This window comes from Rosa chinensis, chromosome 3, assembly GCF_002994745.2.
Source record: "Rosa chinensis cultivar Old Blush chromosome 3, RchiOBHm-V2, whole genome shotgun sequence".
NCBI lineage: Eukaryota > Viridiplantae > Streptophyta > Magnoliopsida > Rosales > Rosaceae > Rosa > Rosa chinensis.
Genome location: NC_037090.1, coordinates 4,414,594 through 4,475,541, shown reverse-complemented (window position 1 = coordinate 4,475,541; position 60,948 = coordinate 4,414,594). Strand labels below are relative to the sequence as shown.

Genomic DNA, 60,948 nt, shown 5'->3' with positions numbered 1-60,948 from the left:
ACAAGGAACTCCAAAGACATATATGCATGTTGATGCTACAGCTTTATTTTCAGATCCAGCGCGTTCTATCTTTGGATCCAATGCCTGGCTTTGGTTAAATCTGATCCCTTCCGTGCATTGTTGCAGAACCCAACTACGGTTTCTACAGTCGCTACAACGAATATAAGAAAAATCATTAATTAGGTACATATTAATATAGCACACTCAAACTGAAAGCCAAATTGTTGTCATGATTCATGAATCTACTATGTAAACACTGGATCAATGACTGAACTTCTCTGATATAGAAAACGTTCAATTTTGGGAGATCACATTACAAGCAAAAAAAAATTCGCTCCCATCAAAGAAAACAAAGTAATTTAACACTAAAGTCCACAATAAAACAATTTTAAGAAGATTTTTTTTTTAATTAATCATATATACCTTAGTGTATGCAGGAGGGGAATTTTCCTGGTAAGTTTTCACTAATCCGATGTGTTTCTTCAAACACCTATATTAGGAGATATCCATCATCATCCTCGTCATCATCTTCATCACCTCTTGAAGCCATGACCTAGAAAAACCAATGCAGAAAAAGTAGTAATTGCATTTGGCCTTGGATAGTGCTGATTTCAAGCTGTATGTGACAGGCAAGGATGAAACAATGGCTTTATTTATAGGCATATTTCAGGACACTCGGCTATGTCCACCACACACGCGGAAAGCATAAAGCACTCAGTCAGAAATCACGTAGCTCACACACAGAAATAGTGTAGCTCACACATGGAAACCATGCAGGTTGGTAAAGAAAAGAGAGGGAATCTATTAGCATTTACAAATTTCTGAAGTTGGCTTCATAAAACTTGTAACTTAGATTTTTACAGCACAAAGGTCGTAGTTCACATGCAGAAATGATCATGTAGCTACACATGGAAATCATGCAGGTTGGTAAAGAAAAGAGACCGAATCTATCAGCATTTACGAATTTCTGAATTTGGCTTCATAAAACTTGTAACTTGGATTTTTACAGGACCGAGGTCTTAGTTCACACAGAAATCGTGTAGCCCACACTTGGAAACCATGCATATCGGTAGAGAAAGAAAATGAATCTATCAGCATTTAAAAATTTCTGAATTTGGCTTCATAAAATTTGTAACCTGGATTTTTACAGGACAGAGATCTTAGTTCACATGCAGAAATCGTGTAGCCTCACACTTGGAAACCATGCAGGGTGGTAGAGAAAGAAAGCGAATCTATCAGCATTTACAAATTTCTGAATTTGGCTTCATAAAACTTGTAACTTGGATTTTTACAGGACAAGGTCTTAGTTCACACACAGAAATCATTTAGCTAAACACATAGAAATCATGCAGGTTGGTAAAAAAAAGACACTGAATCTATCAGCATCTACGAATTTCTGAATCTGGGTATATAAAACTTGTAACTTTGAGTTTTTCAGGACAGAGGTCATAGCTCACACCACTCAGAAATCATGTAGCTAACACGTGGAAATTATGCGGATTGGTAAACAAAAGAGAAAAGATCTATGAGCATTTAAGAATTTCTGAATTTGGCTTTATAAATGAAACTTGTAACTCAAGAGTTTTAGAGGACAGCAGTTGTAGCTCACACGCAGAAATCATGTGGCCAACACATGGAAACCATGCAGATTGGTAAAGAAAAGAAACCAAATCTATGAGCATTTAAGAATTTCTGAATTTGGCTTAATAAAACTTGTAACTTGGAGTTGTAGGCAACAGAGGTTCGAGCTCTAACGTGAGCTATAACTAGCGACCAAGCATACTATATATCACTATTGAGCTCTATCCCTGCAGACAGTACTTGTAAACTAAGCAAAATCACAGGAAAGCATTTAAAGTAGTCTTCATCATAATAAAGCAGACGATGCTGAAGCTGAATACTCTCTAGTTGTTGACCAAAAAAACAGAGAGAGAATACTTTCTAGTTGTCATAAATTCTTCAAAATGCCCTCTATAATCCGGTCAGTCTCAGAAAGAGCAAAACAGCATTTCAGGGGGAGACTAATATGGTCTAAGTAATTAGGCGAGCGAGATAATGACGTGCACCAAAATAAAATAAAAATAAAAAAGTTAGTAAGAAACATTGCAGGCTATATACTACAGGTTCTCCATCTGAATTTACATCTATACCAGTGTCATATAAATTGTACCCTATGATTGGAAAAACAGCTAGACTTACAGTTAATAAGAGTATACAATTACACTAGTTTAGAAATCCAAGGAGCTAATAATAATAAGTGAAAGTCAATCAAAAGGTCTGCAGGTCATTCTATCAGAGAGTCAGGGTTCAGCCAAAGTGAAAATACTACTTAAAAGAGCTCATTATTCAATCCATCATTCAGTCAGATGGATTGTGTAATAAGAATGACCTTAGCTGTAAGTACCGTCTTTCGTTGGTTAAGAGTAAAAAAGACAACTTCCTTCAAATACCTGAGCCAGGAGCCTTTTTTTCCATCTCGTTTCGTTCAGCACACAGCAGGTTCTTTTGAAAGTGTTGGCACCCTCCATTTGACTCAGTTTTCAACTAAGAGGTAATGAAAACAGCTATCAATTGCAAGCTTATCGAGGTGTAAACAAAGAGAGAACTAGTGAGCGTACAAAAGACATAAGATGAAGGAGATACAGACACCCACCAGAGATGGTCATTGGTTAACACTTGAACCAGAGAGGAAACCATGTTCTGAGTTGGAATCAACAGGGTTCAGAGCCATCAATTATTTCCGATGAAGATAGTTCACCTTGGTCATCATCAGATGCATATTCTCTTGAGTTTTCTTTTGTCCCACCAAAATGTTCCAAACTTTCAGAATAATTCTCCTCGTCATAGGTGATTTCACTCAGCTCAACTTCGTTATAGGAGCATCCCTTGAAGCTCCTCCTAGAATTAGCAGCTTCTCTCCAGAGAGTGCAAAGATCATGACTGGAACAAAGAAACCGAACTCCACTCCTTTTGATGCAAGGGTGTTGTACTGCTGCCACTGCCGTGGCTGTAATATCATGCACATTGACTTCATTTTTCATTACAATATTAAATTTAGCCTCAGTGTAATAGCGTTGCTCGACTGGCTCTCCTTTTTTAATCAACCGATATTCAGACCATGGTACATATCCAAGGAACATGTGATCTGACTAAGCTGTCAGTTGTGAAACCCCAATCTACCAAATAGAAACTGAAACTGTAGTTGCTATGATTTCCTATGAAGGTACAAAAACATTGAGATAATAGTCTAGATGCATAATGAGAACCCTTGAAACTAGTAATGCCGCATATACCAAAGCCCAAAAACTTATTATCAAACAAATTTAGTGGTAGTTTCACAGTTACTGAAGACCCTATAGACTGATGATTGAACCACTTGGAATTTCACTTCCAGGAAGAGACATAGAAAAGGAAAGAGGTCGCATATAACTGCCCTACACAACAAATAAAAAATAAAACAGTTAACTTTATAACTTTGTGTGTTATACGTGTGTGCATCTGTCACTCCATGTTTGTGTGTCTGAAAGAAAGAGAAGAGAGAGAGGAACCTGATAATTTAAATGAGTTTCCACCACATCTCTACATGGATTATTTACCAGCTGGAGGCAATTAGAAAATATGAAGCAATGATTCGTATAAGGTGGCTTTGGTGACGAAACTGTTTCCAAAGATGTACAATTATGCGCATCTATGAAATTTATACTTGATGAAAGCTCTGGTATTGATTTCAGTCTCTTGCACCCTTCCAATTTGAAAACTGTCAAATGATGAAGTTGATTCATTGTTGGGGAAAGCTCTTTGATAGATGTTCCATCCAAATGTAGCTCTCTTAATCCTCCCATATCTTCTACAATTTCTGGAAACAGCTCAAACTTCAAACAGCCAGAAAGAGTAACATATCTAAGGGACTTGAGTTGACAAATGCTGCTTGGAAGATTCTCAAGATATCTGCAACCTTTCAGGTTCAAAGTAACAAGTCCCTTAAGATTTTCAATTGATGTGGGAACTTCCTTAATTGCAGTCTCATCTAAATAAAGCTCCGATAGCTCCTTCATAATGTCTGAAATCTCTGGAAACTTCTCAAGATTTGAGCAGTCAGAAAGATTAAGGGTCTTAACTCTTAAGTGATTTCATATGAATGGGGCTTGGAAGAATCTTAAGTTGTTTGCACTGCTTTAGACTTAAGAAAACAAGGTTTTCAAGAGCTAATGTGGATGGATGAACCTCAGATAAACTTAAACAACCTTCAAGAATTAGTTCCTCCAGATTTTTCGCCTTGGTCAAGTCAGAGAGTTTCTCAAGGTGTCAAGAGTGACTTAAATCGATAAATTTCAAGTTTTTCAAAGACTGTCAAAACCAGGAAAAATTGCATTATATGATAAGGTATCTGAGTAGTGAGTACTCACCATTTAATGGAAAAAAAATGGAGCAATATAATGAATGTACCTTTGCTCCTTCCCAGAGTATCTGAATGTGACTATAAGGCATGTCAAGGTGAACAAGATTCGTCAGTTGAAAATTGGATGGCAAAGACCTTAGGGGGCATTTCTGCCAGAGGAGACACCTCAACTCATGAGAAAGACACTTTAAGTCCCCAGTAAGTTGTTGTTTACGATCATCACTTGGATGGCATAAATCCTCACATGAAAGAAACATGCAATATCCAGAAATATGTTCTTCTCAGACTCATCTAGTCCATCAAAGCTTGTCTTAAGCACATCCTGAACTCCCATGTGTGGAATTTTCTTGATTTTCTTCAACACATCTTTCCATTTGCGCACACTTTTGCTATCAAGGAAAGCTCCCAAGACTTTAAGTGCCAAAGGCAAACCTTGAGCATACTCTATGGCACGGTTTGACAGGTCATAGTAGTCTTCTGCGTATTGGTTTGTTCTGAAGGCATACTGCATAAAGATTTTAAGAGCTTCATCAGCCGAAAAACTTGGGTCTATATATTGCATCAACTCCAACCAGTAATTGTACATCTCTAGTTGTTATAATGATCCTACTTCCACCACCAAATGATGTTGCTTTCCAAGCAAAATTTCAATTTGGAATAAATCATCCACATCATCAAGAACAAGGAAAACTATTTTCCTACTCAGCCTTTCCATTATCATGTTCGAACCTCTATCCAAACTGCCTACACTTCGCAGCTTTTCCTTCAAGATTTTAGATAGAAGTTTCTCCTGCATATGTACCGCACCATGCTTCAGGAATCCTTCCTTAACATTTTCAAGAAAGCAACAATATTCAAATTGACATGCAATTTGGTCATAAACAGCTCTAGCAATGGTTGTCTTGCCTAAACCGCCCATTCCGCATTTCCCACAATGCGAACATCTTCCGCTTGCTCAGGAGATAATAGTAAAGCCATTTCAACAGTGTGATACTCGATCCCAACCAATCCATTGGCTTTACTTGATGAGATGTGGATCAATTTTTAAAAAATATCTTCTACAATGTCCTCAATAAGCTTAGCATCATCCCTACAGTAGCTAGGAAGATATAATTAGTATAGTGAATCTGAACTAAACCTAAATGTTATAGACATCCTAGTAAGGAAACAAAACTGATTGAAAATATGAACAAATTAAACATACCTATAATCTCGTGAGTCCCAGCCAGATAGATTGGACGTTCTTGTTAGAGCGAACTGCCAGCTTTTCACCTCTTCAAAGTCAGAGTTAGGATCGTCCGGATGTTTGATAAAAGCATCTGAAAAGCTCCTCTTTAGTCTCCGAATATCAGACGGATTTACTTGGTAGAAAATGGGCACCACTATCTGCTTCTTCCTATCATGCAATCCAGAATTTGGACGAGTTCTTTTAAGCACCACTTCGAAGAAGCATAGTTTTCAGAAAGCACAACAACAGAAAGCCTTGACTCTTGAATCACATTGAGGAGCTCCAAAATGTCATTGCCTTTTATGAGCTCTTCAGAGTCCATATATGAAGGCGTCAATTGCTTTCTGTTTCAGAGCTTTGTAAAGATGGCTGACAAAAATCTTGCGGGTGTCCTCACCTCTAAAATTCATAAAGACATCATGTTTCAGGCGACGGCCGGACGATGAAGAAGACGAGACCATTAACAAGCACTACTGCAATACCTCGAGGAAACTAATGAAAGAACTGGATTAATCAAAGATGTTTTCTTCTTGGTTGGCAGAACCTTAAGACTTTTGGCAAACCAAGCAAGAATGTCAACAGACCTTTGGGGAATGTGGAGAAACGTGTTCAACTGACGGCTCAAAATGGCCCAGAAGATGATCCCCATAATCAAAAGCAAAAGTCGTTGACAAACTTGACATGTTATTGAGATTCTTTCCCGCCTAAAATTTGACCTCCATTTTTTAATCCTAGTATACTAAGAGAGAAAAGAAAAAGGAAGAAAAAAACTTTCGGCTCAGCTCATGGCAAGTATGTTGCCTTCTCTGTTGTGACAGTGATAACCAGCGAATGGAGTCTAATGAGTTAACTACTCAGCAACTTTCTGTAGTCTAATGAGTTAACTACTCAGCGAATGTAGGGTTATGGTCAAATTCGATGAAGAGGGTAAGATTTGACCATAACCCTCTTCATCTTTCTGTAGTCTTATAAGACAGACTGCAAGACGTTGTTATTTAATCTTTACCATTCAGAGAGATAACGAAAGCCATCAAGTTATAAAGAAAAATGTTAAAGGGGTACAGACGACAGAAACAGTAAGATTACAGACCAAAAGTGCTGAGGAAAAAACTGTAAACATTACCGGCATCAAGTATCTTAACGAAAAGGAAAGAGACTTAATCAAGATCAGATAGGTGGTGACCGTGATTAAGCGTTTTACTTGAACATAAAACAACATTTATGTAGAGCAGAGTAGCTTTACTGTTTGCAGTTCAGTATTATTCTGAGCTCCTATTTGAATTCAACATGAACATGAGGCTGGGATAAGTCATGTGTCTGTAAGAAGAAAGGAAAGGGGTTACATACTTATTTGAGGCCAATTAACACAGGCGTGATCTCAACTAAAGTAATGAGGGGAATCACCATATGTGAACTGCAACTTAATCAACTGAAATGAATATTCGACAAGTAACAACAGAGGACAAATTGCATCGAAGCTCAAGAACAGAAGGCATCAACTACCGAAATATGGAAAAATAGTCAACTCCATTACAACATACATGTTCTTATCACACATGAATGTCATCAATAAAAACTAGCTAAAACAGGGAAAATGATATCTATGCTAGTGATAATCATTTTCGTTTAAACTAAACCGAAGACGAAATATCAGTTCACAGCCTGTATCGTCAATTCATCCACAACTTGTTAACAAATTGCATTATAATTACAAAACCAGAGTTTCGTTTAACACAACATTGCTTTCTCGGCTGTCAGTCACAAGCCGGGCAAATGAAAAGATTCGAAGCATAAGGAACTTACACTTCTTCACTTCCATGCTGCAGCCACTAATGATCAGATGGTGACTGTTGCTGTTGCTGCTGCTGCTCCGGTGCCTGCGGCCACATTTGCGGAGCCATGTAGGGGTGAGACTGTTGCCCATACATAGATGGGTCCATCATAGGCTTGCCCATGATCATCCCAGGAGCCCCCACCTGAGATCCATGCTGAGGTGGCATATAGCAGTATGGAGGAAGTGCATCAGCAGCCCCAACAGAAACCGTTCCCCTAGGAATGGATGCAAGGACTTCATCTTTCAGATCCTCTCTCGGTACGATGTCTACCAAGAAATCAAAGATATCAGTCCTTGTGATTGCAGCTGCAATGTCATTCTTTTGAAGTGTCCTCCTTTTATTCTCTTCTGTGTGATTCCAAGACCGCAAGGTCAACTCCAAGATGAACATTTCACATGCCCTTGCAAAGATCACAGGTGCCTCAGCTGATATCATTCTCACATCCTCATCAGCTTTCATAATCTTCTTGATCCTTGCTAGAGGAAGGCTATGGTTCTTGAAATCAGTTACCTTCTCAATCTCTTGAAACTGATTTGCCCAGAAACTTTGCAGTTGTTGTTGAAGTTGTTGCTGCTGCTGCTGGTGAATGTGCTGATAAGCAAGTTGATGCTGTTGAAGCTGAGCTCCGGCAGATTGACTACTAGATTGAATGCCTCCAACTGGTGCACCAACTGTAGCAGGATTCGGACTCCCTACCATTTGAGTATGCTGATACGGAGCAGTCCCATAAGCCAATTGAGCTCCACTACCTACCATCCCCATAGATTGGGGTTGCCCATGTCCTTGCTGATCCATCCAGTTCCTGATTGAAGTAAACAACAAGAAAGACACATGCTTTAGAAACAAACTATATACTCCTCAAAAATCAAAGGATCTCTTTTTTACACAAAGACATAATTAACAGTAAGGGCTTGTAGCTCCAGTGGATGAGAGCATTTAACCTTACTCTCAAAAACAGGGTTCAGATCCCACACCCCATTTGGTCCATCTTATAACCAAAAACGAAAAAATCAAATCTGAACAGTCATTTAGAATTTCTTCTTGTTCATTCTTTTCTCTTTAGATGATCAAAGAACAGTGAATTACTAAAATATCTCGTCTGATGCATCAAATAGACAAGTGTTGGGCAGAGTAGGCATACTCTTCCGGCAGCCAAACTCATCAGTTAAGGGACAGATGCTCTCTCTTATAATAACATCTTCAGCAAACCAACAAGATTTACATCCCATCATCCTGTCCTATCGGAATAGATATCTGCCCAACAAAACACTCTACTTTTTTCTCTACTGTAAAAATTATTCTACCACCCAGAAAAAAGAGTAAAGACACAAAGAATGAAGCAAGATGAAACAGTAGGAACACGCGAAAGGGTACAAAATTCAATATCAACCCGATTGAGATGTGATCATTCAATCATGCAAAACCAGAATTTGATCCCAGACTAGTAACAAAACGAATATTGAACGAAACCCCATATCCAAAAACAAAATGTTAGATAGCAACAGACCAAGATCACCCATTTAACAATCCAAAACACACAAAGAGACATGTAAAAACAGAGAGATATATACAAAAGTATGTTGCTTTTTGGTACCTTTTTCACAAACAGGGGATGCTCTGCTACGCAAAATCGATTTCGAACCTGAAAAAAAGAGAGAAAATTCTTTCAGAAAAAATAATAAAAACTGGAAGAAATATTCACCTGGGCATTAACAAGTATTGGGTTTCAAAAAGACTGAAACTTTCATTGTTTTTCTGTTCTGGGAAATTTTTTGTAAGGCAAAAGATCCAATTTTTTTGCAAAATTTTGGGCTTGCAAAACAAACTTGGGTCTTTTGCTATTTTCTTCTTCTTTTCTCGTAATGATTAATGTTAGCATACAAACCTAAAAGAAGCAACAAAACTGAAGGAGACTGTTCGATTCTGACTTAACATGTCAGAAGCTTCAACTTTTATGGAACGGAGGAATTTTGTGTTCTGACGGTTTTGCCCTTCATGGAAGTTGACAATTGCCGTAAGGGGTGTGGCACCAATTCCTTGCTTAGGGTTTTCTGAAAAAGTCTGATTAGACCCCGACTCGAGAACAAATGCACTCCTCACTGCTAGCAGGAGAATCCACTCTTGGTGGGGGAGATCATGGCATCATTTCACATTGTACGTCCGATTTTGTAAGTAAAAATGCAAGAAAGACAATTTTGAGAATATTTTGAATGCTATATATGGAATTGAGGAATGTTCGAGGCTGTAAATTATAAGAGCTGTGATTGGTAGACTAGACCGAACGCAATTACAGTTTTTGTAGGGATATTGTTTTACCGAACTGACTTGATTACCGACAAATTAGTTTTTATAGTCAAATCAATGAAACTCATATATGAGAATTTAAGTGACCATTCCAATTAGTTTAATTTTGATACATGAATTAAAGTCCAACCAATAGTCACTTTTTTTTTTTGAGAACACAACCAATAGTCACTTTGAAATAACATTAACTTGAATTTGTGAAAATCTCATCATAAAAGAAAAAGTGTGGTAGTTCTTTACAAACTGACCTTTTGTGTCATGAAGCTCATTCTTTCTTATAAAGTAAATTATTAAAAAGTCATAACATAAGAACTTTGGTTGCATGAACCAAAATATCCACATTGTTGATCCAAGCCAAGTTATGCTCAATTTTTTTTTCTTCTGAAATTTGTCTTAAATTTGATCATGACCCTGATGGACCACTACACAGTTACCATCGGACCATCCCCCAACAGAGAAATAAAACCTACACATGGACCACTTCAATTTTCATTGAAACACCAAATCCCAAATTTATTAACATTCTAATCAGGAAAATATAACCCCAAAGTTCCCACTTTGATATCCTAGTACCTTTATGACAGACGAAACTATAAAGAGGTTAAGGGGCATCTGTAATCTTTGCTAGAATAAAGAACAAAAAATTGACATCTGGTGGTAAACTGCCACTGCTAATTGGTACTGTTACAAGTAGTACAAGAGCCAAAGGGTTTTGCCACTACCCAAAGCATATCTGCAATATGCCCAGTAAATATATTCCCTGCAATATGCCCAGTAAATATATTCCAATCACAACGAATTGATATTCCCATCACCAAACAATTCTAGCCTAAAAAAATTTCCCCTACTCAATGTTGAAACAAAAACAATTCTACCTATACGGGTGGCCAATTCTTGAACTTGCACCATGATTGCTTCTTTCTTGAACTGTCAATGAGTGATGCTTGTATTGTATATGCAAAATCCATGTCAGAGTTAACATGATCACCAAGCTGAGATAAGATATAGAAGCTCCAGATCATCCCCAGTTGCTTGGATTTTGTGGATGATAAACCAAATTTCATTAGGTTATAAATCACCCGGAAAACTTGGCAATCAGTAAGCTAACTGCCATGAAGATAACATAGAGACCAACAAGACAGAACCCCCAGAACCTAGGCACCCGGAATCTGCACCATGTGATCACCAATAGAGAACCCATCAGGCTCAAAAGCAAGAACACAAATGCAATCACGATACCCACATGGAACTGGAGCTCATAGGCTTCCGGATAAACATTGGAGGTCTGTATCACCAACGCTGTTCCAAGGCCTACAAGCATGTTAAACATTGGCCCGGCAAAGCACCCCGCCATGGCCAATGCAGGGTGGCCTGCCTTGGCAAGTGCCACATCAGCAACAAGATCCCCCACAGAATTTCCCCAGGCAAGAACCGTAAGCCCAAGAAGTGCTGGTGGCAACTCCAGAAGTGCTCCAAGTGCAGCAAGGCAGTTCAACAATTCTCCAGCAGTAGTGGATATCCAAAAGACACTCATAACAAATGCTATAAGCAATACAGGAATTTGCTCAGTTTTGGGGGGCTCTTTCTCTATTATATAATGAAGAAGTGCAAGAGAGGAGCTTGCCAAGAATACAACAAACCATAGTGGAAGATGGGTGTTGGAAAGAAGAAAAGCTACAGGATGATTGAATTCCATGAACGAGTTGCAAGAATATAGAAGTGCTAGAGGGCATAGAGCAATATTGGCTGATGTGTAGAATCTACTCCATTCCGACGGGGCAGCTTGTGGAATTGTCAGCTTCAGAAGAATCGAGACCGGAACCTCCCATACTTTTGAGACCTTTATATGAAATAGAGACAGATTAGTAGTGCAATTTCAAGAAGAAAGATACTGAATACAATTGTATATGTAAAAGAGAGCTAAGTAGTACAATTTTCAGAAGAAGAAAGGTACTGAATAATGCTCTTTTTAGGTACCAGCTACCTAATAGAAATTTAATAGCAGCATACTGAGCTCAATCAGAATACAAAGTTTCATGCTTTATCCCAATTCAATAAGATCAGAAGAGATGTCATAATGAAATAACCAGGAAACTCTTCCACTACATGCTTCTACAACTTGTATCACTAGTCGGGAGATTTAACGATATCAAATATTGCAACTTTGACGTATGCTCTCGTTCAGGTTATCCTTACAAAATACTATTTTATACTTCCCTGCATCAGAATTCAATAATAATTCAATTCAACCCTCTACTTTCTCCACTCCTCACCTCAATGTTCTTCATTTCATATCTCCAAAGTTTCACTAATTCAGAGGCTTAAACAATTCCTCGCCAAGTTTTCTTTTTGGTTTTCTGGAACAAGGCAAGGGCAGATTTCTTGATCGCAATGAGAATGTGATAAAGTAAAGCATAGAAAACACCTTGGCATACATCTACTCAGCCAGATAAATATGCTCATACATTGCATCAGTGTCTTGCATTTCACTCATCTAAAGTCCAAACTAACGAGCAAGTAATCCCACACTTGTTGAAAACTATTCCAAAATGCAAATTACTCATCTTCAGGATTATACGCACTTATATTTATGCAGAGCTGTGTCATTTTTAGGTATATCTACAAGATAAAGGAACTGAAGCTCAAAAAGGAAACTAATAAGAACAACAAAATCCAAAAGTAGCTGAGCTATTTAGCAAGTTATATGATATAAAACTACATTTCCAGCCCCGGTCAACTAGTTCTAGAGCATTAGTTACCACCAAACCTACCTAGTCTGATCTGAAGAAGTGACACTTTCTCTAAACTAACTCCATTACATTAATTTATAGATATACATTGTTCAAAATACACTAAGAATTTGCCGAATTCACAAGCAAGTAACACAAATTGAACTCAAACATACCATTTCCAGAGCTCGCCGGACCCCGAAACTCGGCTTCCCCTCCTCTGATCTTTTCTCAACTTCTCCGATCTCGCAATCCAATTCCACAAAGCCCTTGTGCATTTCACTCTCAGCACCCACCGCCACCTCACTCCGGCTCCTCTTCCCTCCTCCTCCTCCTCCGCCCAACCCCAAGTCCATCCAGAACACAAACCCCACAAAGAACAAGTAAAACCCGACGAACCCCACCGCCTGCCACAGATAAATCTCGGCGCTCAGATACACGTAGAACAGAAACGTGGCCGAGATCAGGTAGAACATGACGTCCCTGACGAACGTGGCCGGGGTGAGGGAGAAGGGCGCGGCGTGGATCGCGACGAAGCCGACGACGAAGGCGGAGACGAAGGTGCCGGCGGAGAGGATGGCGCCGAAGCCGGTGCGGTAGTTGCCGCGGCGGACGGCGGCGAGGGAGGCGAAGACGTCGGGGGCGCCGTTGCCGAGGGCGAGGAGGGTGACGGCGGCCATGGAGGGCGTCAGGTTGAGGGCGAAGGTGAGCTTGGTGGTGACGAGGGAGAAGTGATCCTGGGCGGTTTTGATGAGGAGGTAGAAGAGAAGGAGGAGGATGAGAGAGAGGGAGGAGAGAGAGAGGCTAGGGTTTTGGGGGAAGAGGCAGAGGTAGTTGAAGAGGCCATTGGAGGGGGAGCAGGAGGAGGAAGGGGTTTGGAGGAGGGACCTGTGGGGGTTAGGGGGAAAGGGGAGGGGTAGTTTGGGGAAGTGGAAGTTGGGGGAGTGAGGAGGAGGAAGAAGAGGAAGATGGAGAGGAGTGTCAGGGAGAGAGTGAAGGTTTCAAAGGAAGAGAGGATGGCCATGCCATTACCCAAAAGATCACTCTTTCTCTCTCAAGTTCTGAACTTTGACCAATTTATTTGGAGCATCAGTCTATTTTTTCAGGGTTTTTTTTTTTTTTTTTTAATTCTGGTTGATTTTTAAAATAAAAAAATCAATCTCGGAATAATTTCTGAGAAAAAAAAAATCTCTGAGACTTTGATTTCCTACCAAAAAATTGCATTCAGGTTGAAAATTGAAATCACATGTTCTAATATTACAGGTCAAAGAGCCTCAAAGCTGCTTACATATAGTTAAAATGCTTCCATAGAAAACTTGCATAGTGTCCTATACATGCAAGTACTTGTCCTATTTTTCTTATCTATAATCGATTGTGGATCCTAGAAGAATTTTTTATATCCCCTACTCTGAAGTATACAATAAACATACATACATATTTTTTTCTTAGAGAAAGTTCTAATTCAACTCGTGCATCTTATATATAGTAAAACTGTTAGTCACATCTCAGGCACCCCTACAAAGAAATTGCGGAAAAGTTGATCATTAGAGTTGAATTCCCTCAGCAATTCTTCCAAGTTGGGGATTGGACCAGGGATGTCGTAAAGAACAAAGTTTTTTACGTGATCTTCATGGTCATTATGATTTGCTGAGCCTTTTACCAAGTTTTTTCTCCTATAGCTTCTTTTTTTCTTAACAATTTTCTTATCCTCTACCATCATAGCACCACTCATTCTTTTTTTGTGTCCCTGAAGGGTCTCTTCTCTTGTAGAAGAAGAAGAATTTTTCTCCAATACCCGGACCTCAGGTACTTCAGGTTTTGATCTTCTATCAAGTATTGCTAGATTTTCAGAAGTTGTGGCATCTATGTCAGGGATAGAAACCGCCTCTTGCCGCCTCTTGTTCTTCCTTTCAAGTAAGAGTTCTTGTTCTCTCTTTCTTTTCGTCCTTTTGTTTTCAAGGTCTTGTGCTGCTGCTTCTTGTTCCTCTTTCCGTGTATTTTTCTGTTTTTCTTTTTCTACTAGTTCCTCTTCTTGTTCTTTCTGCCTCTTTTTATTATTTTCGAGTAAGAGTGCTTGGGTTTCTTCTTGTTTTCTCTTTCTTTTATTCTTTTCAAGGTCTTCTGCTGCTTCTCGCTTTTTTTCCTGCCTCCTCTTCTTTTCGTTTTTCAATATTAATAGTGCTACTGCTTCTTGTTCTTTCTGCATCTTCTTCTTTTCGAGTAAGGGTGATAAGGTTTCTTCGTCTTCTCTCTTCCTTTTCTTCTTCTTTTCAAGTAACGCTGCTAGTCTTTCCTCTTCTTCTAGTGAGAGTGCTATGGTTTCTTCTTGATCATCTCTCTTTCTTTTCTTTATCTCACATTCTTGGGCAGTATCTACAGCTTCTTCTTGCTCATCAGTATTCTTATTTCTCTTTATCTTCTGCTCTTCATCATGCTGGTCTTGTTTTGTCGCTTCACATTCTCTCTTTCCTGTCTCCTCCTTTTCATGTTCTTGTTGTTTCTGTCTCTTCTGGCACGTCGTGGTATCGTCGCTGTAGGTCCTCTTCGGAGCTTTGAGAGCCAGCACAATTGGTTTCAGATTGTCTGATGTTTCTCGTCCTCTTGAACTAGAACTCTCCATCTTTAGACGTTTAATTAATTCGCTAACTAGAACCAAACTTTCAGGCAGAGAATTGGAGACTAAAAAAGCACTCTTGACTTATATCTGGATTAGGAAAACCAATTTGTACTAGGAGTATATAAAGCAGAGCATTGGTTTTCCCAAAGTTTTTAGGATTCCTAAACATATTGATTTTCCCATTGCCATTATTGATATAAACCTCAACTAGGAATAACATATAATCCTAAAAGTCATATTTCCCAAAACCCGCTATATTGCCATTGTTGTTGATTGTGGTGGTGTTACTGGTGATGGTTTAGGTTTGGACCGGAGTTGTACTTGTGTAAAGAAGCTTTGGTTCACCCAAATCAACACCACAAAATGTCTGAAGCCCTGAAGTCCTGAACAAATAAAGCAGGCATTAGAACCCATTCATGTGAGGAGAAACCTTATCATTCCAACTAGGCAGTCCCTTTGGAACCTCTCCTACTTAATTAGGAGAGTGTTCGGAGGTTACGGAACGTATTCATCTTTTTAGCAAACTCGGCCATACTCTTCTAGTGAAGATCACTAGTATCGATTCCACAATCTGGAAATCCAGTTATATTTTCAATCAAACAAACAAAAGGAAATATCAAAAGACGATAAAATAAAAGGAAGCAAGTTTGAGGAGAAGCAAGAAACAGCTAGCTAGCAAGCTTAAAGACCAGATCTCTCATAATTAACATGTTCAGTGAATCCAAAAATACAAGAAAAATTCCCTCTCTGTTTTTGTTTTCTTATCAGAAGTAACTCTTCCCTGTTTCTAAGTCTATAATTTAAATGACCTTTTTTATATCCCCTTGTTAAAGAGGCTAAAGCTACACAAACAACAAGATACACAGGACACACTCATCTATATTCTTGTGGCAAGCGATATCCAGACATGACCATCTTGTCAGCAAACATTTTTCCCGTCTTGGGCATGACATGCCAGTGCAATGTCAAGTTGAATTCTTTACCTCGGAGATTGCTTCCCTGCACAAGGAACAAAATTATGAACAATCTTCAATTTATCAAGAAACTGCATTGGAAAGCTAAGCAACAAATGTGAGGAATGAAAAGAGCTAGTCCATGAAGATACCATACCTGATCAACAAAACGGTATTTGTTTGAAGTATGAATCCAAAACTTGGCATGCTCTTGGGAAGGTATGATACCATCCCAAAGAGAGATCTGTAAAATAGCACTACATTTTAAGCAAGACTTTATAAAGAAATTAGGATATAATATATAGGTAACAGAGCCCACAAGAAATTAAAGGATAGAGTGGATAAGTGTATCTAAGGAATGACCAAAAAGATCAACATCAAAACATATATAACCAGAAATACAAATGGAAGAAAGATAACTCAAAAGCACATGTGCTATTCATAGCTTACCTGATTCAATGCATTCTTCGGGGTTTCATACTCAGCAGCTAGAAAAACAAAAACCTATCACAGATTGCAAGACAACAAGAAAGGGATCAGCTTCAAATTTATGTGACACAACTACATGACATAAACCGGCTACAAAATCAGAACAGTTTGCATTGCTCTTAGTGTGATTTCATAACTTCAATTACACTAGACACTTCAATAACAATGCAGTAAAGCATAAGATAGCAAAGACAGATTCTCAATAGAAATTAAACTAGTTACTTTAGTCTTGGTTTTTTAGTCTTGTGCATGATAGTTACTATTACTCTTTAGACCATGATTGTCACTGATACCTCAGGGTTCTTGTCCTACCCATTACTAAACCACATATTAAACAATGTAGGTAACAACAAAATCCAGCTAACATTGACACCCTCATAGTGTATTCTTGAGAAACCACTCATGTACCCAAGACTACTAGAAGCACACACATTAAACAATGTAGGTGAAAACAAAGACAGCTTCTTGATAGAACTGAAAGTAGTTACTTGACTCTTGTTTTTCTAGTCTGGTGCATGATATTTACTATTACTCTTCAGACCAAGATGGTACTCATAGAGTATCCTGAAAAAAAACCCACTTATGTACCCAATACTACTTAAAACACACACATGAAACAGTATAGGTATAGGTTGCAACGAAATCCAGCTAATACACACAGAGTAGTCAAATTACCAACCTGCTTTGTGTTCCATGTAAACAATGACTGCAAGTCTGCTGATATATTCAGTGTCATGCTGACCTGCATACAGTGAAAACCATTAGTTCATATCAAATTGTCGCTTTGTTCCATACAAACAATTTTAAATCTCAATCACCTATCTACCATGGCCTCTATAAGTCAACAAAGGAAATCTAAAGTTGATAATCCTAAGTGTGTAGATGGGACAACAGTCCATGAATCTCTGGAGCAGTTGTACTACTCCAAACATCAACTTTGTTGTGACCTAGACCTCTACTGAATACCTTCTTCTTTCCTTTTACCTATTTTTCTATTGGTAACTCATTGAGTGAAAATTGTGATTTCAGATCATGTTCTGGTGGACATGTAATTATCTGTGAGTGCTCAACACCTGCACCAAATCACCAGACTCCCCGCTCCAGCAACAAAAAGGAGTTTCAATAGTTATTCGAACACTATTAAAACAAATATATGCCTCCAATTTAAAATTCTAGCCAACCGCAGGTAAGGAAACTACTGTATTAGAATCAAGACGAGAAGTTAATATTCTATCTTGCATTTAAAAGTCACGAAACCAAATAGACTGAAAATTGTTGCAACCCTTTTCTGTTCTCTTATATCCGTCCCTAATCTTGAAACAAAAACTACCACCTATCATAGTCAAACCACGGATGTCCTTTGAGCTGGGGAGAAATATCCACTTCACTACACTGCCAAAGGCCAGTGATCTTAGTACATAGTAAGTCGAGAGCCAATGAGCTCACACCCATGTATAGCAAAAGGGAGCCTAATATTCACATAGTATACGTTATGTACAGCTCACGGAAACCAAAATATGCACTGAAATTCCACATTTTTCCTCCAACACCTGGATTAAAACATAGAGTGGTGGTTTTTTGGACCCCAAAACCACCATTCCCATAGATAATAAACCTCAAAGTTTCAACCTTTAAACTCAATTCAGAACAGACAACTAATAACTTGATGAGACTAAACCAATCAAAATCGAAAACCCATTTAACCCAACACCAAATTGAAATCACATTCAGACTAATTTACACACACACACACACACACTCCACCAAAACAAAAACCAACAAAAAAAGAAACGAAATTTCACCTCGTCGTTCCCATTTGGTTGCTTCTGAAACCAATTGATATTCAGCACCTAAACAAACAAAACAGTCAAAATCAGAACCAAAAAACCGAACTGGGTATTTCAAATTCACAATCTTTGAATCCTAGATCTACCCAAAAAAAAAAGAAAAAAAAAGACCTGGACTTGAGAAGTGGGAGATGGGGTGTTGAAATTGTCAGACATGGAGGCCATGGCGCACATGAGGGCGAGAATTGTGACCGCGAAGGTGAGCAAAGCATTGGCTCTGTACCCAAAAGAATGCATCTTCTTCTTTCTCTCTTTTGGGATTCTTCTGGTTATTTTCTGGAGTTTTTGGTCCGAGAGAGAGAGATGTGCGTTTTTTGTTTTTTTTTTTGGGGGCTTTGAAGAAACGAAGACTGGTTTTAGTCTGTGTGTAAATAAATCACATAACATTCCAAATCCAATTTAGGAAACGAGAAAAATAGCAAAGAGTGTCACACTTTGCCCTATACTCATCAGTCATTGGACATAACACGTACGCGGGACCCACCACTATGTAAGCTAAAAAGCTTATGTCTTCATCTTTGTTTTTTTATTTTTTTTATAGATTAATTTCAGTTTACCCCTTTGAGGTTTGGGGGTGTCGTCATTTCACCCCTTGTACTTTCAATTTTAAATTTTTACCTCCTAAACTTTCCAATTTCAATCAGCCGTGTCCAATTTCTACTATTCTATCCAAATTAGACGTTAAATTTGACTTTTGAGGGTTAAAATGGTCATTTCAACATAAAAAAATTTAAGAAAATAAAAATATATTTTTTCTGTTTTTTAGTTTTTTTTTTCGATTTCTTCCTTTTTTTATTTTATTTTTGTTTCTTAGTTTTTTTTAATTGTTTTTTTTTCTATTTTATTTATTTATTTATTTTTGTCTTCAACTTATACACCACAAGTTATAATAGGTTTAATAAAGGGTTTTTGTCCATTTACACCATTTTTATAGATTTTTTTCCCACTTACCCCACTAAGTTTTTTTAATTCCCTCTTACCCAAAACACTCTAAGGAGGTCTTCCCTAATACCCCATTAAGATTTTTTTTTGTTTTTATTATTTTTTTAATATCATTTTACCCTCACATTTGTTACTTAGAGAGAGAGAGAGAGAGAGAGAGAGAGAGAGAGAGAGAATGGAAGAGAGAGAAACCATAGGGGACTTCGCCGGAGTCCGATCACCGGCAGCCGGATTCCGGTCACCGGCCGCCTGATTCCGGCCAACTTCGCCGGAATCCGGTCACCGGTCACCGGATTCCGATCACCGGCTACCACCCACCTGAAAGTTTTTTTTGCCCCCAATAGACGTCTATTCCCTAATAGACGTCTATTGCCCCCCAATAGACGACTATCAGTCATGTATTGCCCCCCAATAGACGACTATCAGCCATGTATTGCCCCCCAATAGAAGTCTATTGCCCCCCAATAAAGGGGCAATAGACGTCTATTGGGGGTCTATCAACCATGTATTGCCCCCCAATAGACGTCTATTAACCATGTATTGCCCTCCCAATAGACAATTATCAGCCATGTATTGCCCCCCAATAGACGTCTATTGAGGTGTCTATTGCCCCCTAATAGATGTCTATTGCCCCCCAATAGATGTCTATCAGCCATGTATTGCTTAATAGATGTCTATTGCCCCCTAATCATATTTCTGATGCAGTGAACAAACAAGACAATAAAATAAAAATTCTTTTCGAACCTCGATCCCCGGACGCCTTCATATCTACTTATCTAGTCTATTTTCCACCCTTTGATATCCAATCTTCTTCTTTCTTCCTACACGAAGACCTTTCGCACCTCTATTCGTTCTTTGTTTCTGTTTGTCCAGTGACTTCCAGGACCTTATTCGCCGACCTTTCGCACCTACAGTCAAATTTGCCTTCTTCTTGTTCTTCCTCCCGAAACTGAACTTAGACCCGAAAAAAAAAAAAAAAAATTGATTTGGGCACCCACCGCTGCACCTTTCTTCGCCGGTTTTTCCCAGTTGTAGACTCTCAATTGAGCACGCAAATGTCTGAATATCATATTGAAACCCTAAGTTGTTATTGCGAGGAGACCAGATTGTAGGAATCTGCAAGAGAGAGAAAGAGGAGTCGTGCTGGAGATAGAGTGGAGAGAAACGACGACGTTCAAATCGAGATCCGAGTTCGCCACCGGCGAGTTAGCTCTGACCGGAGCTTCTTCGTCGTCTTCAGGCAAGCCGGCGCTTTTCGTCTGTGATTTAGGCAAGCCGGAGCTTCTTCATCGTCTTTAGGTAGCTCCGACCGGAGCTTCAAGAGTGATGCCAGAGTTCGACGCCGCATCGGGGGGGGAGAGAGAGAGAGAGAATTGTGCCGGGGAGGAGGTGGGGAAGAGAGAGAGATGAGTATGAGAAAATGTAATTTTTAATTAGGCTAAGGCTAAAATCGTCATTTTGCTTCAAATTGGGTTAGTGGGAATTAAAATTTGTTGCTGGGGTAAGTGGGACAATTTTAGTTGATTTTGGGGCTTTGGGTCAAGGACCCTTATAAAAACAAAAAAAAATACTCTAGGTAGTTGAAAGCCGCTCGTTGGTCTACAATATTTGTGACATATCTCCGATAAAATAAAAAATTTAGGATATATCCCCAATAAAGTGAAGAAATATCTGTAAAAAATAATTTTACACTTTATCTGTAAATAAATATCTGTAAAAAATGATTTTACACAGATATTTCTTCACTTTATTGGGGATATATCATAACATTCTTCAATTTATTGGAGATATATCACAAATATCGTAGACCAAAAATCATTTTACACAAATATTTCTTCACTTTATTGGGGATATATAGATATTTATTTACAAATAAAGTGTAAAATTATTTTTTATGTACAAATATTTTTTATAAATATTTCTTCACTTTATTGGGGATATATCCTAAAATTCTTCACTTTATCAGAGATATATTACAAATATCGTAGACCAAAGAGCGACTTTCAACCACGTAGAGTATTTTTTTTTTTTTTTATAAACCTATTATAACTTGTGGTGTATAGGTTGAAGACAAAATAAAAAAAAAATATAAAAAAATGAAGAAACAGAAAAAAATAATAATAATAAATTATTTTTTTAATTTTTTATGTTGAAATGACCATTTTAGCCCTCAAAAGTCAAACTCAACGTCCAATTTGGACGGAATAGTACAAATTGGACACGGCTGATTGAAATTGGAAAGTTTAGGGGGTAAAAATTCAAAATTGAAAGTAGAAGGGGTGAAATGATGACACCCCCAAACCTCAGGAGGGTAAACTAAAATTAGTTCTTTTTTTATTTACTAATTGGCTACCAAAATTCTCTTTTGATTTGGAAAAGAAATCCATTCTTGTACTAGATATTTATAGGCTTAAACAAAAGCGGTCCAAATTGCTTTGATAGTTTGAGATGAACCTAACAATAATCAATAATGTATCAAGGAAATTTGCAAACCCAATTCAATGGTGCAAGTTCATTCCAAGATTCAGATTTGCAAAATCGCTTCCCAAGAAACTTAGAAATCATATTTATATTGGGTTTATTTTTTGTCTCAACCGGATTCATTTCGTGCTTATTTAGCCCATCAAATCATATGCACGTTCAAGTTTTAGAAATACTTTTAAAATTCAAAATCTGAGCACATTCATGTGACATGTCGTGCTCCAGTCCTACGTTATTGATATAGAGTGTGTTGTTGGAGGTGAAAATTTTCGATTAGGAATTTGACCCAACAATTATTGCGGACTAGAGCGGAAGCTGAACCGGGGACAATCGAGAGGTTTCTATTCTTCATTGACTTGATGTTGACAAAGCAAAGACTCCTCTTGGCTTTGTAACTCATCACCGCTCCGTGACTTCTCTCCACTTTGTAACCTCTCTCTGTCGCCTCCCAACGTAACCTCCCTTCGCAGCCACTCTCTGTAACCTCCCTTCGCTTCTTGGCTTTAATGAGGTAGCGGAGACTCCTCTTCGCCATCGGTGTGAGAGAGGAGGGGGGGTACCTGCAAAAGACCCTCCGATGCCTAAGTCATTATTTTTCTGAGTCAAGTACAGAAGTTTCAATTAGAGTTCCATGCCATACCTGGAGGTTCTGCTTTCCTTTTATAGGCGACTTACAACTTGGGCTGCAAGTAAACTTGCATGGCAAGATACCGATAACTTGGATGGCAAGTCGCCAATAAGGCCGCACTTAATCCTGTAATAACCTTCACTTATTGGCGGCCATGATTGTCACACTAAATGTCACATTAACCGTCGCATTTACGGCTACATTAACTATCGCACTTACTGCTGCCATTACTTTTCTTTAATTGCCTTGATTGCATGGTCAAATTAATTGACCACACCCACATGTGTTGTGCTCGTCCTAAATGCAAGTAAAGGCAATTTCATCTAGAAACGTGCTTGTTTCTTTTCTTCTTTATGGGATTTACCTATTTCACAACATGTAAATTTTACAACCTAGGCTTGGCCGATGGACTTAAAATCCTCATCTCATGCTCTGATCTCTTGTTCTACTGTTCGAACCATCTAATGGCAAATCAGGTCTTCCTTAATGGAACTGGGCTAGTGGCGGGTCTTGGCCAACCCGAAATGCAGCTAGGGTTTAGGGTTTAGGGTTAGTGCAGTGGCTATAGAAGCATGAGGCTGTCAATCTGCTATTTCCTTGCAAGAACAGATTAAGATATCTTACCTAAAGAAAAAAGATCGAGATCAAGAAAAGGAAACATGAGAATTTTAATAAGGGTAAAATCCTCAAATGGTACCTGAATTATCACGAAATGCACTTTTTGGTACCTACAAATTTTCAGGGAGTCTAGTGGTACCTATAGTACCTCTCTGTTAGCCCTTTTAGTACTTCAATCAATTATTCCGTTAAAGAAGGGATAAAATCATAAAAACTCATTTTCATATCTTTTTTACAAATTTTTTATAAAACTAAATTAAACTTGGTTAAAAAAAAAAGAGCTAAAATTGAATTTAATTAGTGAATATCTACATTTTTTTTTGAATGAAATCCAACATTTCTCATTAATAGTCTCAAGCTAGAGTAGTACATTACATACATTTCCACGGTCTTGAAAAACAGAGGGCAAATAAGAAAATGTGGTATATAGGACTAGTACCACTCATTAACGAACACCCATGCTCACTTATTAAAAGCAAGCCTATAAACTATGAAAATAAAAACATAGAAAATAGGCCGAGTATCAAAAAATAAAGTAACTCTAAATTTTCCCCTTGCCCTTGACACTAGGGCTAGGAGGTTTAGTTAGGAAATCAAAGCTCGCTTCCTGTGCAGCATCAACCTTCTTCTGTTTTGGGGGGTTCTTGTTCTTTGCTCCAAGAGGTCTTCCACGCTTCCTCTTTGTTTCAACAGTACCAACCCCCTCAGACTTAGGTACCAAAATGCTTCCTGGAGCTTCGATCAAACCCAGTGAACGAGCATTAAATTTGGAGCTAAACTCCGGCATCTTTAATTTTTTGGTTGGAGCCTTAGCACTGCCCGCGTGAGTGAACAGCTCAGGCAGGAGCACCTTGAGCTTTATGGGGGACTGATAATCAGGTTGTTTGTCACGCTTGGAAGGAGCCTCCGCTTCAATGGAGACTAAAGCCAGCGTGGTATCCTCCACATCTTTACTGGATAACGATTTGCTGTCTGAACCCCTTAGAATTACAGGCCTACATCCACCCTACCCTTTCGGGTGAAAGAAAGACCGTGCAAGTGAGGGTAAGACCAGAGTCTGGATTCCCTGGAATTTGAATACACCATTGGCAAACTGACTTTGTTCAAAGCTCATAGATGGACCCATGAGCTCCAGTCTTCTCTGTGTCGGGTTCACATCCCTCCTTGGAATAGCCTGTCCATCTGTTGCAGGACAAATACCATTCTCTTGAAAAATCAAGTCACAATAGTGGCACTTACCAACAAGGTTCTTGAAGAAGAAACCAATCTCTTCTTCAACTTCCGGGGCCAGTTTCACTCTCTTCATCAGAAAGAAAGGTTTGGACAGGGCATGAGAAACCCTAACCCTAATTTTGCCCGTAGTGTCAAAGAGTTCGTTATCCAATTCAATAACCTTACCGGCGATAGCAGCTATGTCTCTTATGGTGTCCTTGTCCTAAAAAAGAGGTGGCATATTAGTGATACGCACCCAGAAAAACAAAGCATCCAAGGGCACCGATTGTGGCGGCGTTGTCCCATCATATTCCTGCATAACAACCTGGGCTTGATTGAAACGCCAAGGCCCGCCACGTAACACTTTGTTACGATCTCAAGTGAGATCAAAAGCAATGATGAACCTGTTCTCCGGTCTCTCTTGGATCTTAAAATCCTTTTCTATGACCCACACACGACAAAAGAACTGTCAAAGGTCCTGCAGTGGCACAGGCTTGGCTGCTAGCGGCCGAACCAGCAAGTATGCTTGTGATCCCCTTCGTGTAGCAGAGTTCACAGATTGGGAAAGATCAACAACTTCGTTCGTAGCTAGGGCAAGGGAGGCGCGAAGGAGGCCGTCACATCTTCCATGGTTGGGATAGCAGCAGCGCATGCTTGACTAGCGGCAGTTGTGGTACCGGTTTTAGGGTTTCTGGCGTCCATAGCGGCGCTTAGGGTCTTTTTCTACATTTACTTACTACTTCCATTGGTTAATCCTATTAATTGTTTGAGAAAAAATTATCTCATTAGTTGACCAAATGAATATATATTAAATTTTTATGTGCCAAATTACTTTTTAATTATAGACCTTTAATATATTATATATTATAATTCTATATATGAATGAAAAGACTATTTTACCCTTGTTACTTTACTCACATGAGTTTCACATGGCCGCCATATGGGCTTTTTTAACGGAATAATGGACGGAAGTACTATAGGGGCTAACGTAAGAATAGTGCAAGTACCACTAGATAGACTCTCTAAAAATTTATAGGTACCAAAAAGTGCATTTCGTGATCATTCGGGTACTATTTGAGGATTTTACCGTTTTTAATAATTTCATACATAACCATTAGCTACATATATATGCGTATATAGCAGAATGCAAACATCAACAACCCTAGCCTAAAACCTTGTACCTTGCTCTCAAATCTCAATCATGGCCGTACCTCGTCCTCCTTTGCCCTCAACCACGGCCATACCTCTTCCTCCTCGTGCTTATTGGCATGACGATTCTTCTTCCCCTGGAGCTTTAAGAGGCTTAGTCATGGACGCTCCTCTTGACCTTAAGCCATTTGTCAAATATTTCATTGCCCCCATCATTATGCTCGCTCTCGCTCTCTCAGTCTTCCATTTCCTGCATCTCCCTCCTGTGATTGTCAAGTCTCATGTGACTCATGCATCCCTCACCGAGTTCAACTTCATCCAATCCAGCAACGACACCATTAGTCTCCACTACAATCTTGCCTTCAACATCACGTTTCGAAACCCTAACTGACGTTATGGCATCTGTTACGACAACATTGATGTCATGGCCCATTACAAATTGAGTCAGATGACCACCACTACCACAACCTCGACGTGGTTCGGCTTTGGCATGGCAAATTTGAACTCGGACTTATACCAAGGGCACAAGACTATGACTCTTCTCACGCCGTCATTCAAAGGCCAACATGAAGTGCCGGCGACTAGTTTCATTACTAAAGATAATTTTGATATTGTTGTCAAGCTCTGTATCAGGAACAAGTATTACTGGCCGGCCACCAAGTTCACTAGTTGGAAAGCCAACTCTGAGATCACATGCGACTTAAAGTTTCCTTTCATTGGGGCTAATGCGGAATTAGTGATTGACCATCTGCGGCCAATACTGAATGCAAGGATCTAGATATCAGTCTTTGCACTCCTGTTTCTATCGCACTTTATTGGATCATCTTAATTTCCTTGGTTCCTGTTTGCTGGAATTCTGTTTCTTGGTGTGCTTATTTTTGCATATCGGCTCTTGGTCTTGTTATATTGTTTGTTTGAATTAAAATACTTCCTAGCTAGTAGTGGTTCCATTTCCACCATATTTCAACTTATAGCAACTCATATGTACGAACATATAATATATATATATATATATATATATATATATATACAGATCCTATCCAGAGCGAGGTTAGAGTTTAAGGTCACTTTTCGGTCTCATATCTATATCTCGACCATTCAGTTTTTAGGTACTAATGTATAGATCATCTTTGCAAAATTTCAGCCAAATTGATGATCTATAAGGTATCTAAATCGTTCAACCAATGGAAGAACTAAATATGTCCAACCTGAACCGTACTAGCTAAAAGGCAGTTATCAATACCTTAACGACCATCAATTTGACTGAAATTTTGCAAAGATGATCTATACATTAGCACCTAAAAACTGAACGGTCGAGATGTAGATATGCGACCGAAAAGTGACCCCAAACCCTAACTTCGCTCTGAAATTTCAGAGCGATGCCTCGCTCTAGATAGAATCTGTATACACACACACACACACACACACACACACACACACACACACACACAGATATATATATATATATATATGTGTGTGTGTGTGTGTGTGTGTGTGTGTTGCTTCATCCAAACTAAAACTTGCCAAATATTTGGCTTTGGAGATCCGGGTTTGGATACAAATATGAACCCAAGTTATGGATTATGATGATAACTTTTATCAACTCAGATATCCAAACATAGACTTGGCAAATAGCACGCCACACGCTGCCACACATCCATATATATATATATATATATATGCTAAAATTATTTCAGAGAGAAAAGTTGTAATAGGAATAAAAATGACACAAATCTTAAAAGAATAATTCTTAGGTTCACCTCTAGGGTGAATGAGAAAATTCACTCTCTCTTGCGATTAACGCATAATAACTTTATAATTTTCTAATCCAACCATTCATATTATGTGACATAATATAAAGATTAGCTCTGTAAAAAATCAATCAAATTGAAGACCTTTTAGTTATTCATTTCTATGAAATACATGAACGCTTCATCATAGTAGTAATAAGTGTTATTAGAACCATACATTTGTTTGATTCAATTAGATAATTAAACGATTTCCGATTCAATTGATTTTTTTACAGAGATGATATTTACAGGATAATTTAAGATATAGACCGTTGGATTATAAATTTATTAAGTAAAAATATGTTAATCGACAACGGGGGGGGGGGGGTAAATATGCTCATTCACCCTAAGGGTGAACCTAAGAATTGTCCATCTTAAAATACTTATAAAAATAATTTGAAACAAATACATGATAATCAATAACGTCTCTTTCTTCTTCCACTTTTTTCGTCTTACTAACATCTTAAAATACTAATGAAAAATTCATTCTAAAAAAAAAATACTAATGAAAAATTGAAACAAATACATGATCTGTTTTCTTCCACTTTTTTCCCCATTACACGGTAAAGAGCAACCATGTAACTATAATCAAAACCAGAGCAGCAGCCTGTACATAAAACTTAAAAAAAAAAACAACAAAAAGACAGAAAATCAACAAGCAGAAACAAATCCTCATGGCAACAAAAAAAGTGAAAGAATGATGAATCATCATGCACGGATCATAAGTGTCAAACCCAGTTCTGGTAATGATAGATTGTCCATTAGTAGTATTACTTACGGACGGCACCTTCAACTCACATGCGAACTCCGACCTGGCTTTCCATTCGAAAAGATGCCACTCCTTTATAAAATACAAGTTTCTAAAATAGAGCTTGACAACAATGACATCCTCATCCACAACCGCGAGCTGACTATTCGCCGGGCTCTGCAACCTGAACGACGGTGTGAGAAGAGCCGTGTTCACAGACTCTTGTTCAAAGGACTTCAAATTCACCATAGTACCAAAGCCGTGCGTCTGGTTTCTGTAATAGGTCATGACTTCCACGGAGTCATGATGAACGCTGTAATAGAGGTTAATTGGGATTTCGAAGGGCCATGTCGAGGGTAAGATTGTAGTTGAGGGGTGCTCACGTTGGCAGCGGAACAGGCGGCGGCAGTGGGGCTGAGTTCAATGAGCGAGGCATGAGGTACGTGAAGTATAACGGTTTGTGGTGGGTGATGGAAAGCCAAAAGAATTATAAGAACAATGCTGACAGAGGAGATCCAGAAGAGCAAGCATCCGTAATTGTTGTTCCAATCATGAGCGTCGGCCATCGTCACTAGCAAATATGGAACGTACTGTATCGTATCATTATGTCACACACACGCACACAGATTTATATATATATATATATATATATATATATATCTATATATATATATCTATATATATAGGAATTTTCTCAGGTGCGGACGTCCGTACAGAAAATTCGGTACGGATTTCCTGTTTTCAACCACTTTCCGGCCACATTTTTACATCTTAACCGTTCAGTTTTAGGTCCTAGTTTATAGATCACCTCTACAAAATTTCTGCCAATATGGTGATCGTTAAGGTATCCAAAACTTCATTTTACACGAACGGACCGAATTTGTCGAACCGGAACCGTTCGTATTTATAATGGTAAATTGCAGTTTTGGATGCCTTAACGATCATCAAATTGGCTGAAATTTTGCAGAGGTGATCTATACACTAGGACCTAAAAACTGAACAGTTAAGATGTAAAAATGTGGCCGGAAAGTGGTCGAAAACAGGAAATCCGTACCGTCCGCTCGGTACGGACGTCCGCACCTAAGACAGACTGTATATATATATATATATATATATATAAATCATTATGTCACACACAAACTTTTATATATATATATATATATATATATAAGTTTCTATAACTAAATTGAGTTCAATTAAAACTATTATTTGTAATTGGTGTAGAACGTTATTCCTCGAATTAGTAGCATTAATTAGTATTAGAGGTAAATTGGGCTTTCAAGTCGTACATGGGGTTAATTAATTTAGGTCAATTATTTGGTAATTAAGCCAATTGACCAACTGCCTGCTTAAGCATGCATATTGCAACTCAGATTATCAAAGTAACCCTAATCATTAATTATCAGCAAACATAAGTGAACTAAAGTTCTATACTAGATCTGCTTCCTTAATCCTTATAGAATTGAACTTATGTTTTAATTCTTTCAGCAACTCGATTTCGTATTCGAATAATATGAAATCCGGGTCCAAATCTGAACACAAGTTAGTTGTAAACCATAGTGTTTGTTACATAGATAAAATCACACATGCATCCAAAACAATATCTTGGGTTAATTAGGTGTAATCGTACTCCTCGTAGGTACGGGCTATGTGTTTATGTGATCTGCAAATATGAGTCTAGCTAGGATTCTAATTATTAAGTAGATACTTCATTGAGTTAGGTTGTTTTGATCCTCATTTCATATCAATTTGATACGTGTAATATATTGTGTAAATTGGGGTTTAGGTTCCTAATAATTGCATAGATTAATTGATTAGTAGAATCAGAGGTAATTGCAGTTTAGGTTTTCTAATTGCCTTGGTTTAGCTCGTACCATCTATTAAATTTCTATCTCGTAATTGTTAGCTATATGGTTTTTACTTTCAAAAAACAGGTATATGGTTTTCTTTACGCATGTTTATTAATCAAGCTTCTGTATAACTAAAACAACGTAAATAAAATATCAAAGCTTTTATTATTCTTGTAGAAATATTGATATAGAGATTACAACACCAAGCACACAAGCTCACGCTTTACAGACTTTATTATTCGCTTCCTCGCTATACTATGAGGCCTCATCTATGGAGTAGCAGTCGTGTTGGCGTTGAAGTTCAAGTTGAAGTTGGCACAGTTGGTCCTCTGGAACAACAACGAGTTGCTAAAGCCAACCCTCGAGTTCACCAAATCCAGCTGCACTAGGTTATCCTCCATCTGGCGTCCCCCTATCACGATCGGAGTTTTAGGGTTCAGCCCGCCGTTCACCATGGCCAAGCACATAACTCCCGGACGTGCCTGAACTATCACATTTTGGCCAGAGATTGTCCACCGAAGCTTCTGCTGGTTGTCCAACACAAGCTGAATGCTAGGTACTGCTGGACCCATCTTGCTGTAACTGATTTTGTTTGCATCGAAACACAGCCCGAACGGCGGCACCGCGGTCACTTGAGGCACTCCCGAGAACTGCTTGATGTAGAGTTGAGTGAGAGCTATGAAGATGGACTGATGCAGGATTGTGTAAGGAGTTGTGGTGCTGAGCATGGCTTGGTTAGAACGAAATTTTGGAGGGAGTGGAACGATATTGTTGTTGATTTGGATGGATTGGACATTTATCAAGTACTCTCCTTGTTGGCCTATGGATAGTGGGGCGTAGGTGAGCTGGCGGGACACATCGATGCCCGGTAGCATCATGTATGGCCCCTCGCCGAAGAAAATGACACCATTTTGTCCCGAGCCAGAAGCGAGGCAGATGGCGATCTTCGGTGGGATGCCGAACTGGGAAGCAAGCTGGGATGGAAGTGAAATTCGGGAGTGGCCCATCCCAGCAATGCCTTGAACGTTTTGGGGTAGTCCTCTTTGCAAGAGGATAGAAGGTGCACATGCAAAGAGGAATTGAGGGATTGTGACCATTGGGCCTGGCCTTGAGCCTAGGGTTGATGGGATCGAAAGCACATCCTCCGAGAGCTCGCCTATGGCTCTTTGTTGGGTAACCGGGTTCACAGCCGTTACCGCGCATGCATTGACGTGGCAGCCAGGTCTAGCCACCGGGTATCTGGGGGATTTGGGAGAGCACGTGCGGCATGTGTGGGTGTTGGCTCTAGAGCATTGGGCCGAGTGGCAAATAGGAGCATTGAACGTCGATGATAAGTACTTGTTCTCACAATTGACCGATACGAACTCCCCGTTAAGGTCTACCACAAAGGGGAGTTGAACTGGAGGGGTTCTCTTGAAAATCTGGGCTACATGGAGATTCGTACCACCATCTTTCTGCACCTTCAGAACAAGCTTGGTTGGCCTGGTAATAGGCGTTGGGGGTCGAGGTTGAGTTTGTGTTTCAGATGACTGATCATCCGCGGACACAAAAGCAAGATGAAGAGATAAAGAGAACAAGAGAAGAAACTGAAGGAATGAAGCCATGGATGAGATCGAAATTGGGAGGCACAAGATTTGCTCTAGCTAGAGAGGAGATGGTTGCACTGGGACTTGGCGATGGAAGAGAGAGGACAGGCTACAATTTATAGAGGGGCGTTGCTTGTTGGGTGAGGCTTTAGAGTGTTGCCTAGATGCATGCAGACACTTCTAAGGTAAGCAGTGTTCATATGGAAAAAGTTTTTTTGTCCAGTTTTTGTGACGTTATGTCAGGCGGTTCACGCTTCACATGCTAAGTTTAGCTAGAGAGAGCAAAAAAAGATGAGCATAATCTGGATAAGAGAACAAAGAGATGGTGATTGTGCAGGAATACTTGGCAGTGAAGAAGACCAGAAGAGTTTCAAAAGCTGTACCAGACTTCCAGACATGCATGTATTCGCTGTATAAGCTTGGGTTTAATGTACCAAACAAAAATCAAATTTGTCATTAGCTTACTTTTGAGCCTTAAGGACCGGCGAGGTTTTTGCTTTACACCGGCACTAACATAAACATCTGAGCTTGTCAATAATTTTTTTTCGATATGAAATCGACTGTCATTATCTCTCCAGACAAAGTAACTCAATAGAATTTAATTTAATAAATTCAATTCTCTTTCTTTTTCCCTCAGGCAAATCCATATATATATATTGAAGACCATTATTTTCCACTGATTTTGGGTACCCTTAAAATCTTTATGTTCTTCCCAGCCATAAGTGGTGCATGTGGTTCGAATCAAAAATCATGAATCAGAGACAACTGAAATAGGTGAAGAAAGGAATTGGTATGAGAATATTTCATTTCCATTATGTTGTTTACCTACTATGTGGAATCAAAATAAGAATACAACTTATTACGATTGATACTGTTCACTTATGTTTATGAATCAGAATTAAACTATTTCGACTATTAAAATATCCCTACAAAAAGAAAAAGACAGCAATAGAGGATTGGGAAATTTAGAATTATTGAAATTACATGAGGGTATTTTGAGTGGAAAAACTTGATTTCGGAGGCTTTGATTCCTAAACCCACGTCATCTTCCCCCTTCATGATCAAATTCCTGAGTATTTAGGAATCGATTCCTGACAAGGAGAAAGAACCCACCTCCATTTCCTTTATATGTTAGTAAACACATGAATACTTTTACTCCAGAATCATTCTCTCCATTCTCATTCATATTTCAAGCAAGTAAACGTGCCCTTAAATTCTTTATGTTCTTCCCAAAAGTAGTGGGGTCAGGATTTTACATTAGGTAGGGCTACAAAACATTTTTTATTCGTTATTGATTTAGAAATGAAAGAAAAAAGTTTAGAGTAATCGATAGAAAGAAAAAAAAATATTGTTTTTATTAACTATATTTTTTTCTTTGCATTAACTATTCAAAATATTAAAAAAATAACATAAATTTGATATTGAAAACCCTATGTCTCTCTCTCTGAGAGAGAGAGAGAGAGAGAGAGAGAGTTTTCTTGTTAGCCTACTCCTTCAGTCGACGACAATGTATCTTTGATTAGAAAGGAAGGGCTCGCCCTTCTCTAAAGTCCAAATCTTGGTGGTGAAGGCGGGCTCCCCCGACGACACTCCATGCTTTCAAGCTTTAGTCTACCTATTCCCCTTGCGGAGATGGTAGTTCTTGGTGGCAATGTGAATGATCTGTTTGTCACTAGTAGCGGCACGGATGCCTTGGTCGCTTAGAGTGGTGGGTTGTGCGATCTAGGAGGTGATCAGATCTGGCGTTATGGAGACAAAGAGAGCTTTGTTTCTAGTGGCGATGATGGGATGGTGACTCTAGGATGGGCGACGACGACAGCTAGGGCTTGGGACGTGGAGGGTTCCTTCTGTTTTCGTAGCCTCTCATAGAGGCTGTTCGGGATTGATCGATCTCTAGGGGATAAACTAGAAAGGGAGGCCGACACTTTGGCTGGAGAGGTTACTTGAGTCGTCTGAGGCTGCGGCAATGACTAAGTAATCGGCGGTGTTAGTTATCCGAAACATGCTGGGGTGCCCTTAGCAATTTCTGCTTGGGCCATTTGGGCTTTGATTTGGTCTTTGGAATGGGATTAGGTGGCTTGGACGCTGAATTTTGGGTTATGGGCTTGCTTAGTTAGGAGAGTGGAGGATGGGTTGTCATCCTCTAACCCAAATATTATCACACCCCGATTTTTAGAACAATTAAAAATCAAGATAATCCTAGAATTATACATGCGTGATGGTTTAGCCATTAATACAAAATACCTGAAATTTTTTTCCTTTTAAACCAGGTACATATTGATGCCCTGAACCCACAATGTCAATACATACTCGCTCTGCAGAGTCATATATTACATTACACAAGTTTACAAATTAAATTGTCACAACAAATTAATAAGTAAATACTCATCGGAGCATACTGCATAGCGAAAGTTTTAACAACGGTAAAGTAAAAAAATTGGCTTCCTACTGTAAAGCTGCCAACATAGTGTCTCAGCTTCAGCCACGATTACCCTGACATGCAGGATTAATCCCTACACTATCGAATAGTGCATCGGATCGCCACACAATAAACTCAGTAAGCTTATGTGAAAGCTTGTATGAGTAAAATCAAATACAAAAACCACACAACACACACGAATAACGAGGAAACCCTTTCAACTCGAAGAAAACAACTCACAACTAATCCACCGATTCAATTTAAGGAAACAACTCACCCAAATTAATTTTCTTCAAAACTCGACATCCCTTTTTCAAAAGGAAAAACACAGCAAGTCACCCCGTGACAAAATCATATAAATTGTTGTCCCAAAAATTAAATATGGAAAACAAGTCTACCCTAGACAATAAAAGAAAGAATCCTCAAAACTCTCTTTTAAAATATGTACTAGTCTCATGAGTCTTAAGTAACTCCTAACTACCCCCAATGAGATACAATTGCAACAGACTAGAGCTCTAACTTATCGTAATCACTCACCCGGCCAAAGGCGTGATGTTATGATATATTTGGCTAAGGTCACAACCTGCAACCCCGGATCCTTAGGTCAACCTAATGACTTGATACACATTTACGCAAGCATACATGTCATTGTTAAGATAAGGAAGTATTAAGCCCAAAATTATCATACCATGAGAATCACAATCCTTAGGTAGTTGGAAATAAAATCACTAAGCAAAGAAAAGAAAAATAAAATAAAATAAAAATACTAATCTAAGACATCAAAGTTTAGCAATGCTCGGCTTTAGTTTTCATCAAAAACCTAATCAACGCTACGAACTTAACTAATGATGGATATTTATAATGAGTCAAATTTGTCGCTGAAAATTGTAAATTGGATTTCTAATAACTAAATTGCAAGAATTTAAGTGATCGAAAGGTTTAACTAACAACTAAATTAAATAACGGAAAGAAAAGTAAGAAATGAAAATTAGGTCACTAGGGTATCCTCCTAGCCAAATTCAATGTATGCACAAATATGTTCCTACAATGGTCCTTCAATTCATAATAGCATCAAGAACCGTACTCAAAGTTTTTCAAGGCTCATGGGTCACTAGATTCCTTATATGGTTTTCCTACTCCCAGTCAAGGGTAATAGAAACTCAGTTGAGACAATCTAGAGCCTTGTTAGGGCCTCTAGTTGCACCAAAAGGCAAAGAGTTCTAGAATCGAGATTCCCAAGCTAGTCAATACGGCAATGGAAATTGGTATAGTAACTAACCATGTTATAAACTAGTGTCCTAGCCATAAAGTAGCTCATTTACACATTCAAGAGTTAATTAAACTCCTAATCATGCATCTAAGCTAAATATTATAGATTAGAACATATGGTATACATGAAATTGAAAATCATTACATCAAAACATATTTATTACATAAAATCCAAGCTAGGGATCAAACTCTAGTTTCCTAAATATACTCACTACCCAATAGTTAAATGAAGAACTAAATACTTATTACTCGTCATACTTTTGCATGAAAAACAGTTTAGTCCCTGATCTTGAAAATTAAACAGGATAGTCCCTAATCTTTCATTTTTCACACTTAAGGTCCATTCCGTCTGATGGATCCGTTTGTTGGCTGACGTGCAAATGTTCTGACACGACTTATCTCCACGTAAACCAATTGGACGGTAAAATGTCGGAAATGCCCCAACTTGAATTCAACCCCATAAACCATTTCCTCCCAAAAAACCCTAAAAATTCAAAATCAGTCCTAAAGCATTGCTGCATCTTAATCCCGATAATCAACTACCATAATCTCATACCTCGTATCTTGAATCAATCATCATCGAGTACGATAGTGAAAATCTGAGTCGAATCAAAGGTTTTTGGGGCCAATAGATAGAAGTGGCGGTGGCTGGGATGGCAGACAATGATTTGTGGGTTCCTCGAGCTGTAAAAGGCGGCAAGGATGAAATCCCACAATATTGTGAGTTCTAATTATGTTTTGAACCATATAATTTCGATTCGAACTAGTTTACTTCCTATTTTTGAGTTTTTAATTGTTTCTAGTTCTATGGTTTGGTAAAATTTTTGGGCTTTTAAACTTTTCGGGGTTTCTAGGTTTTTCTCTGAGCTCTTGATAAAGGATTTGGTATTAGTTTTAGGGCTTTAAGTTATAGGGTTTGTTGATTAAGGTTTTGATTTATAGGGTTTGCCGATTTTAAAATTGGGGTTAATTTTTTTATTGGTTTCTGGGTTTCGGGTTTAGGTTTTTGCGTTTGAAAATTGTTTTTGTAACCATGACTTTAGATTCAGAAAGTGTAACCATGGTTATTGAAATGGGTTGGTTGGATTTAAGAAATGGGGTTTATATATTTATTGGTTGCAGAGTTTGTGGTTTAGAGATTTAAAGTATGAAAATTGAGTTTGTACGGAGGAGTTTAGATGCAATATGAATAACTATGGTTTCAATATGTTTGGTTGGATTTTAATATTGTAAGTGTTGTTAATGTTGAAAGTTGATTGTTGTTTGGCTTTTAATAATGCATTCACAGTGGAATATATTGTTTGTTGTGGTCCTAAGTTGTTTGCTAGTGATCATTATATGTGTGGTGACCCGAGAGGGGGGTCCCACAGCGCCGCGACCCCGAGCCAATGAGAAACCGACATGTCACGAGTGACATCCCGATAACTCATCAACCCGAAATCGCAAGACCTTTTGGGTTTACACTGTTGGTTTACAAAACACTTCCTTGGACAAATCATTCTAGCAACCAAACAACATATTTTCAAAAGTGGAATTTAAAGTGGGCTAAAAGATTTGGGCTTACAATAGGAGCCCAATTTGGAAAATAACAAATCACTAAGTAAAAACAAGTATGAGAGACGCGCCCCAGGGTTACGGGTCTCCCGAAGTTTTGTAAATAAGTCAGTAGAAAACAAATTAATAAATAACTAAAATAGTAAATAAATAAGTTACTTCAAAATCCGACAATGGACCCAAAACCTTATTTTAGTAAAATCAAAGAGGAATGCACCAAGCTGGGCCATGTACCTCCTCTGTACGCTCCCCGACCACATGCTCAAAACCCGCACACTGTTGTAGAGGTGAGCTTTCGTCCTCACATGCCCAGTAGGGGCCGACCCAACCATGCTAGGTTTGAAAAATAATAATAATAATAATAATAATAATAATAATAATAATAATAGAAAATATTTATTACATAACATTGTGCACATTTATTGAAAATACTTTAAAAAGAGGCAACCACAAACATTTATTTCTTTTATAAAGCATATGCAATATGCTTCACACAATTTGGAGCTCCGAGATACTTACCTGCTGACTAAACTCAAATAAATTGGTGACCCACCTGGTTCGTCATCCTTCGAGAACCGGCCAACTACTTTGTAGTCCTTGTAACTACAAGTAGTGAAAGTGTCTATTTCCTAACCCTGAGTCTCCTATGACTGGTTCACTGTCTGTGTAAGACCTCGAAAATTTGTTATTAATTCCTAAATGTTTTCTGGGATTAATAAAGTGTTCGTTTGTACGATTTCGTAGTTCGAGGGTGGAGTGGAATTATTTTCGGATGAATAATTATTTGAAGTTCTCGTTTTAGGGGGGTTACGAAGTTTGACTTTTTATATGTTTAGATTCTGTGAGAATTTCCTTCACAAAAGTTGTAGAGCGCGTCGATACGAGTTCGTGGACATATGGAACGTGAAAATCAGAGTTTTTATGAAGAAGTTATGGCCGTTGGAAAAAGTTTCCATTTTGGTTAAATAGGAAAAAAATCCGAAAATATCATAAAATACCAACTTTCCATTATCTAAAAGTTTTCTCTCTCCTCTCTTTCCCGACCTCAGTTCCTCCCAGCCAACTTCGGGGCTTCGTTCTCCTCCTTCCGGCCACCATAGGCCGTGATTTTTGTCCCTATTTCTTCACCACACTCCCATCTAGCACCCTGTGAAGTTTAACTGTGTGGGTAGACCTGTGCACGACGCAGAAACTCCGGGAATTTTGGCACCCGAATTGCAAATCGCTCAGATCGGAGATCACGTTTCCGGCCACCGTAGCAGGTGATCCTTGGGGGTTTTTGAAGCCCAGAGGACGTAGATGCTTCCCTCCAAGAAGTTTGCAACTATTCAACCTGTGGAGCTTGAATTTGGAAGATTGGGAATCTAGGGTTCATCGGTTTTCAAAACTTGCGAGGTAAATTCCGGCCAAATGACTTTGATTCTGACTTTGTGCTAGTTATGAAAGTTTCAATTGGAGTTGAGATGAAGAATTTTGGTGTTGGAAGTTTTGCCAAATTCCGACTTTCGGCCGGTGGCGGTGCTGCCACTGTGGTGGTGTTTTCCGGCGGTTTCCGGCCACTTCATGGACAGTTTATGTTCCTGATTGCGATCTACTCGTCGATACGAGCATTTCAATATATAGTTTGTAATTTTTGGAGATCGTATGAGCATGTTAGGGTTTTAGGGTTTCGATTAGTTTCGGTTTTCGATCCATGAGGATTCGGCCGTTCGATCGACATTTATTGATCGTAGAACTGTTCCGAAGACGTTGGATGGTCTTGGATGAGGATCCGACTGTTGGATCGTCGTATAATTGTGTTTTGTGAATTGTGTGTTTTGTGTTGTATTGAGTGTGACCTTGATGTGATTAGGTGATTGACGGAATTTTGTGAGCGGAGTATTGTTGATTTTGTGCTTGTCTTGGTTTTATGTGAAGACGCAACAAGATTTAGAGGTGAGTAAATCTCACGGTGTTTCGGTTGATAAAGTAGTTATATTTTAATTTAGTATATTTAATTGTTAGCATGAAAAATTGTATTTATCGAAATAAATTATTTGTTTTAAAATATATGAACTTGATCGACAACGGTTCATGGGTAGGTTAAAACAATGTTTTGATATAAAATGATTTCCGAGAGGAATAATTTATAAAACTATAGTTGGTATTAGTATTAGTGGTCATTCATGCGTGAATGATTACGTATATATATATATATATATTTACGTGAAATATATATCTGGATGGTGTGGCATTGTGATATGTGGAATTTTGATGACTTATATTGTTGAAAGAGTGATTTGGAGTTATAATGTGACATTTGTGAGTTGTGTGGGATTTCTTTAAATGTCTGAAGTTTTAAGGTTACAGTGGTAACCTGGATTTCTATTATGAGGACCAAAGGGTCTGAAGTTTGGTCGTAAGGTTGAACCTCGGCAGAGGTGACAGGTTACGATTCAGTTTAGCTCGAGTCTGTCGTTGTTCAGGAAAGGTTTTTGGGGTTTTTCGTTTGTGTTTACGTGAGATTGGGATTTCTATGAATTCCATTGTTTTATTTAATTGTAATCTCTTGAACTAAAATTCGACGCAGGGATTACTATAATTTGAATTGGGTGACTTTGGTGATCTCCTGAACTAAACTTTTGATGCAGGGATTACTAATTGTTACCTAGTGTGATTGTATGTTTGATTGTGTTTGTGATCTTAAATGTTGTTGCTTTAATTAGCTCACGAGCTGAGAAATTATAAGCATAAGTGACGTGAGTCACTTTATTTGAGTTTACTCATACGGGCTTAAAAAGCTTACCGGGTTTGTTTTGTTCAATTCCAGTGCACTATTCTATGGTGTAGGGGTTTTTGTGTAGGTTAGAATATTGATTATTTGTCGTTGAAGCTGAGGTGTACGTTCGGTAGCGTGGACGTCGAAGGGTACTCTTAGTTTTAAGTCTTCCGCTGTGTAGTGAATTGTGGTGGGTGTGTTTACTTATTGAATTGTCATTCAGTTTAATTTGTAAACTATCTGTAATGTAATATGTACTCAAAAGAACGAGTCAGTATTGACATTGTGAGCTCAATTTGTTTAGTTACTTAATTTAATTGAAAAAAATTCTATGTGTTTTTCTGGTGCTTGTTAAGTTATCGCGTTTCGAATTCGAATATCTTTATTCAAAATTCGGGGCGTGACGGTCTGTACTCATTCTTCCTCGACAAACATAGGAGCACGGCTCCCTCTGGAGGTTCACGATTATCGACACCGTGGGATCCATAGGAATCTACGTGTCTAGGTCCCATTCACTTTCAGGTCATAAGTACAAACATACGATGGGTACAGTATCTCAACATGCAAGTCTACCCTCGGTTTTCGCAATAAACAATTATCAGTTATGGAAACACGGATATCACTAGGCATCGACTAATGAACAACCAAAAATGTACTTGAAGGCAACATATTATTATACTAGAGCATTCCACATATAGAAAAGCCTCTAACAAGGAAGGGACAGCTCACCCTACCTGGAATTGGAGTGCTCGTCCACATTCTGGTTCGTTCCCGACTTTCGATCATTTGTCCAAATCCATGTGCACACGCTCGAGTCCTTTGAAATAAAATTAAATCAATGAGTACATTGACTACACTATAACTCAATTAACCGAGCAACCAAAGCATTTATTTAACTTCCATGAAGTTCATCGAATTTTCCTTTAGTCGTTAAAACCTATTATCCATTCCCAAATAATCCAAATGATGTAGCATTTGAATCATTTAAGATATGGTGATTATAATTAGCACTTTGACCCAAAAATTGTTTAACATTACTACTATAAGAAAACAAATGACGATTACCATTCCCGAACGATTCACTTAACGTAGTAACGCTCATTCGGGATATGGTGATCACACTTCTTTCCATACTAAAGTTTCGGGCAACCGGTTTGACCTCACTCTATTTAGCTTTCTAACTTTAAGAAATTAAATAGCAACCACCATTCCCAAATAATCCAAATGATATAGCATTTAAATCATTTGGGATATCGTTACGCTACCTGACACATTCGCCTTCATTGTTTAACATTTCTACTTTAAGGGAACAAATGATTATTATCATTCCTGAAGGATTACGATTTTGGGAGATGGTTACTTTAAAATACTTCACTTGTAATTGTTTCCTTAACCATAATTGAAAATCCTTCTTTAACTTAATGGCATGCATAACGTCCACTATTCACTACCACTAATTTCCGCTCAATAATGGTTAATACTCATATCTCCTATTTGTCGTATCAAAACTTCTTTGAAAGAGTTCACCAAGTTAACCATTACTAAATTTCCAAAATTTACAACAGACCCACCTCTTTAATCAAACAACACCAATCATCTAATTGCTTTAAACCAAGTTTCCAACAAAACTAATAATGCACAAAACCACTTAAACATTTAAGCAGCACCAAATCTTAATTTGCACTTAATGAAACCTTAACTTCAATCAGTACAAACAATACACAACCAAATAGATCCAAATACCCAACCCTTACCATTCTTCTTTTCCACAATCAATTCTGTTCTTCGATAGCCCTTTGACACCAACTCAATTTCTTATAGCCTTCAAAACTATAATAACAGTACCAAATCACTGCCCTATTAACCATATAAAATCAAAGTTTGTACAATTTTTCATGACAAGACAGAGTCCAAAAATCAAGGCCTTACACCATCTTCTTCAACTGTGGATCAACCAAAATGCAGAGGTTCTAACCCCAGCTTCGTGCTATACTCTTCAAACCACAAAACGTAGAACTCCTCAAACCTCAATTTCCAAATTAAACTGTAGTGGGTTTGGGATTTCTCCATCCAAATAGAAATTCGGGGTTTAACCAAAAGAGGGTACGATAATCACCTATTCTAAACTGTGTGAAAATCCAGCATCCATGAGCGGCGAAGCAGCGGTGGCTCGTGCGGCGTTTGTGGTTGGTGACAAAAGTCGGAGCCATGGGGTTATGGTCAAAGGGGAGGTGCTGATTCCAACTACGGAGGTGGTTAGCCTGATTCGAGCTGGGAACAGGAGAACGTAGGCATGCAGAGATACGGGTTTCTGGCGAAGCTCATACGTCGTCGTCAGGCGTCGGCGGCGAAGAGGAGTCTCTGGCTTTTTCTCCGCTTTGCTTGCTAAGTAGAATGACAGTGGAGGAAAGGCAAGGAAATTGCCGAAAACATGCGAGGCTTGAGGAACAGTGGCTTCGCAGTCATGGGTTGTCGAGTTGGAGTCTGCCGGCGGTGCATGTCGATAATGCTAGGTGGGTTTTGGCAGGGTTTAAATGCTGCGTCGACCGGTGGAGGCAGTGTGGTGAGATGGTGGCCGGAGCTGGGGTCTCCGGTGGTGGCAGAGGGAAGGAGAAGAGAGAACACGGGGAAAAGGGGAGAAGAGAGAACACGGGGAAAAGGGGAGGAGAGAAGAGAACGGCTGAGAGTGAGGGAGAGAGTGTTTTGGGATTTTAGGGTTTTTGTTCCTATTTATACTTGTACATGTGAAGTGACAAATATACCCCTGCGACGAATTCAACCAATAATTGAGTCGGGTTTTGAGCTCGCTTCTTTATTCGTTTTTCATCACTAATGTTCTTAGTCAACTCCGTCGTATGCCTAAAACTTGAATTACTAAAAACTCAATTTGTACCCTTCCATAATAATCCCGACAATCTTTTGCTTCAACAAACCTTAGTAATTTTTTAGGCCCAATTGGAAGGACATTGGCCCAAACTTTAGTTTTCGGCCCAAACTTAATTCAAATAGCCCAATTGGTAGTCTCGATACCTAAAACAATTTCCAAAATCAATTTCCTTCACTTAAATCACCTTGCGAAAATCTTATTGGTGAAAAATTACCTTCTAAAAATTAAACAAAATTTTCGGGGGCTCACAATATGGCTGTAAAGGGGTCTGTTTGGCAGTTTCCTCTTTATGGGCAAGTACAATAAGTAGTTAGAATCCTAAGTTGGTTGGTTGCATGCTTTAGAAGTTTATTTTTTACTGGTTCTAACCATGGTCGACTAATAATTATCATTTACTTTTTGTGCAGCACACCCAGATTATTTCACCATGAAAGTGATTCATGGAGGGTGCATAAGAAACAAAGACTATGTGGGAGGCAAGACTGATTTCTACAATAACGTAGATAAGGACAGAATGTCCTTGGCAGAAGTGGATAACATGGTTACGCAGCTTAATCCAGGCTATACAAAGTAGCAAATTGACTATTAGTATAGGGTGGGTGATGACCAAAATGCGTTGACCAAACTGGAAACAGACCGTGATATGATGACAATGTGTAAAGCTGTGCCCCAATTCAGGATTATTACACTATACTTGGACCACATGGAGGTTAAAGCAGTTTTTGAGGAAGGCAATGACGACATCTACATGTATGAAGATTTACAAGATTTTTTTGTTCAGTCAAGGTGGTAGCAGTAGCGTGGTGATAGAGGAACTCCCTGATGAGCCTAGGAAGCAACCAACTTGTGTCATCAAGGTGTTGACTGATGAGCCTATACGAAGCAGAAGCAAAGGAATAATTATTAGAGAGATTTAGGATGTGTGTGCTACTCAAGGAAGCTGTGCTGGTGGAGGAGATGCAAAAGAGAAGGGCAAAAGTAAACTATTGGAAGAAGTTTCAGGTTTTAAACAGTTGCTGTTGGAGTATCCTGGTTTTGGTGTAGGTTGTAGTTCAAGTGGGGTAGTTGGGAGTGGTGTAGGCACTAGTGGTTCAAGGCCTAGTAGTGGTGTGCTAGATGAAGACTATGAGAAACATGAGGAGGGTGTGCAAGCTAGTGGTGTGCAAGGATTAGACTATGAGAAAGAGATAGACTTGATGGACTATCTTCAAACATTAGGGGTTCACAGATCTGAATTGAGTGAGGATGGGGAGACAAGTGATGATGGTGATTATGATCTGTAGTTCGATAATGAAGAATATGAGCATTATGGTACTGATAAGGATGACTGGTTGGAGGAAGCCGATTTGGATGAGGCTACAAAGGCAAAAGGTTCAGGGGTAGGAACTAGCAATTTAGAGTCATCTGCACCTGATATGGGGGGTGATGATAATGAGGAAGATATGTTTAAGGATCATGAATCAGAAGAAGAGAGGATGCAATATGCAATTAATTCATATGGGGAATTATAAGATGTTGGTATAGAATTCAATGCCAATACAGATATGAAGCAACCAAATTTCTGTTTAAAGATTCAGTTTGCAAATGTTCAAATTTTGAGAGATGCATTGAGGGAGAAGGCAATCCAAGGAGGGTGGGAGCATTTTTTTCATCAAGAATGATATGACGAGGTTGAGGGTTGTTTGCAAGGAAGACAACTGTCCATTTGAGTTGTTTGCTTGCTTCCAAGATGCAACGTGAAAACACATTGATGATAAAGAAGTTGTGAGGGCAAGTTTGTGCTTTGAATTTCTAGCAGCGATAGCCCTTTGGATAGATCAAAGACCAGGCCCAAAATCGATCGAAGGTGTGACCCAGGAACAATTTTGTTGTGACTAGCTGGATGGTAACAGCAGCTATTGGGCTAGAAGATAACAACAGCGATTGAGGTTAGATGATAACGGGAGCGATTGGGGTTAGATGATAACAATAGCGATCAGAGTTGATTTCACGAGAATAAAACTTATGGGTAGATATGGTGTAGGAGCTAGATGCCTGGGAGTTTAGCAAAGAGAGAGAGTTCCAGCAATGGCATGATTTCTGGGTTTTGGGTTAAGGTTGATTGGGATGAATTGATGGCTAGGGATTTAGAGATAGAGCTTGATCTCTTGCTTGATGTTTCTGGGTTGTTGTTTCTTCCAACGGTGATGAACCCGCTTTTTATAGTGGAGGTCGAAGGGGAAGATTCATGCTAAGAACTAGGGGTTTTGAAGTGGTATTCTTAGTTTTGGTGGGATAATCCTAAAGCCTTCAGCTTTTGTTTTCCCCATGAAACCAAAAGGGTGAAAGCTGGGTCTGGCTATGAAAGTGAAGGTCAGTGGTGAAGATCCCAGATTTTGTGCTGCTGTGATCTTTGAGGATGCTAATCCCCTATTTTCTGTTATTGTAAATTGTAATCACAAAGTTTGAAGGCTATTGGAAATTGAAAAGGGATTGTTGGGCATATGAATCAGAGAGTCCCTTCTTGGATTCTGGGTTCTTGCCAAAACTGGTGAAGCACCAATCCCAGCAGTAACTTTGACAGCAAGCGTTTCTAGTTTGGGGAAGAAGATGGTTCAACAGTCTTTGGGCTAAAGGCTGGTGTAATGGACTTTGGGTAGGGAAATGGCTCTAGTGGGCTTTAAGTTTTTGCTGGGCCTGCATTCATCTCTCTACTAGCCTTTGTTAAGATTTTAGCCCCTCAAGCATGAATTTTGGCCCCCAAGCCCAAAATTGTCGATGGGCCTTAACCTAACAATAGGCCTCACATAATCCGTTACCTTCCACACCATACCATTCTGTATAAGCCCCAAACGTAGCTTGGGTCTACGCGTATCGCATGGTAAATAAGCGTGTTGGCTCATTTGAAAATGCATGTCAATCGTTTGAGAATTTGGGCTTCTCGTATCGCTTGCTAAGTAGAGAGCTTCCTTTTGATGTGAAATGGGCTTGCTTGAAAGCCCAATTAGGTTACGAAGTTGATGACTTCCCCTCTTCGCTTATCACTCATAGAATTTAAACTCGTGGAAATTTGGGTGTCAACAGAAGTATAATCCCATGCATAAGTACACAAGGAAGTTTGACAATGCCATGGTGAGGCAGAGATACTTAACAGTCAAATTCAAGAATCAAATTTCCCTAAATGAGGACATAAGACCATGTATATATTTTGAAGTCATTTTTCCTCTTAAGTGTTGTTTATATTTCACATTTTAACTGATTCTTCTTATTTGATTGTGTAGAGAATTTAGCTAAGACGATGTTGGCAAGCATTAGGGCAGGAGTTTCAAAGAGTATGGCCTATAGAGCAAAGAGAGCTACCTTGTTAGATGTTGAAGGATCAATTAAGGAGCAATATGCAAGGCTGGCTGATTATGGAAGAGAACTTCAAAGGGTTGATCCAGCAACCACAGTTGACCTGAAATGTGACTTCAACAACTCAGACAAGGCACCTATTTTCAAGAGGCCATGCATTTGCTTGGGATATCTGAATAATGGTTTCAAGGTTGGCTGTAGATCATTAATTGGATTGGATGGAGTTCATTTGAAGACTTGTTTTGGTGGCCAATTCCTAACTGCTGTAGGTATTGATGCTAATAACATTTCATGGTTAGTGGCTTATGCAATGGTTGAGCTGGAGACAAAGGACTCTTGGATATGGTTTTTGGAGTTGTTGTGCAAGGATTTGAGTTGTGAGAATAATGGTAGAGGCTAGATATTCATAAGTGACAAGCAAAAAGGTTTGAAACCTGCATTAGAAGAGGTTGTTCCATTTGCACAGATCAGGTTTTGTGCAAGGCATTTGTGGACTAACTTCACCAAGAAGTTTCCTGGAAAAGTCATGAAGGATCAAATGTGGAAGTGTGCAAAAGCAACAACTTTGCCTTATTTTGAGAAGGAGATAGAGGAGCTGAAGTCCCTTGATGAGGATGCTTATAAATAGTTGAAAGATAATTCATTTACAATACTTTTTCATTATATGGTTCTCACTTTTAATGTATGAATTTTTTGTTTTGTTTTGCAGAGCCAGAGAGGCCCCCGAAACATTGGTCCAGGGCATATTTCAATGCTGGTTATGATTGTGACATGCTCATAAACAATGGTTGTGAGAGTTTCAATGGATTGATCAGAGATGCATGGTGTAAGCCACCTGTGACTATGTTGGAAGAGATAAGGGTGAAGCTAATGAGGAGGATTTATAAGAGAAGTGATAAAATGGAGGCATACCATGGAAATTCATGCCCCAAAATAAGGATCATTGAGAAGAATAAAGTGAAGGTAGCAGAGGACTGCATCCCAACATTCAATGGTGCTGGCCAAGCTGAGATTGAGAATATTGAAGGCACCAAGAATGTTGTCGACATTGGTTTAAGGACATGCAAATGCCGAAGATGAGACCTAACTGGAATCTCGTGCAAACATGCCATTTGTGCAATTAATGGCATGAGGCAGGAACCATATGACTTTGTCACGCCTTGCTATCTCAAGAAGACATATATGAGAATTTACAGTAACCCTATACAGCCTGTTAACAGCATGGACATGTGGTCCAAGGGTGAAGGTCCAAGTATCCTACCTCCACAATATACAAGGCAGCCCGGTAGGCCGAAGATGAAAAAGATTAAGGATGCTTCAAAGGTGGTCATCAATGGTGCTGGTAAAATTGGAATGATACAACGATCCCTTAAGTGTAGCAATTGTGGCCAAGGAGGTCACAATATGAAAACCTATCAGAGGCATCAAGTAAAGGAAAGAAGACTGCTGCTGCTAGTGATAAGAAGAGGAGGCTTAACATTAATGGAGGAGAAAGTTCTCAAAATATGGTAAGATTTAAGATTATGCTTTGTACTGTGTTTTGACATTTATGTTGCTCAAATTTATGTCATTTAATATGATTGTTGCTGCTTGCTGCAGTCAAAGAAAGGGAAGAAAGCACCCATGACTGCAAATGAGCTGAGGCAAAAAGCCAAGGAGAGCGTTGAGTATCAAAGGGTAATACTCCACTTTATTGTGTAATTGTTTTGTATATCTTTGCTGTAATGGGCTATCTTGACTCATATGCCTCTAAATAAATGTGTGTCCAGAAAAAGATGGCTAACTTGAGGGCAGCAAGGCTTGATGCAGACAAACCTGTAAAAGGAAGGCCTCCAAAGTCTAGTACTACAAGTACAGGCCTTCGACGAAGGCTTGTACAAGCTACATCTACTAGCATCAGTTCAAGGCTTGTACAACCTTCCAGGGCATCAAGAGACAAGGCTTCATCACCAACAAGGTCTTCACAAAGGATCAAGAACAATTCAGGCAAAGAAAGTGGAAATTAGTTGTTGAAATGGAAATTTAGATAGCCTGCCCAACAAATGAATTAGACATCTTCTTATTTAGGGCAACCTTGTGTTGTGTCACTTAGTTGCTATCTTTAATCTTTTGATAAGATGATTAGACATATGTTAGTTTTCAGAACAATGATTGAGGATGTAATGCTCTAATTTTATTTTATTTTTGGTAAATTAGAGCATTGTTTTAGGGCTGGATAATGCTGCAAGCACTGTATTTTTTGGATCATTATGAATGATGGAAAATTACTAGTTTTCTATGTATTTTTGGGATCATTTTTATGGCAGCAATATCTTGCTTCATACTATCCAGATTTATCTTTCACTTGTAACCTTGGTTTGTTCTAGGGCTGGCACCATATATGTTCTCCTATATTTATTTAGTTCAATTTTTTTTAAAACCAACCATAAAATGACACGTGGCAGCCTCAAAATTCAACAACTTGGGGTGTTGAAGGCGGGAGTTTGGGATAGAGGAGGGTGAAATTAAGCCAGGGTTAATTTGGACATTTTGAACTGATGTGGCAGGTGTCCAACTGAGCTGGCAGCGTAGGATTTTCCACGTTGGCAACTTAACATACTTTTTTGACCGAGATTAGACGGAATTGACCTTAAGTGTGAGAAATGAGAGATTAGGGCCTGTTTAATTTTAAAGGTCAAGGACTAAACTGTTTTTCATACAAAAGTATGAGGAGTAATAAGTATTTAGTCCTTAAATAAACTATTGGTTAATTAAGCTTGTAAGTTCTTTTTCTTTTTTTCCAAATCACATTTGCATCTCTAGTTTTTTGGTTGACTCAATGTTGACCTTCTCATCATATAGTAGAAAATTTGCATTTGCTTTACTTTCACATCGCATTGTCTCGTATTTGAAACTTTGTTTATTTTCTACAAAATAAAAATAGATTAATTACATAATAATTGACTTGAGGATTAACACATTTCTAGTGTTTTAGATACAATTACATGCATAAAAATGCGTGCAATCACCTGACCCTCAGATCAAAACATTAAATGAGTCGCACTGGACTCAAAATGTCACTTAAATCAAAAGAAGAAATCACAACCTGTGACTTCCAAATCTTCAGATCCCTGGTCGTTAGATCAAAACATTTAAAATGATCCCCTGGGCCTGAAAGCATTACTCAACTCACAAAGCATACATCACAACCTATGACTCTCAAAACTCAACACTTTTCAAAACAATAGAAAATCTCATGTTCCACAATAATTGTTTTCCGAAAAGTCATATCACAACACAATAATAAACCCACTCACAAATATTGTTTGTATCACAACAAAACCACCAATACATATATATTTCATGTGTGTGTGTAGCCATTCACTCAGGATTGTCACTAATACCAACTATAGTTTGCAGTTAAATAATTAACCCCCAAAAAGATAAGGTAACTCCGTTCGAAAATGAACATTATGAGATTACTCACCTCAGAAGCTCACTGCGTCTTCTATGCAGAACCGAGATAACACCCTCACAAAATATCCGTCCAAGACAACTTTATGAAGTACCTAATCACATACGGTCTCAACTTAGTACATAGAACACAAAGCGATTAAAGTTCGTGTACATACATGTACATTTGCAAGCATAATTAGCTATAGTGGGCCGTGCTCATTGTACCGCCAAAGGTGCTAATTCCAGCCAAAGGAATGACATGCAGACACACCGCCAGGCGGGCTACAACCTCGGCGTCGGACCACCTCCAGATCGCCGCCGACGCGCCGCCACGCGCCGCGCCAAGATTTCATCAGAAGCTTCTGAAACTGGGAACTGAAGCATGTCAGTCCCACATCGAAAACTAAGAGAAGATCAACCTCTTCCTCACCTATAAAAGGTTCTCTCCTCTCTCCTCATTAACGACGCATTCAATATTTACCTACTGTTACTTTGTCAACATAAATACATTGACTAACTTAGGCATCGGAGAGTTGAAGACCGCCCGGCGCGGTCTCCCTCTGACGCCCATTGTATTTTATTTGACAGGTAGCGGGAGCTTCGAGAACAACACAAGTACCGATCCACCCACCGGATCAGCGTTAACTAAGGTCCAGCTACCGCTGGACTTTTAGACATTAACAGTTCGAAACCCCCGTTTGAATTAGAACCTGAAAGTAATGCCCATAGAGGCGAAACCTCATCCAAAACCACCCAAAGTCTCTAGAACACTCCTATGATCAATATGTCAAAACGACAAGTTGATCCAACGATCGGATCCTCACATATCGAAAACTGAGTGAATTGAAATCACTAAAAACTTTAACATGCTCATACGATCTCTAAATGCTACAAACCATATATCAAAACGCTCGTATTGACGAGTATATGATAAATAAAGAAGAAACTACCCCAGACATGGCCGGACGAGCCGCCATGTGGGTGCCACAGGTGGCTGCACGTGCACCGCATTTGTCGCCGGACCAAACTCAAAAACAGCATGATCGAACCGTCCAAAATGGAGTTTACACAACAAGGATCAATTTTAATACCTGGGACTTGATCCAACTCGGCCGAAATCAAGCTCGAAAGCCGAAAATTCATGTTCACCTTGAGTTGCAGCTCTACATTGAGAATCGGTCAAAACTACAAGGATAAAAAAGGAGGCTTCCACAAGCCAAACAAGACCGGTTTCACGTCTTTCTGTCACGGAAATCAAGAAATCCGATCGGGTCGCGCAGCTCCAACTTTGCCGTTTAGATCCTCCGCCGTGGACGAGAATCGGAGTAAGCCGTCACCACAGGGAGGACCGCACGGAGGAGGCAAACGGATCTGGGTTGGTTTCATCGTCGGAACTCACCAGAAAACTTGGGTCTGAAAAAATTGGGTCATGGCTGAGTCGGCTGGAAGCTTGGGAAAGAATGGATTTCTGGAAATTTCTGGAAAATTTGCCCAAAATTGAAACTTTCGATTATTGTGAAATATTTCTGGAAATTCTCTATTTATACCAAAATTTCCAAAAATGAAAATAACTTCCACTGACCATAACTTTCTCATACAAACTCCAAATCACGCGTGCTACATGTCCTCGAACTCGTATTAACGCGTTCTACGACCTTCGTGAAAGAAATTTTTAGAGAAACTCAATGAATAAAAAGTCAACTCCTTGACCCCTCGAAAATAAAACGTTTCGAGTAATTATTCGTCCGAAGGACTTCCACTCCATCCCCCAACTATAAAATCGTCCAACAACCACTAAATAAATTTCAAAAAATAGTAATGAATTTTAGAGGTATCACATATTATTTAATGTTGTTTTGGGTCGCAAAGACCAAATGCTCGGTTGAAACTTTTATTTACCTGCTTCCGAGCATCTAGGTTTTTGTTAGAATAATGGTGTATGAACTTCCTTAAAAGATGGGTGTAGCCAGGATTGCGAGGTTCTATTTGTTTTAGTATTGGTGATTTGTATGTCCTGGAGGACGATTCTTTTCGTCAACCCCTCAGGGGTGTGTTGTTTCTGATACTGCTTACTGAATTATAAAATTAGATGTCCTCTTTTGATTCAAAAAAAAAAACTATTTAGAATAACTAATTATTAAATATGTAGGAAATAGAATTCAAATTAAATTTAAAATAAAAAATACAACCTAAATGCAAAATTAAATATTAAGAACGTAAATGAAAATGAGTCTATCATTACCTATCTAGCTATGGTAGTAATTATCATAATTTTTGTTTGAGAGTAACTGAATGAGAGAATAATTACATAAGCTTAATAAATAGAGTATTTGATCTGGTTTTGAGGCATATTTGTGGCTTGGACGGTAGGTAGTTGTCGACACTGTTTTTCAAGGATGACGAGGGCAACGCAGGTTGGGTTTATACTTCGGTGGTGGCTGTAGCGCGTGCGTGATCGAGGAGTTCAGTTGGCATACTAGGACATAGGAGATCCGTGTTTGGTTTTTGGATTAGGATTTGGCTATTTTCAAGTTCGTCGTTTGTCATCTAGGTGGTGGCGACGTGGTGGTGGCGGGTTCCTTGAAACGAGACGGTGGTGGCACTCTTGCAGCGAGTAACTGTGGTGGCTCCCCTGTAGTACGCATGGGACATGTTTGCACATAGATGTGAGGACTAGATTTAGGCCGGGTTGTTGATGGGCCTAGAGCTGCTTTTCCTTTGGGCCTTTTGTGTTGCTGATTAGTTAGTTGTTTTATTTCCAGTAATTCCCTATTTGTTAGGGAGCTATATATGCACTTTTGTGCACACTATATGCTTTCAGCTCTAAGCTTGCTAGTTTAGTGAGCATTTGTTTACATTGCTATTGCTTCTTTTTACACCAATATAATGAATCACCTGAAGTACCACAATTGAATACATTGACGAAGGAAGATTCAAGATAGTTTTTTTAGTATAAGTTGAGATTTTAGTTTTGTAGGCTTTTGAATATTTGCAAGAGAATGTACTATTGGTTGGAACACTTACTTTTTCCCTTAATTAACTTCTTGACCACTCATGTATGGTACAAGCACATGGAGCTTATTTAGATTATTTATAAGTGTCGTTTTGACTTTAAGATTAAATAAAATATCTATAACTTTGTTAAAAAAAATTAAATTAATAATAGTTTTCTATCAAGGAATACAATAGAGTAAAAAGCTATCTATTCCTTAATTCCAGGAACGCGCCTAGGTAAAAGAGAAAAACCCGACAGAGTGTTCTCTCCTGGACGAACATGGCCGGCGGTCTTGCCGCTGCGTTCAGGCCCGGGAGAGGATTGATGATGCGGAGATGGAGTGGACTTTCAGGGCGGTAGTTTGCTCCAGAGTGGGTGGCTGATTCTCCGATTTCGGGCTACACGGATCGAACTCGATCTGTCTCTCTCAGATCTGGGGTGGAGGCAAGGGTGCAATAGCGACAATTTTCGGCTTTCTAGTGGTGGTTTCTGGCGTTAGCGATCCTGCGTGGGTTGTGGCTGGGGTAATTTAGATCGGATCGGGGCTGTGGAGATCTCGAATGGGATCTGCCTCTGCTTGGGCCTGGGATCGTATTGTGGCTATTTGTCTGGTGTAGGGGCTGGCTATAGTGTGACAAGGTGGTGAAGCAGCGAAGGGATTCGGCGCAACCGTGTATTGTTGCGGGGCGGCAGCGTGATGGCAACGGGGCTCACTGGCGGCTGGAATGGTTGCATGCTGCGCTTGGTTTTGGTTGTGGGAGGTGGTGTTTGGGTTGGGTCGTTGTTCTTGGGTCTCTCTGGTGGTCTTTGGTTTCTGGTTGGTTAGGTTTTCTTTGTTTGATTTTAGTGGTTGTCTTGGTGAAAATAAGTCCCTCCTCTTGTAAGCAAGGGTTTGGGGTTGGTTGTTTATGTGTCGTGTCGATGCCATTGTTTTGGTGTCATGGTCGGTCTGCTGTGTCTTGGTCTGGTCTTTTGTCGGTACTTTCTGGTTATCAATGTGATGGTGAATCACCCTTACACTTGTTCTGGCTGTTTTGGGATGCGGTGTCCGAACGGGTGAAAACAGTTCATCATAATGTTGGTGGCTGGGTTGTATCGGTACAGGTTTGGTTGGTACTCGTTGTAGCTCACGGGTATGGGCGTAGAATTTGGTTAGGGGTTGGACCTCTTTGGCTCATGGAGGTCACTTATGGTGACGGTCCCGTAACTATGGATCTAATGTTTTGTAATATTTTGGTTATTAATGGAATTTTCATCTCTAGAAAAAAAAAGGAATACAATAGAGTAAGAGCAACTACATATGCAGCCGGAAAGAGTCCCACTCCAATTATACAATAGCGTAAGAGCAACTATAGCAGGAAGCCAGGAAAGATGCCAAGCTCCGATTATACTAACCTAGATGGGGGGGGGGGGGGGGGGGGTTGGGGAGAACAAAAAAACTAAAATTCACCGAATTTCAAAAAATCCCATTCAGTGAGTTCTGGCTCTGGCGGTGGGGGTGTGCCACTCCTGAATTCATGGTTGTACTGAATATAGTAGGGTATTGGTTCAACTATGCTTAATTGATCTTCACCTCGACCTCCTTCACCTTCATCTTCTTTTTCTTCTTCTTCCCGCCTTTGCCTTGGATTTCTTTCCTCACCCTCATCGCCGCCATCTCTGCGTCCTCTGCTATCTCCGTCGCTGCGTCTGGTTCTGTTGGTTTCATTGATCACCTCGTCAATATTTTGATTATTTTCATTGCACTTGTCATCTTCGTTTTCCTCAATTTCAATGGCTCGATTATCTCTTACTCTACCATTACTACCACCACCACGGTGTTTCTTTCCTTTACTTCCAGTGATAAACCTCATTACTGTACGAAGTTTACCCCACAAACCTTGTCCTTTACTGTAGGATCTTCGCATGGGAAATTCCTCATTAGCAGCCATATTGAACTTGACAGATTTCTGCCTTGTTGTGGTGGGTTGCACCGTCATACTACTATCTTTTTGCATGAGTGGTTGTTCTCGATTTGGTGCTTCGTGACCATAACCGTTTCGAGACATGTTGTTCCTTCTGCTGTTCTCCATTGACATGTATTCTTGATCACTGGTTATTAAGTTTGGCTTGACTATAGTACGTAGAAGAAAATCAAATCTGTGTGAGAGAGACAACAACGGGGTTTGTTATATATACAGAGCAATTGACATGTTTCCTCAACCTACAAGGTATACTAAGCAATACTGTTTTTTGTAAGTAGTTTATTTACTTACCCAAAATCTCCTGGGAAACTTAGGAGGAATCAAAGTCCCCTTGTTGAACTAGGAATCAAACCGGTAATTCCTAATGCTTATAAAAAATGTCGTCTTCCCAATTCCGGTACATTTTTAAATATTCTTGTTTTTTAAATTAGTTTTCTCCCCACACTTTTTATAAAAGACTAACTAGCAGTAACAACAAAATTCTACTTTGAATATAGAACATCAAATTTGACAAAATTGTCACATGAAACTTGTCTAAATAACAAAATTAAACCAACAAAATATTACAAAAGATCATCAATGGTTTTTCCAATGTGATAAAAAAAGAAGAAGATATATAGTCACCAACAGCTATTTCACTGTGCTACCAAAGAACCCATGCCAATTGCCAAATGAAGTAGCACCACAAGGGCACAAGATGGTATTCTTAGAATAAACCAAAACCTATAAAAGAGTTCTAACTTTCACATGATGGTGCAAGTGCAACCATTGGGGTTCTCCTCGATCACTCAAAGAGTCTAATTGTGGTAATTGCCACTGTTGGTTATATCCCCCGTTCATTGGATGGTTACCCCTCTGTTCAGTTTGGTCATTCTGAGCCCCTGTTTGACCCCATGTGTATTGACTCGTTGGATGTTGACCCATTTGGCCAAATTGAGCTCCTGTTTGATCCATATGATACTGAATTACTGATTCATTGGATGTTGACCCATGGTATGTTGACCTATTTGGGCCATCTGGCTAGACTCTTCCCTTCTTCTTTTTTTGGTGAATATCTCGTAGATACTTCCACTTCTTAGTCCTCTGCTTTCTTTGCCTTGTGGGTTCCCTTTGTCATCTTCTCCAATTTTACCTTTTCCTTTGCCATTTGCATCTGAATTTTTTTGTTGTTGGTCGAGGTGGTTAGCCTTTGGTTGATCCTTGGCACCTTCCTTCTCCGATTAGTTGTTGTCTAGTTTGCACCCTTTGTTGCTGATATCAATTGACAAGTTCTTCAGGTGAATTTTCAGTTGGGCTTCAGTGGTAGCAGTACGTACTGGTGTTTGAAGAACCCTTCTTTGGGTCTTTCACAATGAAGACAGTTTTTTTCTTTGTATACTTCTCAATTCTCATCATTAAGAACCTTAATTCCAGACTTCGCTTTCATCTGCAGTCCCTCTCACTTTCACTAGCCCATCCCTGAGTTCATCTTCATTGATTTTTTGTTTTGGGAGACCTACACACATGCCATTCAAGTTTTAGACAAATAAGTCGAAAACAAAAAATGAACAATAATATTAAGCATCCATTGAAAATTTCAGGCTATGATTAATATCAGTACTGCGTTGCTTTGGCTTACGTTTACTTTCCATTTATCATAATAAAAATCAATTTCATTCATGATATGCACACCATTTGATCCATCACTAAGAAAATCTCTGAAAATACAAGGACAAAATATGTTTTCTGGAAAATGGGAATTGCAGTATACGGATCGATCCTTATTGGGCAGAAATCAGAAATAACGAACCAAACTCCAGATTTTTTGGTTACGCAGTGAAAATCTCAAATATGAGATTAAAAACACTGCGGGTCTCTTACTTTTGAGAACCCAAAGTAAGAACAATTGAATTATGATGAAGGATATGTTCTTTACAACTTCAAATAGCACTAGCGCGGCTACAATGAATAGACAAAACTAATATGCAGTTTGTCTTCAATCTCGAACTCCTTCTTCACTTGATTGTTCTTCGATTTTTCCTTTTCTTGCTTCACAGCAACTCTTCAGATCACAAGTAACTTCATACGCACGAGCGACTGACCTATAACACTTAACCAAGGAACAAGTGTTTAGGATTTTTATCACGACACAATATCAAGCAAGACTCTCAATTATTCTTGCGTTCCTCATATCTGTTTGGACCCAAAATGAGCATTTTAGTCTGACAAGGCACGTCTTGGAGAAATTGAGTCAATGTTAGTGGCTCAAGCTATATATATTGTCGACAAGTTTGAAATATATATTCAGAGGCTAAATAAAGCCTACTATGGAAGCATGGAAACATGAAAAGTCAACTTTAGCACATTTTCCTACTTCGGCTAGGAGAAACCGAGCTAAACAAGGAAGGAGGAGCGGCAGACTAACCAAATTAAATCGAAATGAGCTAAAACTTTCCAGATCAAATCTAGACATCCCAAGGATCATTTCTTATGAAGAGTGCCAGAGATATTTTTGAGTGGAATGCCTTCAAACAATCAGCCCAATCTTTTGCAGAAGCAAAACTGGAAAACTGGACCTGTAAGAGGTCCAACAGCGTTTCCGGCCCAACCACTATATGAAAAATTCTGAAATTTTACCAGAGTGATCTACACTCATAATGGAACATTTGTTATGAAGAGGTCACGGTCAAAATATGAATGATTGATGGAGATAAAATTCAAGGAATAAAGGAGCCGAAATTCAACATTCCTTATCTCCAAAAGTCATCACTCCTTATCTCCTTATCTCCTTATCTCCAAAATTCATCATTTCTGACCTCCAATTAATGGTCCACTATCATTTGTTTAATGCTAAATGCTTTGGCATGGTAGCCTATAAATAGAGGTTACAAATTCATCACAAAACACACATTCACAACAACAACATCTCTAAGATGATCTAAGTTCTCTCTAGAGCAACCTCTCTAAGAGCAACTCATCTCCTTCTCTTTCTCTTACGGGTGATCACACTCCTAGTCCTAGTCTTCCCAGAAGCCGACTTTCAGTGCCACCAAACCCTCTGCCAACGTACTTCGGTCCTAGTCTCCTCGGGAGCCGACGGTAGTGCTGCGACCACAACGGTTACAGAACCAGCCAAGCAAGGGTAACGCCCTAGCAACCCAGCCAAGCTAAAGTCACGCTTTAGCAAGTTCTCCTCACTTCCTAGTGGTTCTCGCTCTGCTCGATCTACAACATCGAGTATCGATTGTGATTTTCAAGAAGCTCAGCAAAAGTCCTCGCCACGAGGCACAAAGAATCCCACGACGAGGTTGGTGCTCTCCTCGTCCACAATCTCTTGAAAGAAGTCAGGTCAAGGGACACCCCCGACGACCGCACCCGACGGTGCTGGCACGCCCGCGCAAGAAAAGAGACTGTTGACCAGCTGCAACAAAATTGGAGCCAAACAATATCTGCCTGTGCAGTTTGCATCCTCTATATATATGTAGAAGAAACGCCAACCCTAATAGACTCCTAATAGGAAAGGATCTTGGTGATTGAATATTGAATATTGACCAAATAAAATATCAAGTCGTAGAAAACTTAGGATTACACTACATCACCTTAAAAGCCACGAGAATACCTTTTCTAAATAAACATTGAAACCAAAAGATAATTTCCCTTAACAGCATCTTTAAAACAACATATCAGTTTGTATAGGAATGCCAATAAAAAAAAACGTATACCAACAATCTCAAATTTAGACGTGCATCAAAGTTAATAAACTCCACCACAGCAGCATGAAACACACAGAAAACGAAGCACTGAGGTAGAAGGAAAATAGCTAGACTAGAAAAACGACGAAGTCAATATGCATGGTAGAGGAACTGATAGGAGCATTTTAATGCGACATTTTACTTGCTTTTCCCTACATTTCTTGCGTTATTTCCTTATTAAAACCCTGTTTAGGAAAGTTTTCATTCTTTGATTGGGAAAGTTCCTATTTGTAGAAAGTTTATATTTTTGTAGTTTCTATTTATCATTTTTAGTAAGTTTCCATTTTCAGTTTAGGAAAGTTGCCATTTTTCAGTTTAGGAAAGTTTCTATTTTTCTTATTAGTTTCTATTTTCAGGACCTCCGAGCTAAAAAGTGGAAATGAACTCATAAATGGAAAGAGGAGATTGCGAACACCAAGGGGAGCAAAGATGAAGGTACATTGGAGTAGATGAAAATGGAAATGTACTAAAAGATCAATTTTACACATATTCCTACTCCGGCTAGGAGAAACCAAGCCAAGCAAAGAAGAAGGAGCGGCCGCCTGACCAAATGAACTTCAAATGAGCTGAAACCTTCCAGATCCATTCTAGACACCCAAAGGATCATTTCTTATGAAGAGTGCCAGAGCAAAATATGAGTGGAAGACATTCAAACAATCAGCCCAATTTTCTACAGAAGCAAAATCGAAAAACTGGACCTGTAAGAGGTCCAACAGCATTTCCGGCCCAACCACATGGATTGAAGCTCTGAAAATTTTTCAGGATGATCTACACTCATAGTGGAACATTTCATATGAAGAAGTCGAAGGCATATAATGAAGTCTTGTTGGAGAAATAATTGAAGGAATAAAGGGGCAGAAACTGACCTGAAAACAGCTCAACACCACATATTCATGTTTCCCACCCACATGAAGAAAGCTAGATGCTTTTCTCTTTTTCCTTGAATATATTTTTTCTACAATCTCTTTAATAGATCATCATCACTTCCATGTTGCTGCACCTTCATGCTTTGCTTTCATTTCATCATTTCTCTTTCTTTTCCATATTCTACAAATCACTTTCATACTCCACTTTCATTATTTTTCTTCCACTCATCATTTCACTCTTCTTTTTCTTCCCTATTTAAACACCTTCTCCTCTCACTCTCAATCACCAATTCCTTCATCCATTCCATCTTCTTTTTCTCTCCATTTCCTTTCCAATTTCCCTCTATCTTCCTTCATCCATCTCATCTTCTTTGTCTCTCCATTTCCTTTCCATTTTTCTCTCCATTCTCTAGTTTTAAGTTTCTGCATTTTTAAGCAAAGAGAAGAAGAGAAGAAGAAACCATGAAGCCTCCTAGCCGTCATCATCCACCTTGTGCCGTGATAGTGAAGTCTTGCTTTAAAGATTCAAGATCAATGTCTCAAGCTCTTCATCATCCACTCTCTTCATGGTGAAGTTCTATCTTTTTCCTTGTAATTTCTTTTGGTTTTCTTTGTTTAGATTTGTAGAACTATGAATTCTAGTTAACAAATAATGTTAAGGGCAAAGTTTAAAGCCCGTTTATATGTTTTGAGATAAAGTTGTGATTTTTATATGTTGATTCTTTTGTTGCTTTATGATTAATTGAGAATTTTCAGATTCATATATTGTGATTCGAGAGTTGCTTATGTGAGTTTGTTTAATTAAATTTGCGTTATAGATAACTTTTGTATTTTAATCTTATGTGGTTGCAAACACGTAGGGTTTTGATATGAATGGTGCTAGGTTTAAGAACATGAAATCGACTTTTCGTTTTGTGTAAACTTGAATCAAAGTAGTAAAGGTTTTGTGCAAAGACCGAATTTAATTAAAGAGGATTGCAATTAGGTGGACTTTTCCATACTAAGTTATACACTTGAGTTGATAGCCTTTCTCTATGTGTAATGCGTTAAACATGACATGATTCACTAGCTTTCTAGGGTTTGATTGCATGTTTAATAGGATTAATCTAGGTGCTTTCACTTAGATTAATTAGTATTGAAAAGTAAAATATGGGAAATTGTTTGCTTTTAACGTTTCACATGATCAACTCCTCTCTCATGACTTAGATGAACAATATTATGGTTTGAATCAATTTTAATCATATGTTTCGGTTTTTGATCTTTGTTCTCTCACTCCATTTGTATTTTTATGTTTTTGCATTTTAATTATTTTGTTATCTTAGTTTTATTTTCGAAAAAACCAAAAACAAAATCCCCCCATTTTCGTAAATAATGTTTATACTTGTGAATATCTTTGTGAATATTATACTTTGTTTTAATTTTAATTGTTTAATTGTTTGACAATGACATGTGTACCCTCAATTCCCGGAATAGAACGATCCCTATTTACTTATACTACTAACGATATTTTCAGGGTTAAATTATGCGCTTGCTTTTTAGCGCATCAAGAACATACCAAATTTCTAGGCAATATGGTAGAAGAACATACTAAATTTCTTGGCAACAGGAAGATCTTTAACTCCCCGAGTGGCTCTAGTGGAGACTCGGTAGAGCATGTCTTATTGCTATGCCCTTGTGCTCAATGTGTGTGGTTTGTTTCTCCATTGAACTATATTGTGAATCCACAAGCAATCACAAAATTTGAAGTTTGGTTTAATGATATTTATTCAATTGCTGGGAATAACAAGGAGTTAAGAGGTGAATATCTCACTAGAGTCTCTTTTCTTTGCTGGGAGATTTGGAAAGCAAGATGCTCCTTCCTCTATAGAGCAGTCAACATTGAACCTAGAAATGTTGCCCACCAAGCTAAGTCTTTGGCTCTTGAGTTCCTGAATGAAACCAAGAAACCATCAACCGAGAACCCATCAGTGCATCAACAAGGTATGAATAACCTTCCCTCTCCCACTCTCTCTAATATTACTCCCCATTCTCATGCCTCCCTTTCATTTATGTTCTCTCTAATGATCTCATTAATTCCTAGTCATAGTCCTCAAAACCAAGGACATATCCCAATTACCAACAACGTCATTTTGTCCCCAGCCTTTGTACTATAGATCTAGTACACTCCCGTATGGCTACTCTTTCTCTATCCCACCATTTTTCCCAAATCTTAACTCCTCAATCTCATCCCCATCTCTACCACCAGAACATCCTTAACCCATCCCTCAATTATCCTCCATGAGCTCTCCTTTCCGATCATCACCAAAACCATGCCCCCCACCACCTGCACATC

At 38.9% G+C, this 60,948-nt stretch overlaps 5 protein-coding genes and 1 pseudogene across 9 annotated transcripts; 1 reads left to right on the top strand and 5 right to left on the bottom strand.

Moving 5' to 3' along the window:
• Positions 1-2,479: 2,479 nt before the first annotated feature.
• Positions 2,480-6,539, bottom strand: LOC112191376 (annotated as a pseudogene).
• A 187-nt stretch (positions 6,540-6,726) lies between these two features.
• Positions 6,727-9,458, bottom strand: LOC112194927 (nuclear transcription factor Y subunit C-9). 5 transcript variants are annotated; one of them, XM_024335184.2, is made up of 4 exons: positions 9,348-9,458; positions 9,057-9,104; positions 7,431-8,264; positions 6,727-6,944 (listed from the first exon to the last, which is right to left on the bottom strand). In XM_024335184.2, exon 3 carries the CDS (start codon positions 8,255-8,257, stop codon positions 7,457-7,459), a length of 801 nt encoding a protein of 266 aa, XP_024190952.1. In that variant the 5' UTR covers positions 8,258-8,264; positions 9,057-9,104; positions 9,348-9,458; the 3' UTR covers positions 6,727-6,944; positions 7,431-7,456. The 5 variants fall into 5 exon arrangements, with proteins under 5 accessions (XP_024190952.1, XP_024190953.1, XP_040372503.1 ...); XM_024335185.2 differs by lacking the exon at positions 9,348-9,458 and adding an exon at positions 9,209-9,299; XM_040516569.1 differs by lacking the exons at positions 9,057-9,104; positions 9,348-9,458 and adding an exon at positions 8,549-8,677.
• Positions 9,459-10,386: 928 nt separating this feature from the next.
• LOC112193954 (cation/calcium exchanger 5) lies at positions 10,387-15,115 on the bottom strand. The gene is made up of 3 exons (XM_024334220.2): positions 14,681-15,115; positions 12,672-13,484; positions 10,387-11,606 (listed from the first exon to the last, which is right to left on the bottom strand). Exons 1-3 carry the CDS (start codon positions 15,113-15,115, stop codon positions 10,842-10,844), a joined length of 2,013 nt encoding a protein of 670 aa, XP_024189988.1. The 3' UTR covers positions 10,387-10,841.
• A 670-nt stretch (positions 15,116-15,785) lies between these two features.
• On the bottom strand, positions 15,786-18,638 carry LOC112194928 (signal peptidase complex subunit 3B). Its single transcript, XM_024335189.2, has 6 exons — positions 18,513-18,638; positions 18,357-18,404; positions 17,234-17,296; positions 16,516-16,569; positions 16,223-16,309; positions 15,786-16,111 (listed from the first exon to the last, which is right to left on the bottom strand). The coding sequence occupies exons 1-6, from the start codon at positions 18,636-18,638 to the stop codon at positions 15,986-15,988; spliced, it is 504 nt and encodes a 167-aa protein (XP_024190957.1). The 3' UTR covers positions 15,786-15,985.
• A 6,845-nt stretch (positions 18,639-25,483) lies between these two features.
• On the top strand, positions 25,484-25,822 carry LOC112193953 (NDR1/HIN1-like protein 10). Its single transcript, XM_024334219.1, has one exon. It carries the CDS (start codon positions 25,484-25,486, stop codon positions 25,820-25,822), a length of 339 nt encoding a protein of 112 aa, XP_024189987.1.
• Positions 25,823-29,983: 4,161 nt separating this feature from the next.
• Positions 29,984-31,477, bottom strand: LOC112193952 (gamma conglutin 1). Its single transcript, XM_024334217.2, has one exon. It carries the CDS (start codon positions 31,421-31,423, stop codon positions 30,089-30,091), a length of 1,335 nt encoding a protein of 444 aa, XP_024189985.1. The 5' UTR covers positions 31,424-31,477; the 3' UTR covers positions 29,984-30,088.
• Between the last annotated feature and the right edge of the window lie 29,471 nt (positions 31,478-60,948).

Excerpts from the sequence above, each read along its gene's own strand:
- LOC112194927 (XM_024335184.2), bottom strand. The coding sequence starts at position 8,257 with ATGGATCAGCAAGGACATGGGCAACCCCAATCTATGGGGATGGTAGGT.
- LOC112193954 (XM_024334220.2), bottom strand. The coding sequence starts at position 15,115 with ATGGAGAGTTCTAGTTCAAGAGGACGAGAAACATCAGACAATCTGAAA. Across the intron at positions 13,485-14,680 it reads TGCAGAAAGAACAAGAAGCA|CTCCCTGACACTCCTCTCCA; the intron begins GTAGCACTATTA and ends AACCTTCACTCT. Across the intron at positions 11,607-12,671 it reads TCCGGCGAGCTCTGGAAATG|GTCTCAAAAGTATGGGAGGT; the intron begins GTATGTTTGAGT and ends TTTCATATAAAG.
- LOC112194928 (XM_024335189.2), bottom strand. The coding sequence starts at position 18,638 with ATGCATTCTTTTGGGTACAGAGCCAATGCTTTGCTCACCTTCGCGGTC. Across the intron at positions 16,310-16,515 it reads CGAAGAATGCATTGAATCAG|ATCTCTCTTTGGGATGGTAT; the intron begins GTAAGCTATGAA and ends GCTATTTTACAG. Across the intron at positions 16,112-16,222 it reads AATACCGTTTTGTTGATCAG|GGAAGCAATCTCCGAGGTAA; the intron begins GTATGGTATCTT and ends TTCCTTGTGCAG.
- LOC112193953 (XM_024334219.1), top strand. The coding sequence starts at position 25,484 with ATGGCCGTACCTCGTCCTCCTTTGCCCTCAACCACGGCCATACCTCTT.
- LOC112193952 (XM_024334217.2), bottom strand. The coding sequence starts at position 31,423 with ATGGCTTCATTCCTTCAGTTTCTTCTCTTGTTCTCTTTATCTCTTCAT.